The sequence below is a fragment of the Lethenteron reissneri genome, chromosome 52, assembly GCF_015708825.2.
Source record: "Lethenteron reissneri isolate LAM-NWPU_2019-01 chromosome 52, ASM1570882v1, whole genome shotgun sequence".
Taxonomy (NCBI): domain Eukaryota; kingdom Metazoa; phylum Chordata; class Hyperoartia; order Petromyzontiformes; family Petromyzontidae; genus Lethenteron; species Lethenteron reissneri.
The window spans coordinates 7,097,330-7,159,933 of record NC_083830.1 but is presented as its reverse complement, the minus strand read 5'-3'; the positions used below and the strand labels follow the sequence as shown (position 1 = coordinate 7,159,933).

Sequence of the window (62,604 nt, the reverse complement as noted above, 5' to 3'; positions counted from 1 at the left end):
TGTGTGTGGTGCGTATGTGTGGCGTGTGTGTATGTGTGTATGTGTGTGTGCGTGTGTGCGTGGTGTGTGCGTGTGTGCGTGTGTGTATGTGTGTGTGCGTGTGTGCGGTGTGCGTGTGTGTGTGCGTGTGTGTGTGCGTATGTGTGTGTGAGTTTGTGTGTATGTGTGTGTGTACGTGTGTGAGTGTGTGGTGTGGGTATGTGTGCGTGTATGTGTGCGTGTGTGCGCGTGTGCGTGTGTGTATGTGTGTGTGCGTGTGTGTGTGCGTGTGTGCGTGTGTGTATGTGTGTGTGCGTGTGGTGGGTGTGCGTGTGTGCGTGTGTGTGTGCGTGTGTGTGTGTGCGCGTGTGTATGTGTGTGTGCGTGTGTGTGTATGTGTGCGTGTGTGTATGTGTGTGCGCGTGTGTGTATGTGTGTGTGCGTGTGTGTTGTGTGTGTGTGCGTGTGTGCGTGTGTGTATGTGCGTGTGTGCGTGTGTGCGTGTGTGTGTATGTGTGCGTGTGGTTGGGTGTGTGTGTGTGTGCGTGTGTGTGTGTTTGTGTGTGTGTGTGCGTGGGTGTGTGTGTGCGTGTTTGTGGCCTTCATAGGTGCTGCTGTGCTGGTCGCAGCACTTGCCCCACACAGTCTGTTAAGGCTACCAGGGGGATATTATCTTTTGTGTGTGTGTGTGGCCTTCATAGGTGCTGCTGCTCGCTCACAGCACTTGCCCCACACAGTCTGTTAAGGCTACCAGGGGGATATTATCTTTTGTGTGTGTGTGTGGCCTTCATAGGTGCTGCTGCTCGCTCACAGCACTTGCCCCACACAGTCTGTTAAGGCTACCAGGGGGATCTTTATCTTTTGGTGTGTGTGGCCTTCATAGGTGCTGCTGCTACTCGCTCACAGGACTTGCCCCGCACAGTCTGCTGACGGCTGTAGGGTGGGAGGGATCTTTATCTGTGTGCCGTGATGAATTGCGACGGGAGGCGATGGCTCACGGTCCGTGGAGAAGGCGGGTGGGGGGGCTGAGGCTTTCATCCAGCAGTGGATATAACTTGTGTGTGTGTATAACTCAAGATGCAAACGCGGTTTACGGAGCAAATCCCCCCAAACCCTCCTCCCCCCCAACGTCCAAAACGTGAAGCGGTCGGCAACAAGCAGCACGAGTGAAGGTGCAATAAAGACGTGACGTGAAGGCGTCGCGTGAATTGAGAGAGGGGTGATGTTGTAAGAGCTTTAGAGACGGTGATGATGGCGATGATGATGGTGGTGATGGTGGTGATGGTGGCGATGATGATGGCGATCATGATGATGATGGCGAGGATGATAGCGATGATGATGGTAAGGATGATGATGTGATGATAATGGCGATGATGATGGTGGTGGTGATGGTGATGGCGATGAGAATGGCGATGATGATGATGGTGATGGCGATGATGGTGATGATGATAATGATGTTGATGATGATGATAAATTAGGTGATGATGATGATGATGATAATAGTTACATTTTTCATGTTAACTTAGGTCATGATATATATGATAAATACGGATGTAATGATCATATAGCTAGAGCTGATGATGCTACAGTTGATACAGCTTATGATGATAGAGCTCATGATGATTCATGACAATTATGAATAATTACCATGATAATTTCGATGAAGGTGATGATTTGATGAAGATGCTTTTAATGATGATGATGATGTAGGTGTGGGTGGATATAATGGGTCTGTTCGTTATGTCACAGTTGTGCAGGTTTTGTTGGTGTGCTGTTATCAAGACCACCCCACCACCCCTTCCGTCGGCCCCTCCAATTCTAAAACGCATCCAACGCGCCCGTTTAAAACATTGCGAGAGAATTGGCAATTGATTGAATGTGTTACGAGTGTGTTATATGACATTGCTAAATCACCAACAAATACTCTACAGTAAAACCTTGGATTGCGAGTAACTTGATCTGTGAGTGTTTTTGCAAGAGGAGCAAATATTTTAAATAAATATTAATTTGATCAACGAGCGAGGTCTTGCAATACGAGTAGTACGTGTATACGCTTTGTCTGCCGAGCGTCACGTGATCACAACTGATATTACGAGTGCTTTTATATACGAGTGCTTTGGATTACAAACACGTTAACTGAAAGTTCAGCTCACTGTCTTTCATTGTAAAAACGGGCAATTACTTGGAGCTGCTGACCGTTGGACAAGCATGATCTCCGTAATTAAAACGTTGATATCTGCCAAAAAAGGGTCATTGCCTAAAACGTCGGTCTCACGCCCCCACGCCGCGTCGATTATCCGTGTGGGTGGGGGCTGTTAACCATACTCACCATTTCAGATATCTGGCCCTTCTAGAACCATTCTGGAGTAAGCCTAGGCTGGGCCTATATTGCGTGAGAAACTATCAGCTCTCTCTAACCCTTCTAGAACATCAGTGGAGTGAGCCTAGACCAGGCTATATTACGTACGCCAGATTGTCAGCTCCGTACCCCTTCGAGAACATCGACGGAATCTGCACGAAGTCACTCCAAGTCACGGCCGTCCTGGTCTCAGCCTCGCGGAACCCGTTAAGCTGGCCGGCTAGGAGCGGTGGCGCAGCGTGTTGGCGCAGCCCGCGCTACGAACACCGGCGATGTTGCCGAATTTTGGTGCGTGCTTGCGGAAACCGGCCCGCTAAGCATCTGAACAAATCGATGTAAATATGCGTGTACAATTAAATCACTTCTTGGCGTATTAATGATGATGGTCTGTTCATGGCACCGACGTTTGACACGTGACTTAATTGGCGTGCGGATTTGTTAGAATTGTCTTTTTGTCAGCGGATATAAGTTTCCCTCGAATGTATTTTGTTTTACAAACGATGATATGAAAACTAGGAATGTGACATCGGGGCCGAAAAACATTTATCTTCTGCCAATATAATCCAATATTAAAGATGAGGCGGCGTTTCGGGGCAAATATCCCTTCTTCTTAGCACGATAGGATCTATGAAAGGTACATTGGCTGAAACGTCGTTGAATTCAACATACAGATGTATAGTGTTACTATTTCCTTGGGGGGGCAGTGTGAACTGACTGATGTTTAAAGTCGCGCTAATTGTGCTTTGTGCACCACTGCATCAGTATATATATAACAAAACCCAGTTTCACATTATGTACATATGTGTATGTTTCACGTCAAAATATAGAATAAAAAAAACTATACAGTTGGAGTTAATTGGCACGATATTAACACGTAACTGATTACACACAAATTTAAACTGCATTGACTATACGTGCCTCAACACGCGTAAATTGATTGCACAATGCTAACCCAAGACAAAGCTCCTCCGTGTAGCCTGCGACGGACTATTGGGGCAAGTGCCGTTAGCGAGTAGCACCTACGAAGTCGGACGCGGCACGCGTGGTTTGCCCAGAACCACCCGCGCCCGCCCGCGCCCGGCCGCCTTTGTCTCCCCAGTGGTGACGTCGTAACGCGCAAGTGCGCCAACCGCTGCGCCACCGCTCCTGATGCGCGGGGGACAGACGGACGGACAGACGTTCTAGACGCATGGGGGCTTGGCGACTTGAACATTTCGTACGAACGGAGCCGAGCCTCTGCCGTACGACACCAGTAGACGCGTCGGTCAATCGGTGAAGGAAAATACAATGGGGGGAAAACATGATCCCCAAATTAAAGTTTTAAAAAAAAATTGTATCCGATGCATCTTTGGTTCCACGCTCGCACGCTCAGAGCAGAGGTCGCAAACGGGTTTTGTTCCTTACCCGTACCCGGCCGCACCAGGGTCGCAAATGGGTACCCGTACCCTTCCCGAAATGAGTGACAAACGGCTACTCACCAGTGACTCACGGCCTACCCGTACCCGGCCGCACCAGGATCGCAAACGGCTACCCGTACCCGTACCCGGCCGAGTACGGGTAGCCGGGTATCGGGTAGGGTACGGGTATCGGGTACCCGGTTGCGACCTCTGGCTCAGAGTCGGTGAGTCGGTCGCGAGTTTTGAATGGCGTTCAACACGAGACCCCCCGTTTTAATTAGTGAGCCGAGTAATTGACCCCAACTCCCTTCACGGAGGGGAGGACACGGAGTGAGTCACTGAAGCCGTTCGAAAGGCCGCGACTGTGCCGAGCGACGTTGACCGTCACACGCAGGGGAACAGGCCACGGCGGCGTTCTGCTGCAACGACGAGCAACATCGGCACGCGACAGATGTGCAAGAAGGTCCTTCTTCGAAAGCTCGTGAATAAGGGCCGTTGTCCGAAACGTCTTCGTCCAAAACGTGCTCTGAATCCGGGCCCCTTTTGTGCGACAGGTGGTGATTTAATTTAGTAATTTTTTTATTCTTATTTTTTTCAAATTTTATTTTTATTTTTTCACCTACGTGACTTTACCGAAAGAACCAAAGAGTATAGGCACATGAAGTAAGCGGATGTATTTGTATATATATGTATAATATACACTTGGAATTACATTGTACCGTGCACGTGTCTTCGCAATTGAACGAATGTGGATCGGTGCTGGGCCTCTCCAAGCCTCAAATGAGTACGTGGTGCGGTGTGTAAAACATCGCCACTGGGGGAGACAAAGGCGGTCGGGCGTGGTGCTGGCCCACCCACCCCCTCGTGTGCCGTGCCGGTCTTCGTAGGTGCTACTCGCTAACAGCACTTGCCCCAACAGTCTATACGGGGGGGTCTTTGTATATTGCGTATATGTGTACGCTTAAATAATTCATAGGTGCTCGCTAACAGCACTTGCCCTAACAACATGAGCAAGGCTATACGGGAGGGGGGAGGTCTGGGTCTTTGTTACGTGTACGTATCTTGAACTTCTTTCGCACCGTACGTAACCAACCGTGCTAATCGGATGTGCTCGCTAACAGCACTTGCGCCCAACAGCCTCTGCAGGCGAGAAGTTGTTGTAGCTAACACGTGTCAACGTGTTTATAGTGCGTGTCTGTCTGTAATATGTGTACAGGTATGTAATGTAATGTGTGTGTGTGTTTATTGTCGGAGTGTGGGTGGTAAGAGCGGTGGCGCAGTGGTTAGCGCACTGCGCTCACGAACTCGAACCCCCCCCGCCCCCCTGATTGCGGGCTAATATCGGCGACGTTGTCGATTATCGATCCGAAGTTATCGAACCCCCTCCTGCCTCCGACGTGCTTTCGTCTCGGCTCCGTCAAGCAACCATCCGAGCCCGTACGAGTTGAACTCAACCATCGTGGTGAAGTATGGTCAAACGCCCCCCCCCCCCACACGAAAACCCGCATCCCCGTGACCGACAGCGGCTCGTTTGTCTGTGTGTTGTGTGTATGTGTGGTGTGTGTTGTGTTGTGTTGTGTATGTTGTGTGCGTGTGGTGTGTGTTGTGTGTGGTGTAGTGTGTGTGTGGTGTGTGTGTTGTGTGCGTGTGGTGTGTGTTCTGTGTGTGGTGTATGTGATGTGCGTGTGGTGTGTGTGTTGTCTGTCTTGTGTGTGGTGTGTCGTGTGTGTCTGTTGTGTGTGTTGTGTGTGGTGTGTATGCTGTGTGTGTGGTGTTTGTCTGTGTGTGGTGTGTGATGTGTGTGTGTTGTGTGTGTTGTGTGTCTGTCTTGTGTGTGGTGTGTGTGTGGTGTGTGTATGTTGTTTGTGGTGTGTGTCTGTGTTGTGCGTTGTGTGTGTCTGTGTTGTGCGTGGTGTGTGTCTGTGTGTGATGTGTGTTGTGTGTGGTGTGTATGGTGTGTGGGGTGTGTCTGTGTGTGGTGTGTATGGTGTGTGTGTTGTGTGTGTTGTGTGGTGTGTGTCTGTGTGTTGTGTGTGGTGTGTATGGTGTTTGGTGTGTGTCTGTGTGTGGTGTGTATGGTGTGTGTGTTGTCTGTGTGTGGTGTGTATGGTGTGTGTGTTGTGTGTGTTGTGTGTGTGTGTTGTGTGGTGTGTGTGGTGTGTATGGTGTGTGTGTTGTGTGTGTGTGTGGGGTTTGTTGTGTGTGTTGTGTGTGTGTGTTGTGTGTGTGTTGTGTCTGTGTGTGTGGTGTGTGTGGTTTGTGTGGTGTGTGTGTGTTGTGTGTGTGTGTTGTGTGTGTGTGTGTGGTGTGGTGTGTGTCTGTGTTACGTAGTAATGCAGAGCCACCGTCACGCATTACATCCGGACCCGAGACGTCAACCAGCGCAGACGCGGACTCACCCGAGGCAGGCAACTCGCGGCTTGTGCTACAGAGCCGACGACGACGACGATGATGATGTTGCTGATGTTGTTGCTGATGTTGTTGTTGATGATGATGATGGTGTTCTTGTCGATGTTGCTGTTGTTGCTGTTGTTGTTGTTGATGATGACGACAGCCGTTATAACTCCTCCTTAACTTTCCACCGCACGTCTACCCATGTCCCTTCCTCCCACTCCTCCTCTTCAGCCTCCTCCTCCTGCTGTCGAGTCAACCTCCTCTCCCGGGGAGAAGGGCGAGAGGGAGGATCTGCAGAAGAGCGAGCGAGCGAGCGAGAGCGATCGAGCGAGAGACACAGAGAGACACAGAGAGGGAGATCAGAACTGGAGTCGAACTCGAACCGCTCGACAACCCCGAAGCGACTCGCTCCGGTCGCACAAATCGCCGCTGCAGCTCCTCTCCGTGGCTGCTGCCCGCGACGCCTGTGCGCGAACAGGGGGCAGGGGGAGAGGATGTGAGCGGCGGAGGGGAGGGGAGGGAGACGTGGGGAGGAGGAGGAGGGGTTAGGAGTGTGGAGAGAGATCATGGGTGGTCACGGGGTTGAGATGGGTGGCGGTGACGGCGCGCTAAATGGATGATGGGTGGCTGGGAGGGTGCGCTGGAGAGGTGAAAGAGGTAGATTTGGGTTGCGGCGGGGGGTTGGTGGAGGGGGGATTGATGGTCGAAGCGGATTTGTTTTTGGTGGATTGGGTGGGTTGGGTGCGTGGGTTGACGGTCGGGTGGATGGCTGGGTAGGTGGGTGGGTAGCTGAGCGGTTGTTTGAGTGGATAGGTGGACGAGTGGTGGGTTGGGTGGATGGGTAGTTGGGTGGTTGGGTGCGTGGCTTGATGGTTTGCTGAATATGTTGCTGGGTGGGTGGATAGATAGCTGGTTGCGTGGTTGAGTGAATAGGTGGACGAGTGGTGAGTTTGGTGGATAGGTAGTTGGGTGGGTGGGTCAGTTGATAGATAGCCGATCGCGTGGTTGAGTGGATAGGTGATCGAGTGGTGGGTTGGGTGGATAGGTAGTTGGGTGGGTGGGTGAGTTGATAGATAGCCGATCGCGTGGTTGAGTGGATAGGTGGGTAGGGGTCTGGGTGGGTGAGCGGTTGAGTGACTCGAGTCGCCTTCACTACCGATTTGACCTCGAGTGACATCAACCATCAACTCGCATCGACCGGGGGGGGGACAATACCGCGACCGACCGTGATCCACCTCGGGTCGACTCGTGAGCTGTTTGTTTGTATTTGCTATCAAACCACGCACTTTGTAAGACTATAGTCACACGTAGACGATCATCACAACAACAACAACTAAAATACTGAACGGCAACTTATGACCTGGTCCCGGCCGAGTGGCTCAGCTGTCGGGCGAGTGGCTTGCAACGTAAAAGTTGTGAAGTCAAATTTTGTTTGGGTTGCATGGGGGTTTGACTCGGCCCATCATCATCATCATCCCTCCGGGGTCGATAAAATATCCATCATCCGTACTTTTGTTTTGTTTTTGGTGGGTGTAGTTGAGGGAGCGTACGTGACTCGGCACATCATCATCATCATTACTGTGCGGTCGATAAAGTGAGTATCCAAATTGTGTGTAAGTCAACAGTACTATGGAGATACCCCCCCCCTCCACCACCCCCTCCCAGCCATAATAATGTGGAATTTCCACCACAAGCTCGACAGGGCTGTTCACGGGAGAATGCTCAACAATCATTGCCTCGAAGCTCATTCAAGCCAGATCATCGTTGAGACGATTTCACGAATAACACCGTCGTTTTCTATGTTTTGTTTACCTTGAACCGCTAACGCAATCGATAATCCCCATCCAGGACGGACAGGGATCGTTCGCCTGTTGTGTGTGCGTGCGTACGCTTAAGTTGCGGGGAGCGGTGGCGCAGCGGTTAGCGCCACCGCGATCCAAATCCGTCGACCCGAGTTCGATTCCCGCTCACGGCCACCAACATCGGCGGTGACGATCGTCTTTGACCGCTGCTGGGCCTCCCCCTAGGTCGACTCAGCCTCAGATAAGCACCAGGTGCGGTGCGTGAAAACATCGCCGGTCAGGGGAGACAAAGGCGGCCGGGCGTGGTGACGTCCACCCACTTCCCCTCGTGTGCCGCGCCGTCCTTCATAGGCGGCGGCGCTGCTGCTGCTACTCACTAACAGCACTTGCCCCAACAGTCTGTTAAGGATATACGGGAGATCTTTGTCTATGCATGTTTACGTTATTGTGGAGCGGTGGGGCAGTGGTTGGCATCGCTCACCGAAGCCACAGCGCCGCCTGAGTATTGATTGACGACCCACGGCCAACATCGAGTGTCAAGAGTCATCGCTGGACCCGCCTGGACCCTCCGCTGGGTGGACTCGGCCTTAAACGAGAGCCTGGGGCGCTGCGCGAAAACGTCGGCGTTGGAGATACAAGACGGCGAGCCGGTCACGTGCGCCGCGCCGGCTTTCGCAAAGGGTTCGGCCACAGCACTTTTGTCGCAAAAGGCTACGACGGGGATTTGTTTTCACCTTTGTATTATGTACTGGATATATGTTTATTTTAGTAAGTGTGCGTGTGTGTTGCGTGTGTGCGGGGAGCGGTAGTGGAGAGGTTTGCGCGCTGCGCTACGAGCCCGGCGACCCGGGTTCGATTCCCGCTCACGGCCAACACCGGTGACGATTATTTTAACCGGTCCTGGGCCTTCCCTAGGTCGACTCAGCCTCAACATGAGTAGCTGGTGCGGTGTGTAAATATCGCCACCGGGGAGACAAAGGCGGTCGGGCGTGGTGTTGGCCACCCACCCCCCTCGACTGCCGTGCCGGCCTTCGTAGATGCTCGCTAACAGCACTTGCCCCAACAGTCTGTTAAGGCTATACGGGGGATCTTTGTCTTTGTGAGCGGTGGGCGCAGTGGTTAGCGTCCCTTTTCGCGACGAGTTCGATTCCCGCTCGCGGCCACCAACACCAGCGGTGATTATCTGAACCAGTTCTGGGGCCTCCCCTAGGTTGACTCGGCATTAAATAAGTACCTAATTGCGTTTTTTTTGTTTTTAAATGTCAGCATTTGGGGAGATAAAGACGGCCGGGCATTGTGTCTCGGTAAATACAAACCCACCGTCTATGATAGGTGCTCGCGATGAGCACTTGACCCAACAGTCTGTTAGAGGCCACACGGGAGATCTTTGTCTTTGTAGCGTGTGTGTGTGTGTATGAATGCTCGTGTCGGTGCTGTATAGATATCGTATACACATTCGATACGTGCATACGATATGTATATATGTACACGCTTATACAAAAAGACAAAGATCCCCCATATAGCCGTTAACAGACTGTTGGGGCAAGTGCTGTTAGCGAGCAGCACCTATGCAGGCCGGAACTGCACACGAGGGGGTGGGTGGCCAGCACCACAACCCGACCGCCTTTGTCTCCCTCGTGGCGATGTTTACACACCGCGCCAGGTATTCACACACACACACACAGACACGAACACACATACATTCACTCAAGAGTGTGAATGTGCCAATCATCACATGGCAGGACTCTTCCCGTAGACTTGCCTCGAGACTCCCATTGTCACTTTCGTCGTCATTGTGTTCACGCATCATCATCACTCATCACGTCGTTCAATCATCCTGATCATCAGTCATCACCTACTCCCATCATCATCATAATTGATCAAGTACTCCCATTAACATCATCATCGTTATCATCATCACTCATCACGTACTTCCACCATCATCATCATTATCATCACTCATCACGTTCTCCAATCATCATCATAATTTATAAAGTACTCCCATTAACATCATCATCGTTATCATCATCATTCATCACGTACTCTAATCATCATCATCATCACTCATCACGTATTCCCATCATCATCATCATAATTGATCAAGTACTCCCATTAACATCATCATCATCATGATCATCATAAATCATCATGTACTCCAATCATCATCATAACTCATCACGTACTTCCATAATCATTATCATCACTCACCACGTACTATCATCATCATCATCACTCACCACGTACTCCCATCATCATAACTCATCACGTACTATCATCATCACGTACTCCCATCAACATCTCATCATCATCATCCAACACGTACTCCCATCAACATCATCACTCACCACGTACTCCCATCATTATCATCACTCATCACGTACTCCCATCAACATCATCACTCATCACGTACTATCATCATCATCATCACGTTCTCCCATCAACATCTCATCATCATCATCATCACGCTTCTGCTGTATACTAAGCTACTCATTCACGAGCTCAGCGTCTTGGTCGAGTGGCTACGCCCGGGGTCGCCACCCCCTGTGGCTGCCGAGTCTGCACCCACGCGGCTGCCGAGGTGACTCGCTCTGCGTGGCCGGTGTCTGTTCAGAGACCACCACAGTCGCAGTGCGTCGCGATTCCTGAAACATCGACACATATTTCAATGCGCTGTAGAAACTCAGATACGATCAAGAGACTCGGACGAGCCTTTCTTAGATGCGTGCGCAACAACGGTGACCATCATGTCAACAACGGTGACCATCATGTCAACAATTGAATGTCCGGTGACTCCGAGTCTCATTTGAGGCTGAGTCGACCTCGGCCCAGATTCCACTCCCTGCCCTCCCCCTCCTGCCGCCGCTCACGACGAACAGAATTTGTCCACGACTTCCCCACCCACCCCCACCCCCCCCCTAGGTTGCCTCGGCCTTAAATGAGTACCCTGGTGCAGCGCTTTAACATCATCAGCGCCGGCGGGAGGACACCTCGGGAAGGTGCCGGGAATTTTCACTTTCGCGGCAACGGAATTACAGCCGCGGGTCGCGTCGCGTCTTCCGATCTGCAACGCAGGGAGCGGTGGCGCTGCGGTGAGCGCCGTGAATCACCCCCAGCGGACACCAGCTGAGGTTCCAATTCCCCGGGGCCACGGCTTAACGTGAGTGGCGAGTTGTTATCAGGATGTGTGTGTGTGGTTTTTAAACAAAAAAATCGACTTCGCCTAACGGTTGTAGCTTGCGTGCGTGCGGTGTTGCTATTAACATCAGCGCCGTGGGGAGACAAAGGCGGTCGGGGCGTGGTGATGACCACACTAACCTCACTCATAGGTGTGCGCCGTGGCTGCCTTAATAGGTGCTCGCTGACAGCACCGTTCTTCCCATAACAAGCCTGTCCAAGGCTACCCGGGGGATCTTCGTATTTTGTATGCAGCGTATGTATGTATGTATATTAGTATATGTGTAGAATATATGCGTGTGGATTTGCACGTACGTTCACGTGTCATGTGAAATCAAATGTACGCAGAATTGTAGTCTGTATTTCCACTTAATCAATTTTAAAAAATATATATATATCATTGTTTATCCATCAGTCAAATCGGCTTCCCGTAGCAGCATTTATATCAGCGGGATTTATTTAAATAACCAAAACTCCAGACTGGCTTTGACCTACTGGATTCTCATCGGCAGAGCGTGTGTAGGCTAAAAACATTGTAATGTTAACGCAGACATACATTACACACGTTTGTTTAATACACATTAATTCAAATAAACTATTTTTTTTAATCAGAAGACTCCTTCCAAGGCGTCTGTCTGGGCATTAAGGAAGAGTAGGCCAAGCACCTTCTGGAGTGGAGGCCCTACCGCCAGCAATGTCACGTGCAAGAAATAGTTTAAGTAAAATCTAGACGCAACCTTCCTTTGCTTAATGTCTTACGAATATATATCACGCCGTCACGCCGTTAAATAAATGATTACTGTTGTAATCTCAATTTAAATGATCGCTTTAAACATAATTGATTAGGAAGAAAACAATTAAATTGTTAAGTCTGCACGGCGGCTTATTTGCAGATGTCTCATGAATAAGGACCACCGCTCGGAACGTCTAAATCATCTTCTCCTTGTGTGTTCCAGGGTCAGTACTCACACCGGAGTCCACATAGGTGGCCGGCTCGACTCCTCGGATCGATCTCCCGTCGCGGCATCTGAGACAACTCTGCACGGTTCTCGAATCGCTCCTCCTCTCTCCGACCTTCGCGTCTCTCCATCCAGCAGCGGTGTCAACAAAAACCAACTGAATCCACCTACAGAGAGGTCTATGATATGATCGGACAGGTCGCGTGTGTAGGTGGTAGTGGTGGGGTAGAATGTGGGGCACTCCCACGGCTTCCAAAGATGCCTGAGCCAGGGTGGAAGAGTAGGCCAAGACAGCGTCTTCGGCGTCAACATCTCGCCACGGTGGCTAGGAGATGTCCACTCGCTCGCCTGACATGCGAGGAGTGCGTGGGTTCGACCCGACCCTGACGGTGCCTGCTGCATATTTGGAATTTGCGTGTCTCTCTCTCATCATCATCATGGTGGCTAGGAGATGTTAACTACCTCGCCTGGTGTACAGGAGGTCGTGGGTTCGATCCCGACCCTGACGGTGCCTGCTTGCATATTTGGAGTTTGCGTGTCTCTCTCTTTCTCTCTCCTCGTGGTCGCGTAGATTTTTCTCCGGGTCCTCCGGTTGGTAACCTCCACATTTGGACTCGACATCACCACGCGTTTAGAACATTTGGCTGCTATACAATTTCCACGTGTCGATAAGCCACTGCGTTGAGCTATCACTCGTGGCCGGGTCTTCATCTGCATCTCACCGGAATGAATGTGCTCGGACTTTTGCGTTAATGTGCACACGTGTGCGCGCGTGTGTGTACTGATGCGTGTCTATGTGTATGTATGCCCGCGCGCGCGTGTGTGTGTGTGGAGCGGTAGCGTAGCGGTTAGCGCGCTGCGCTACGAACCCGGCGACCAGAATTCGATTCCCCGCTCACGGCCACCACCAGCGCAGATTATCTGAGCCGGTCCCTGGGCTTTCCCCCGAGGTCGAATCAGCCTCGGTGCGATGTGCGAACATCAGCACTGGGGAGACAAAGGCGGCCGGGCGTGGTGCTGGCCACCCACCCACCCCCTCGTATGCCTTCATAGCTGCTACTCGCTCAGAGCTCTTGCCCCGACAGAAGGTCTGGCTACACGAGGGGGGGTCTTTGTCTTTGTATATATCTCGGGGTTCTCTGTACGCACGCGTATATTTGTGCGCGCAGTGCATACATATATGTTTATATGAACACTCGTGTGTTTGTGTTGGTAACAAAAAAAGATAGCGTCACACCCTCGCTGTGCGTGCTTGTCCGGGCGTGAGATCACGTGTGGTCAGCACACCTGAGTTCAATTCCCGGACGATGCCGAACTAATACCAGCGGGACACGAGCGATTACGCAACCGGCCATCGATCCCCCCCACTCCGCTGTTTCTCCTCGGCCTTAAGAGGGTATCTTGCCTGGCGCGGTGCCTGAAAAGCAATCGGCACCGTGGAGAGACAAAGGCGGCCGGTTCGCACGTTACATGCACCGATGATCATCGGACGTATTGGGAGCGATTAGGGTAGTTCTGGCCTCGAGACAATCGGCGCTAGGAAGTATATTCGTTTGCGCGGACGGTGGATTTGCGTTTGCGAGTCTACAGTGTGAATCTACAAACTCAAATGAGTAACCCGGTGTCTGTGTGTTGTGTCGACATCGAAGGGGTCGGGCCGGGCGTGGTGGTGCTGGCCACCCCAGCCTCTCGTGTCGCCGTGCCGGTAGCCTTCACAGGTGCTGCTCGCTAACAGCACTTGCCCCGACAGGTCCGTCGAAGGCTACACGGGGGATCTTTGTCTTTGTATGCTGTTGCCACTTGTGTCGATGTTGATGCGTTATCATTGAGACCCCGAACGTACGTAACAACGCATCGTATATTCTAGGAACATAATACATATTGTCATTGTATGACAATTGGAATAGATAACATGCTCATCCCGTGTGTTCATCATCAGCCAGGTTCAATCCACTGCTGGGTGAGGGCCCTCCATTCGCTCCTTCCCGATCCGCCGCCTTCAAACTTTGACGATCCTCTACGATTAATCTCCTCCCCCACCTCCTCCATCTCCACCTCCTCTTCCATCTCCACCACCTCCTCCTCCATCTTATCCTCCACCTCCTCCACCTCCTCCACCATCGGTGGACGTCACCTTCGCTGAGATTCCATCATCCATTTCGGCTGCCGCTCCGTAACTATCCTTGACCACCGTCCGTCACCCCTTCTAGCCGTGGATCTACAACCCCAACTCATCCTCTTCAAACCACGGTGGCTAGGAGATGTTAACTACCTCGCCTGGTATGCAGGTGGTCGTGGGTTGAATCCCGACTTTGACGCCTGCTGCTGTATATTTGGAGTTTGCGTGTCTTTCTCTCTCTCTCATCATCATCACGGTGGCTAGGAGATGTTAACTACCTCGTCTGGTATACAGCAGGTCGTGGGTTCGATTCTGACTTCAACGCCTGCTGCTGTATATTTGGAGTTTGCGTGTCTCTCTCTTTCTCTCATCATCACGGTGGCTAGGAGATGTTAACTACCTCGCCTGTTATGCAGGAGGTCATGGGTTCGATTCTGACTTTGACGCCTGCTGCTGTATATTTGGAGTTTGCGTGTCTCTCTCTCTCATCATCACGGTGGCTAGGAGATGTTAACTACCTCGCCTGGTATGCAGGAGGTCGTGGGTTCGATTCTGACCATGACGCCTGCTGCAGTATACTCTTTGGTTCTTTCGGTAAAGTCACGTCGGTATAATCAGCAATTGTTTCTCGCTGTGGTTGTCCCACCTGATGACGGACGCTTGTGTTGCACCCGAAACGTCGTGATTTAATTTATTTTATTTTATACCTACGTGACTTTACCGAAATAACCAAAGGGTATGGATCCCTGCAGTTACAAAAACTTCAAATCTATATAATATTTTATTTCATTTTATTTTTCTACCTACGTGACTTTACCGAAATAACCAAAGAGTATGGATCCCTACAGTCATGACAGCTTCAAATCTAAATTGCTGCTGTATATTTGGAGTTTGCGGTGTGTCTGTGTGTGTTTCTCTCTCTCCCCGTGGTCGCGTGGATTTTTCTCCGGGTCCTCCCGTTTTTTTGTCCCCTTCCGCATCTAGAACCACGCGTTCAGAGTATTTGGCGACAATTTATGTCGACGTGGTGACGGTGATGACGGCGATAAGCCCACTTCCTTGAGCTATAAGTTGCGATGACAAGAAAAGCCACGTGGCTGAGTGGGCTTTACCTGCGCGTGCTCTCTGATCCACGCATTCCTCATCTTCCCTGTGTGCGCGTGATGGTTCCCAATTGCGCAGCTTATTCAGACACACGAACGGAACAACCAGCAAACGAAACGAAACCTTTTATTTCACCAGCTGAGACCCACCGAGCTGCCTAACTTTTTTTTCAGAAGCGACCTGGTCATCGCAACTTATAGCTCAACGAAGTGGGTTGATCGTCATCGTCATCATCGTCATCGTCGTGTGTAAATTGAGAAGCAGACAAACCCTATAAACGCGTGGTGATGTCGATTCTAAATGTGGAGGAGGGAAAAACCGGAGGAACCCGGAGGAAAATCCACGCGAGAGAGACACGCAGACTGCAAATATACAGCAGCAGGCGTCAGGGTCGGGATTGAACCCACGAACTTCTGTACACCAGGCGAGGTAGTTAACATCTCACCACAGGGAGAGAGAGAGCCAGACACGCAAACTCCGATTATATTATACGGCATGCATCAGGTTCTGGATCGAACCCACGACCTCCTGTACACCAGGCGAGGTAGTTAACATCTCGCCAAACATCTCCACGACTCCGAACAGCAGCAAGATCACTGGGGATACAAAGGCGGCCGGGGATTGACTACGACCTCAACGCCTCAACCACGTGCGCAGTAGCAGCCCTTCAAAAAAATCAATAGGTGCTCGCAAACACACACACAAGCAAAGATCCCCCGTATAGCCTTAACGGACTGTTGGGGCAAGTGCTGTTAGCGAGCACCTAAGAAAGCCGATGCTGTGTGCAAACATCGCCACTGGGGGAGACAAAGGCGGTCGCGCGTGGTGCTGGCCACCCACCTCCTCGTGTGCCGTTCCGGCCTTCATAGGTGGTGCTCGCTAACAGCACTTGCCCCAACAACGTGCGTAGGCTACCTGGGAGGTCTTTGGTGTGCGTGTATGCGTGTGTACGTACGCACGTGGATGAATTGGGAGCTGTGCTTGTGTATGCATGTGTGCGTGGTGTATTTATGTGTGCGTGCTCTATTTACGTACTCGCTGCTGCTGTGTGTGTGTGTATATGTGTGTGTGTGTGCTGCATGTACATTGTGTGTACAGGATGTGCGTGTGTGAATGTTTCCGTATGTATGCACTATGTGTGTGTGTGTGTGTATATATGTATTATTTAACGTTACACGAGGTTGTTTGACCATACTTCACCATTCTGGTCAGTGCCGGTTTGTGTTGAGACTATCATTCCCTGCCAATGATGTGAGCCGTGGCGTCGAACACGAAATCATCATGGGTCATCGCGCATTGCGCTATGCGCACTACGCCACCGCTCCACAGAGTTGCTATTTGGTATTCGTGTGTGTGTGTGTCTACTGCATATATATGTGTGTGGGGGGGGGGGAGCGGTGGTGCAGTGGTTAGCGCGCTGCGTTACGAACCCGGCGTGCCGCGGTCGATTTTCTCCCACCGCCGACACAAGTGACGATTATCTGAACCGCTACTGGGCCTCTCCTAGGTCGACTCAGCCTCAAATGAGTATCTGGCGTGCAAGTGTGTAAACATCGCCACTGGGGAGACAAAGGCGGTCGGGCGTGGTGCTGGCAAGCCACCCCGCCCGTGCGCCGTTCCGATCTTCATGGGTGCTACTCGCGCACAGCACTTGCCCCACAAGTCCGTGAAGGCTATACGGGTGATCTTTGCTCTTGCGTGTTAGTGACACACACCTCAACACATTGGTCAACAGCGCCGTGGCCCTGAAAGGAAAACATATATACGGCATAATAGGCGACGTTTCAGGCAATGAACCATTTCTCCGCGTTTACGTTTATCTTTTGGAACATAAACAGTGACCCCCACGAAGAAAGAAAGAAAAAAAATATCCAGCCCGCATGCACTCATGACACAGACCACACACGCACACGAGAGAGGGAGAGAGAGGGAGGGAGAGATTCACCGCTAAGCCCGCTAGGACGGAGGAGGCTCCGGGAAGTTGCCTGGCGTTTATTGTTTTGACCATACTTCACCACGCCGGTTATTGCGGGTTGCTAAAGAGGGCCAACACCCCCCCCCCCACTCCCCCCCTTCCTTCAGCAGACATCACGCGCCACTGACGTTAGCCGTGGCCGTCCAAGTTCGATGGCAAGCGCGGTGGTGCTAACCGCTGGCGCCTCCACTCTGCTACTTGAATATAGCTCCTAGAGCAACTTGAATTTAGCTGCTGAAGCAACTTCAATGTAGCCTGTGGGTCAACTTCAATATTGCCTCTGAAGCAACTTCAATATTGCCCCTGGAGCAACTTCAATACAACCCCTGGGGCAACTTCAATTTAGCTCCTGAAGCAACTTCAATATAGCTCCTGAAGCAACTTCAATATAGCCCCTGAAGCAACTTCAATACAGCCCCTGAAGCAACTTCAATACAGCCCCTGAAGCAACTTCAATATAGCCCCTGGGGCAACTTCAATACAGCCCCTGGGGCAACTTCAATACAGCCCCTGAAGCAACTTCAATACAGCCCCTGAAGCAACTTCAATACAGCCCCTGGAGCAACTTCAATATAGCCCCTGAAGCAACTTCAATATAGCCCCTGGAGCAACTTCAATACAGCCCCTGGGGCAACTTCAATACAGCCCCTGGGGCAACTTCAATACAGCCCCTGGGGCAACTTCAATACAGCCCCTGAAGCAACTTCAATACAGCCCCTGGAGCAACTTCAATATAGCCCCTGGAGCAACTTCAATACAGCCCCTGAAGCAACTTCAATATAGCCCCTGGGGCAACTTCAATATAGCCCCTGAAGCAACTTCAATACAGCCCCTGGAGCAACTTCAATACAGCCCCTGAAGCAACTTCAATACAGCCCCTGGAGCAACTTCAATACAGCCCCTGGAGCAACTTCAATATAGCCCCTGAAGCAACTTCAATACAGCCCCTGGAGCAACTTCAATACAGCCCCTGAAGCAACTTTAATATAGCCCCTGAAGCAACTTCAATACAGCCCCTGAAGCAACTTCAATACAGCCCCTGGAGCAACTTCAATACAGCCCCTGGAGCAACTTCAATATAGCCCCTGAAGCAACTTCAATACAGCCCCTGGAGCAACTTCAATACAGCCCCTGAAGCAACTTCAATACAGCCCCTGGAGCAACTTCAATATAGCCCCTGAAGCAACTTCAATACAGCCCCTGGAGCAACTTCAATACAGCCCCTGGAGCAACTTCAATACAGCCCCTGGGGCAACTTCAATACAGCCCCTGGAGCAACTTCAATATAGCCCCTGAAGCAACTTCAATACAGCCCCTGAAGCAACTTCAATATAGCCCCTGAAGCAACTTCAATATAGCCCCTGGAGCAACTTCAATATAGCCCCTGAAGCAACTTCAATATAGCCCCTGGAGCAACTTCAATATAGCCCCTGGAGCAACTTCAATATAGCTCCTGGAGCAACTTCAATATAGCCCCTGGAGCAACTTCAATACAGCCCCTGGAGCAACTTCAATACAGCCCCTGGAGCAACTTCAATACAGCCCCTGAAGCAACTTCAATACAGCCCCTGTAGCAACTTCAATACAGCCCCTGGAGCAACTTCAATACAGCCCCTGGGGCAACTTCAATACAGCCCCTGGGGCAACTTCAATATAGCCCCTGGAGCAACTTCAATACAGCCCCTGGAGCAACTTCAATACAGCCCCTGGAGCAACTTCAATACAGCCCCTGGGGCAACTTCAATATAGCCCCTGGGGCAACTTCAATACAGCCCCTGGAGCAACTTCAATACAGCCCCTGGAGCAACTTCAATACAGCCCCTGGGGCAACTTCAATACAGCCCCTGGAGCAACTTCAATACAGCCCCTGGAGCAACTTCAATACAGCCCCTGGAGCAACTTCAATATAGCCCCTGGAGCAACTTCAATACAGCCCCTGGAGCAACTTCAATACAGCCCCTGGAGCAACTTCAACATAGCCCTGAGGCAACTTCAATACAGCCCCTGGAGCAACTTCAATACAGCCCCTGAAGCAACTTCAATACAGCCCCTGGAGCAACTTCAATATAGCCCCTGGGCAACTTCAATACAGCCCCTGGAGCAACTTCAATATAGCCCCTGGAGCACTTCAATATAGCCCCTGGAGCAACTTCAATACAGCCCCTGGGGCAACTTCAATACAACCCCTGGAGGCAACTTCAATATAGCCCCTGGAGCAACTTCAATACAGCCCCTGGGGCAACTTCAATATATCCCTGGAGCAACTTCACTATGCCCCTGGAGCAACTTCAATACAGCCCCTGGTGCAACTTCAATATATCCCCTGAAGCAACTTCAATACAGCCCCTGAGCAACCTACAATACAGCCCCTGAAGCAACTTCATACAGCCCCTGGGGCAACTTCAAATACACGCCCTGAAGCCAACCTTCAATATAGCCCCTGGGCAACTTCAATACAGCCCCTGGAGCAACTACAATACAGCCCCTGAAGCAACTTCAATACAGCCCCTGGGGCAACTTCAATACAGCCCCTGAAGCAACTTCAATACAGCCCCTGGGGCAACTTCAATATAGCCCCTGAAGCAACTTCAATACAGCCCCTGAAGCAACTTCAATACAGCCCCTGAAGCAACTTCAATACAGCCCCTGGGGCAACTTCAATATAGCCCCTGAAGCAACTTCAATACAGCCCCTGAAGCAACTTCAATACAGCCCCTGAAGCAACTTCAATACAGCCCCTGGAGCAACTTCAATACAGCCCCTGGGGCAACTTCAATACAGCCCCTGGAGCAACTTCAATACAGCCCCTGAAGCAACTTCAATACAGCCCCTGGGGCAACTTCAATACAGCCCCTGGAGCAACTTCAATATAGCCCCTGGGGCAACTTCAATACAGCCCCTGGGGCAACTTCAATACAGCCCCTGGGGCAACTTCAATACAGCCCCTGAAGCAACTTCAATACAGCCCCTGGAGCAACTTCAATATAGCCCCTGGGGCAACTTCAATACAGCCCCTGGAGCAACTTCAATACAGCCCCTGGGGCAACTTCAATACAGCCCCTGGAGCAACTTCAATACAGCCCCTGAAGCAACTTCAATACAGCCCCTGGAGCAACTTCAATACAGCCCCTGGAGCAACTTCAATACAGCAACGAAATTTCGCAGCACGCAGTTGCGCAACCCACTGCGCCACCGCTCGGCTATAACGTCACCCTTTTAATTACGTAGAGCACACGCACACACACGCACACACACACAAACGCACACACACGCACACACACACACGCACACACACACACACGAACACACACACACACGCAAATACACGCACGCACACGCACGCACACACACGCACGCACACGCACGGAACAAAGACAAAGATGCCCCGTGTAGCCTTTAGCAGATTGTTGGGGCAATTGCTGTTAACGAGCACCTATCAAGGCCGGCAAAGCACACGAGGGGGTGGGTGGCCATCAACCACGGTCGGCCGCCTTTGTCTCCCCAGTGGCGAGTCGGCACACGAATACACACGCGCACACACACAAACACACGCACACACACGCAGAGACACAAACACACTCACACACACACAAAGAGACACAAACACACGTGCACACGTACAAATACACACACAAAGACACGCGCACACACACACAAAGACACACAAACGCACAAACACACTCACAAACACACGCACACACACACAAAGACACACTTGAGTGCAGTGCGCGGCTGAGTACAGCCGTACGTGTGTGTAGTACAACACGTGTACTGTGTGTGTATAGTACAACACGTGTAGTGTGTGTGTGTACCTCCGTGCCCTGTGTATGTATTTGTGCACTGTGTGTGTATTTGTGTCTGTGTGTGTAGTTGTGTCTCTGTGTGTATTTGTGCCTGTGTGTGTATCTGTGTCTGTGTGTGTATTTGTGTGTGTGTGTGTGTCTGTGTCTGTGTGTGTATTTGTGCCTGTGTGTGTATTTGTGTCTGTGTGTGTATTTGTGTATGTGTGTAGTTGTGTCTGTTTGTGTATTTATGTGTGTGTATTTGTGTCTGTGTGTGTATCTGTGTCTGTGTGTGTATTTGTGCCTGTGTGTGTATCTGTGTCTGTGTGTGTATTTGTGTGTGTATCTGTGTCTGTGTGTGTATTTGTGTGTGTGTATTTGTGTCTGTGTGTGTATTTGTGTCTTTGTGTGTATTTGTGTGTGTATCTGTGTCTGTGTGTGTATTTGTGTCTGTGTGTGTATCTGTGTCTGTGTGTGTATTTGTGCCTGTGTGTGTATCTGTGTCTGTGTGTGTATTTGTGTCTGTGTGTGTATTTGTGTCTGCGTGTGTATTTGTGTCTGTGTGTAGCTGTGTCTGTGTGTGTATTTGTGTCTGTGTGTGTATTTGTGTCTGTGTGTGTATCTGTGTCTGTGTGTGTATTTGTGTCTGTGTGTGTATTTGTGTCTGCGTGTGTATTTGTGGCTGTGTGTATTTGTGTCTGTGTGTGTATTTGTGTCTGTGTGTGTATTTGTGTGTGTATTTGTGTCTGTGTGTGTATTTGTGTCTGTGTGTGTATTTGTGCGTGTGTATTTGTGTCTGTGTGTGTATTTGTGTATGTGTGTGTATTTGTGCCTGTGTGTGTATTTGTGTATGTGTGTGTATTTGTGCCTGTGTGTGTATCTGTGTCTGTGTGTGTATTTGTCTGTGTGTGTATCTGTGTTTGTGTGTGTATTTGTGTCTGTGTGTGTATTTGTGTCTGTGTGTGTATTTGTGTCTGTGTGTGTATTTGTGCATGTGTGTGTATCTGTGTCTGTGTATGTATTTGTGTGTGTGTGTATCTGTGTCTGTGTGTGTATTTGTGCCTGTGTGTGTATTTGTGTGTCTGTGTGTGTATTTGTGTCTGTGTGTATATTTGTGACTGTGTGTGTATTTGTGTCTGTGTGTGTACTTTATTTCTGTGTGTGTATTTGTGTCTGTGTGTGTATTTTTGTCTGTGTGTGTATTTGTGTCTGTGTGTGTATTTGTGTCTGTGTGTGTATTTGTGTCTGTGTGTGTATTTGTGTGTGTGTGTGTGCGCGACTGCGCAAAGCCGCGTCAATGTGCGTGCGTGTGTGCGTGTGGGGGGAGCGGTGGCGCAGCGGTGAGCGCTACGCTGCGCTACGAACCCGGCGACCCGAGTTCGATTCCCGCTCACGGCCAACCCCAGTGACGATTATCTGAACCGGTCCTGGGCCTCCCCTAGGTCGACTCAGCCTCAAGCGAGTAGCTGGTGCGGTGTGCTGTAAACATCCCCACCGGGGGAGACAAAGGCGGCCGGGTTTGTGGTGCCGTTCACCCACCCGCTCGTGGTGCCGTGCCGGCCTTCATAGGCGCTTGCTCGCCAACAGCACTTGCCCCAACAGTCCGCTAAGGCTATACCGGCCTGTGGGGGGTGGGAGGGGGGATCTTTGCCTTTGTTTACTTGAACCCAGCGAACAAATCGCCCTAAATTCGCCGCATCTCGGGAGGAGCTCTGAAGCTAAGCACGAGTCTCGCCTGGGTGGTCCGGTGGGAGGGAGGCTTGCCAGGTGCTGTAGGTCAGTGCCCGATTGTCCGAGTAGCACAAGTAGCTACATATGTAGTAGCTACGGACCCCGCACTTTCAAGGGCCCCGCGCTGAATGCGTTCAAGCTATCGATTTCCGTTCAGTGATTTTTCTGCACTGGCTCTATAACTATAGTACTATACCGCCTTGAACTTTTACGAACGACTGGGTGTCTAAGATTATCGATTTGTTCGTATTATCTGCCTGTTTAGCAAATGAAACAATACAATCACTTTACTACGCAAGTAAAAGATTTGCGTGTTTTAATATATAAATTTTTCGGGCCCCTTCATAACATATGCTTCAGGTCCTGCACTAGCTTTATCCGGGACCGGCTGTATGTCTGATCGCGTTGACATCTCGGTTTGTTCCGGTGTCAGGGTCGCATTGTTCCAATAGGCACCAGTAAGGCGCCGTGCCTGGGGCCTACCGAAAGCAAACAGTTGACAATTTCGTTTGTTTGCAAGTATGATATTAACAAACAACAACGAAAAGTCACCGAGATTTCTTCTTGAGTGAATATATTTACGGAGAGCAAAGGTAGTGCACAGTGTATACACAGAGAAGACTCTGTCTTCTCGACAGACCTGTTCTCCACCTGAGGACGGCTGCTTGCGTTGTGGCCGAAACGTCGTGAGAATTATTTTATTATGTTTTATTTGTATTATTTTATTATTTCCATTCTACGTGACTTTACCGAAAGAACCAAGAAGATGAATCCCTGCAGTCACGAAAGCTTTAAATCGAAATTTTTTTGTTCATAAGGTGGGAGAAATGGAACAACGGAGATGAAATTTTTCGAATTTTTTTCAATATTTCATTGCAAAATTACCAAATCACCATCGTCCAATGGTGTTGGTTACCCCACAATCTCATTCTCAACAGGGAGGGAAGACAAAGGCGACGCTGTCGTTGTCGTCCTACGCGTGACACAAGCGGAGTGTCAGCAGCGGTAGTAGTAACAACCATGGAGCAGGTCCAACTACAGAGAGTGGTCACTGAAGGCCGTGGCGGCCTTCGTAGGCGCTTCTCCTCGCTAACAGCACTTGCCCCAACAGTCTGTTAAGGCGGTGATGGGGGAGCGGTGGTGCAGCGGTTAGCGCGTTACACTACGAACCACGTGACCCGAGTTCCAATCCCGCCCACGGCCGCGAACATCGGCGGTGATTCCACTGGTCAACAAAAAAAAAATATTCTGGCCTGGACTTTTGCAGCTGTTCTAGACTAATTTCAGGGTGCTGATTCCAAATCTGATCTCAGATTTGCTCTATCACATCTCATTTTTATGCTATCGGCATACCCCGTTATCATTGATTTTACCCGAAATTAACTCTGTCACTTATGATTGCAGGTTGTTGCGAATCAGTGACTGCTTTAGTGTTAAAATATGGTGCTGTATTTTTAGGATAGTGTGTTTATAATATCATTTTATGCAGATATCCACATTTATTTAATATTTTTCTTCTGCAGTTTTTATCTCAAAAACCTGATGTGATGGACACAAACTGATGCCAGATTTGGAATCAGCACCCCAAAATTACCTTAAAACCGTTGGAATACCTTATGCCAGAAAAAGTGTGTTGACCAGTGTTATCGGAACCAGGCCTGGGCATCTCCTAGGTGGACTCGGCCTCCAATGAGTACCTGGTGTGGTGTGTAATCATCGGCACTGGGGGAGACAAAGGCGGCCGGGCGTGGTGTTTGGCCGCCAACCCCCTCGCGTACCGTGCCGCTCGCGAATGACACAAGCCATCAATTCCGGTTCAGTGATTCTTCTGCACTTGCTCGATTACTATAGTACTATACCGCCTCCGACTTTTTGCGATCGACTGGGTGTTTAAGGTTAGCGATTTGTCGTATTGTCTGGCTGTATAGCAAATGACAAAAACACAACATTACTGTGCAAGTTAATAAAATGTTCGTGTTTTAATATTTACGTTTTTTAAAAAAATATTTATTTAGGGCCTTTTTATAACATTTGTTACAGGCCGCGCACGAGCTTAATCCGGCACTGGGATGTGGGATTTTTGCCCTCTTCATCTCTGGCGGTGTAAGTGTCTTCGAATATTCGTTGTGTTTTTTTGGCCTTGCGATGTTGGTGGACCTGGGCAGCGATATCGCCGTGCGTTTGTGGCAATGAACTCTTGCAAAATGACGCCACGGGAGTTCGTTCTTTTAATGAGTGTCCACTGTGAAACGCGGAGGGAGCGCGGGATATTTTTTTGTGCACGGTTCATGCACCCAGATAATTGGCATCATCATCATCATCGTCGTCGTCGTAATCAGAACAATATGATGATCGTCATCGTTATTATAAGTATATATTGGTGTGTGCGCGTCAGTTTGTGTGTCTGTGTGTGGCTGTGTGTGTCTGTGTGTGGCTGTGTGTGGCTGTGTGTGTGTATACTCTTTGTGTGTCTGTGTGTGGCTGTGTGTGTCTGTATGTGTCTGTGTGTGGCTGTGTGTGGCTGTGTGTGGCTGTGTGTGTGTGGCTGCCTATGTATATACTCTTTGTGTGTCTGTGTGTGGCTGTGTGTGTCTGTGTGTGTCTGTGTGTGGCTGTGTGTCTGTGTGTGTGGCTGCCTATGTATATACTCTTTGTGTGTCTGTGTGTGGCTGTGTGTGTCTGTGTGTGGCTGTGTGTGGCTGTGTGTGTGTATACTCTTTGGGTGTCTGTGTGTGGCTGTGTGTGGCTGTGTGTGGCTGTGTGTGTGGCTGCCTATGTATATACTCTTTGTGTGTCTGTGTGTGGCTGTGTGTGTCTGTGTGTGTCTGTGTGTGGCTGTGTGTCTGTGTGTGTGTGGCTGCCTATGTATATACTCTTTGTGTGTCTGTGTGTGGCTGTGTGTGTCTGTGTGTGGCTGTGTGTGGCTGTGTGTCTGTGTGTGGCTGTGTGTGTCTGTGTGTGTGTGTGTGGCTGCCTATGTATATACTCTTTGTGTGTCTGTGTGTGGCTGTGTGTGTCTGTGTGTGGCTGTGTGTGTCTGTGTGTGTGTGGCTGCCTATGTAAATACTCTTTGTGTGTCTGTGTATGGCTGTGTGTGTCTGTGTGTGTCTGTGTGTGGCTGTGTGTGTCTGTGTGTGTCTGTGTGTGTGTGTCTGTGTGTGCCTGTGTGTGTCTGTGTGTGTGTGTCTGTGTGTGGCTGTGTGTGTCTGTGTGTGTGTGTGTGTGTGGCTGCCTATGTATATACTCTTTGTGTGTCTGTGTGTGGCTGTGTGTGTCTGTGTGTGGCTGTGTGTGTCTGTGTGTGTGTGGCTGCCTATGTAAATACTCTTTGTGTGTCTGTGTGTGGCTGTGTGTGTCTGTGTGTGTCTGTGTGTGGCTGTGTGTGTCTGTGTGTGTCTGTGTGTGTGTGTGTCTGTGTGTGGCTGTGTGTGGCTGTGTGTGTCTGTGTGTGGCTGTGTGTGTCTGTGTGTGTGTGTCTGTGTGTGTGTGGCTGTGTGTGGCTGTGTGTGTCTGTGTGTGGCTGTGTGTGGCTGTGTGTCTGTGTGTGTCTGTGTGTCTGTGTGTGGCTGCCTATGTATATACTCTTTGTGTGGCTGTGTGTGGCTGTGTGTGGCTGTGTGTGTGGCTGCCTATGTATATACTCTTTGTGTGTCTGTGTGTGGCTGTGTGTGGCTGTGTGTGTCTGTGTGTGGCTGTGTGTGTTTGTGTGTGTGTGGCTGCCTATGTATATACTCTTTGTGTGTCTGTGTGTGGCTGTGTGTGGCGGTGTGTGTCTGTGTGTGTCTGTGTGTGGCTGTGTGTGGCTGTGTGTGTGTGGCTGCCTATGTATATACTCTTTGTGTGGCTGTGTGTGGCTGTGTGTGTCTGTGTGTGGCTGTGTGTCTGTGTGTGTGTGGCGGTGTGTGTCTGTGTGTGTCTGTGTGTGGCTGTGTGTGGCTGTGTGTATCTGTGTGGCTGTGTGTGTCTGTGTGTGTCTGTGTGTGTTTGTGTGTGGCTGTGTGTGTCTGTGTGTGGCTGTGTGTGGAGGATCGACTCATCATCAAATGAGTACCTGGTGCGTTGCTTAAACATCGCCACTAGGGGAGACAAAGGCGGCCGGGCGTGGTGCTGGCCACCCACCCCCTCGTGTGCCGTGCCGGCCTTCATAGGTGCTGCTCGCTGACAGCACTTGCCCCTACAGTCTGCTAAAGGCTACACGGGGGATCTTTGTCTTTGTGTGCGAGTTCGATTCCCGCTCACGGCCAAGCACCGGCAAGGGGTGTTATCAGAACCGGTCCTGGAGCATCTCCCCTTGGTCGACTCAGCCATAAATGAGTACCTGTTGCGGTGTGCCGTGAACATCATTGTGTTTGTGATCATTGTTTTTCGTATTATTTTGATAAACACCCCCCCACCCTCTCGGCCCTACCCCCTCGCCCCCACACCACCTCCTCGCCCCCACCCCCACACCACCCCCCACACCCCCCACCCCACTGAGTCGCTCGATTTGAGTTGTTGGGCAAAGCCCCCTGGAGAAAGAGAGAAGGGAGAGGGTTTGTTGTTATATAAGTGAGTGAGTTTGTGTTATTTTTTTTGTTACGATTCCCAGGCCGCCTTTGTCTTTCTCTCGCGTAACGGTTACGTGGGTTAGGGGTGAACACGGTGCGTAGTGTTCACGCGTACAGGCGCGTGAACACGTGCGATTTAGTACAAAGATAAATATTCCCCCCCCCCCGTATAGCCTTAACAGACTGTTGGGGCAAGTGCTGTTAGCGAGCAGCACCTATGAAGATCGGCACGGCACACGAGGGGGTGGGTGGGCCAGAACCACGCCCGGCCGCCTTTGTCTCCCTAGTGGCGATGTTTACTGCGACACACCACCAGATACTCATTTGAGGCTGAGTCGACCTAGGGAAGGCCCAGGACCGGTTCAGATAATCGTCACCGGTGTTGGCCGTGAGCGGGAATCGAACCCGTGTCGCCAGGTTCGTAGCGCAGCGTAGCGCTAACCGCTGCACCACCGCTCCCCATCATTGTACGCACACTCACACGCACATACTCAGCTGTGTATACTCACGTAAGAAAGACAAAGACTCCCCCGTATAGCCTCAACAGACTATTGGGGCAAGTGCTGTTAGCGAGTAGCACCTATGAACGGCACGCGAAGCTATGTTGACACACCGCGCCAGGTACATACTCATTTAAGGCTGAGTCGACCTATAATAACCCACATCTACACATGCACACCACATGTACAATTAAATACGCACGTACACACACACACGGATACAATCACACGCGCATTTACACTAAATATACATAAATAGACATAAATACATGCATGTCCATAATCTCAACTTGCACTCACACAAAGACAAAGATCCCCCGTGTAGCCTGTAACAGACTGTTGGGGCAAGAGCTCTTAGCGAGCGGAACCTATGAAGGCCGGCACGGCACACGAGGGGGTGGGTGACCAGCACCACGCCCCGCCGCACCAGGTACTCATTTGAGGCTGAGCCGACCTAGGGGAGGCCCAGCACCGGTTTAGAGAATCGTCACCGATGTTGGCCGTGAGCCGGAACCGAAAACCGTGCCGCCGGGTTCGTAGCGCAGCGCCCTAACCGCTGCGCCACCGCTCCCCCCACACACGCACAGCACATTCACACGTGTACACACACACCAGACAATACACACACCAGTACACACACAATGTATGTACACCAGTACACACACACACACACCAGTACACACATCAGTACACACACACACACACCAGTACACACACACACACACCAGTACACACACACACTATGTACACACATCAGTACACACACACACACCAGTACACACACACACACACTATGTACACTCACACCAGTACACACACACACACACTGTACACACACCAGTACACACACATGCGCGCATTACACACATATTGATACCAGTCTTATCGTGTAATGTTTACAGGTTAAAAACATCGTATCATACTGTATAATGCACCGTTATAATCTACATTTTTAAAGTATTTGCTCACCTACTAATGAGTGGTCAGCTGACCGTTACATTGCGTCACAAAGCGCTGAGGGCGCGTCATGCCGCCTTAATAGGTGCTCGCTAACAGCACGTGCACTCACACTCTGTACTGCCGAACAGAGAACGTGTGCGTTTGGTGCTGTGTCAGTCATCTTGGTCATCTCGGTCAGTCGACCCGTTGCACCTGGGTCTGCCCCGTGACCTCCTGCCAGCGGGGGTTCGACACTTCACGTGGCCTCAAGGTGCACTTGGCCTGGCACAAGCGTCGTGGTGACGTCACCGCCACTTAGTCGCGAATGGCGGTTGTTGTTGTTGTGTTTCACTGTGTGTGTCACTGTGTGTGTGTCACTGTGTGTCACTGTGTCACTGTGTGTGTGTCAGTGTGTGTGTCAGAGTGTGTGTGTCACTGTATGTGTCACTGTGTATGTGTGTCACTGTGTGTGTGTCACTGTGTGTCACTGTGTGTGTGTCAGTGTGTGTGTCAGAGTATGTGTGTCACTGTATGTGTGTGTGTCACTGTGTGTGTGTCACTGTGTGTCACTGTGTCACTGTGTGTGTGTCAGTGTGTGTGTCAGAGTGTGTGTGTCACTGTATGTGTCACTGTGTGTATGTGTGTCACTGTGTGTGTGTCATTGTGTGTCACTGTGTGTGTGTCAGTGTGTGTGTCAGAGTATGTGTGTCACTGTATGTGTGTGTGTCACTGTGTGTGTGTCACTGTGTGTGCGTGGTGCTGGCCACCCACCTCCTCGTGTGCCGTGCCGGCCTTAATAGGTGCTCGCTAACAGCACGTGCACTCACACTCTGTACTGCCCAACAGAGAACTTATGCGTTTGGTGCTGTGTCACGAACTTGCAGGAGCGGTGGCGCAATGATTAGCGCGCCTGTGCCACCAACCCGGCAAAACCCGAGTTCGATTCCCGCCCACGACCACGATAACATGGACAGCGAATATCTGAACAACGATCCTTGAATCTTCTTGGTTCTTTCGGTAAAGTCACGTAGAATGGAAATAATAAAATAATAAAAATAAAACATAATAAAATAATGAGAATTAATAAAAATAAAAATAATAAAATAATAAAAATAAAACATAATAAAATAATGAGAAATAATAAAAATAAAACATAATAAAATAACTCTCACGACGTTTCGGCCACAACGCAAGCAGTCGTCTTCGTAACGAAACGTCGTGAGAATTATTTAATGTTTTATTTTTATTATTTTATTATTTCCATTCTACGTGACTTTACCGAAAAACCAAGAAGATGAATCCCTGCAGTCACGAAAGCTTTAAATCAAAATTTAACGATCCTTGAAGTTTAGAACGAAACTTTATTTTGTCAGGTAAGGCCCCACTGAGTGATACGGATCTTTTTTTTAGACAGCGACCTGGTCAAAAATGATAGCCCACGACCACGATCACATGGACAGCAAATATCTGCACTCGATCCTTGAAGTTTAAAACTAAAACTAAACTTTGTTTTGCCAGGTAAGGCCCCACTCACTGAGCGATACTGATCTTTTTTTCAGACAGCGACCTGGCCACAAATGATAGCCCACGACCAAGATCACATGGACATCGAATATCTGAACAACGATTCTTGAAGTTTAAAACGAAACTTTTAATTTTCCAGGTAAGGCCCCGCTGAATGATACGAATCTTTTTTTCAGACAGCGACCTGGCCACAAATGAAAGCTCCCAACAAAGCGGCTCATCGTCGCCACGTGGACGTGTAGAGCAGACAGACACTTCTGAACGCGTGACGTTGGCTCTGAATGTGGATGGGGAAACAGGAGGACCCGGAGAAAAATCCACGGGAAGAGAGAGAGAAGCACGCAAACTCTAAATATACAGCAGCAGGCGACAGGGTCGGGATCGAACCCACGACCTCCTGCACACCAGGCGAGGTAGTCAACATCTCCTAGCCACCGTGATGATGATGAGAGAGAGACACGCAAACTCCAAATGTACAGCAGGCATCAGGGCCGGGATCGAACCCACGACCTCCTGTATACCAGGCGAGGTAGTCAACATCCCCTAGCCACCGTGATGATGATTATAGAGAGAGACACGCAAACTCCAAATGTACAGCAGGCGACAGGGTCGGGATCGAACGCCACGACCTCCTGTAGACCCGGCGAGGTGGTTAACATCTCCTAGCCACCGTGATGATGAGAGAGACTCAAACTCCAAATATACAGAAGGCGACAGGGTCGGGATCGAACGCACGACCTCCTGTATATCAGGCGAGGTAGTTAACATATCATAGCCACCGTGATGATGAGTGAGAGACTCAAACTCCAAATATACAGCAGCAGGCGACAGGGTCAGGATCGAACGCACGACCTCCTGCATACCATGCGAGGTAGTCAACATCACTTAGCCACCTCTAGATTAAACTCAATCTTGAGTACCCGGTGCGATCATGTACAAACATCAGCACTGGGGAGACAAAGGCGGCCGGCCGTTTTACTGGCCACCCCTCCCTCTCGCCCAACGTGCAAGCCAATTCCATCTGTGCTGCTGCTGTTGCTGCTACTCGCGAACAGCGACTTGCCCCGACAGCACTGCCAAGGCTACACGGGTGATCTTTGCCTCTGGTGTGTTTATAGGCGGGCACAGCGAAACGCGTGGCTGTCTCCCCTTCCTGTAAATATTCCTTCAAACAGCGTCCTCTGTGCGGCAATTTCCACTGCTCACTCACGGCGCCCGGCACCCAAAATACCACCCCTTCCACCCCATCGCCTTTGTCTCCACGTGTGCCGAGAGGATAGTGGCTGAAGGCGCAGACCCTGCAATTTCCTACAGCTCACCCACGGCGCCCGGCACCCAAAATACCACCCCTTCCACCCCATCGCCTTTGTCTCCACGTGTGCCGAGAGGATAGTGGCTGAAGGCGCAGACCCTGCAATTTCCTACAGCTCACCCACGGCGCCCGGCACCCAAAATACCACCCCTTCCACCCCATCGCCTTTGTCTCCACGTGTGCCGAGAGGATAGTGGCTGAAGGCGCAGACCCTGCAATTTCCTACAGCTCACCCACGGCGCCCGGCACCCAAAATACCACCCCTTCCACCCCATCGCCTTTGTCTCCACGTGTGCCTAGAGGATAGTGGTTCAAGGCGCAGCTCCGGCAATTTCCACTGCTCGCAGCCCCTGCAATGGGCTGCTCGCTCCTCTGTCGGAGGAAGGGAAAAAAAGGGGGGCGGGGGGGGGGCAAGGAGGGGGGGGGGGCAGGGAGTGGAGGCCTCCACAAAGGTCCCCCGGTGTAGCCTTAACAGACTGTTGGGGCAAGTGCTGTGAGCTTGCGGCACCTATGAAGGCCGGCACGGCACACGAGGGGTGAGTGGGCCAGCAACCACGCCCGGCCGCCTTTGTCTCCCGAGTGACGATGTTTACTACGCACCGCACCGGGTACTACATTTGAGGCTGAGTCGACCTAGGGCAAGGCCCGGGACCGGTTCGTGAGATCATCGGCTCCGGTGTTGATGGCCGTGAGCAGGAATCGCCGGGATTCGTAGCGCAGCGCGATAACCGCTGCACCACTAAAGACAAAGCTCCCCCGTATAGCCTTGCCAGACTGTTGGGGCAAGTGCTGTCAGCGAGTAGCACCTATCAAGGAAAGCGAATGGGGTGGATGGCCAGCACCACGCCGGGCCGCCTTTGTCTCCTCGGTAGCGATGTTTACACACCGCACCAAGTGCTCCTTTAAGGCCGAGTCGACCTAGGGGAGGCCCAGGACCGGTTCAGATAATCGTCACCGGTGTTGGCCGTGAGCGGGAATCGAACTCGGGTCGCCAGGTTCGTAGCGCAGCACTGACCGCTGCGCCACGGCCCAGAGTGCCGCGCGGCGCTGCTCGATTTTATGGGAATGGTTTCTCTACATCAATCAATTGACCTCGGCAATTGACCTGTGACCTGGACATCGATCTCAATCACACCCGCCCCCTCCACCCCCCCCCCCCCCCGGTTTACAGATGGCTGACCGCGTGACCGCGTGCACGCGCCTGCAGCTGCCCTTGATGACGACGATGGTGACGACGGTGACAACGACGATGATGACGACGGTGGTGGTGATGACGATGGTGATGATGTAGACGATGGTGACGATGATGACGATGATGACGACGATGACGATGATGATGATGTAGACGATGGTGACGATGATGACGACGGTGACGACGATGACGACGACGGTGGTGATGACGATGGTGACGATGATGACGATGACGACGGCGATGACGGTGGTGATGATGACGACGGTGACGATGATGACGACGGTGAGGACGATGACGACGGTGACGACGGGTGACGGACGCTGGCGGCGATGCCGATGCGACATGTTCGCTCCACTGCTGGTTCGCGGGACGAGAGAGCCCCTCCGAGCACATTCCCCCGCCGTGGTGGCCACCTTTGGGCCACGACTCGCAGAGGCCCACGCGGGCAACACGAGGTGGCCGTGACGCACGGGGGGGTAGGGGGGGCAGCAGAGACCTCCTCACCCCCCCCCACCCCCTGCCCCGGTCAGAGGAGCTCACTGGGAACGACATCGCCGTTTCTATGTCGCGTCCGGTGACCATCGGAAACAAATTGGAGGGGAATTATAAAGCTCCCCGCCCCCCTCCTCCCTCCCTCCCTGCCCGGTGGCTCGCACCAGCGGCATCAGCGGCATCAGCGGTCAATCGTCGTCTGCGTCATCATCGGTGAGGCACGCGGAGCGACGAACTGTGGACGGGTTTCATCCGTGTTGGGGCTCATCGGGCCGGTCGAATCGCGTGCGCTCACGGTTGCACGCGAATTGAATTCCTGGAGGGGGGGGGGAGAAGAAAAAAAACCGTCGGACTAACCGCGGAAAGGCTGCGCAGTGACGCTGTCTGACTCATACCGTCCAACAGACGGCTTCTTGTTGTTGTTGTACAAAGGCAGTGGTCCCCCGTGTAGCCTTCAGCAGACTGTTGGGGCAAGTGCTGTCAGCGAGTGGCACCTATGAAGGCCCGCACGGAACACGAAGGGAGAGTGGGTGGGTGGGCCAGCACCACGCCCGGCCGCCTTTGTCTCCCCCAGTGGCGATGTTTACACATCGCACCAGGTACCCATTTGAGGCTGAGTCGACCTAGGGGAGGCCCGGACCGGCTCGGATAATCGTCACCGGTGAACTCGGGTCGCCGGTTTTGTTAGCGCAGCGCGCTGACCACTCGGCTGTGTGTGTGTGCGCTCTACAGACACGCGTAGACACAACTACAAAGATCCCCCCTGTAGCCGTCGCAGACTTTTGGGGCAAGTACTGTTAGCGACCACCCATGGAAGCCGCACGTAGATAGACACACAAACATAGACACGCAAACACAGACAGACATAGACACACAGACACAGGCACGCAAACACAGACAGACATAGACACACAGACATAGACACGCAAACGCAGACAAACATAGACACACAGACAGACAGACACATAAACAAAGAATCTCAGCCACAAACCCAGACACACAAACGTAGGCACATAGACACACAAACATAGACACACAGACATAGACACACAGACACTCAAACTTAGACACACAGACACAAACACAGACACGCAAACACAGACACGCAAACACAGACACACAAACACACTAGACATACGCGCGTGATGGCGATATTGTTTTAGAGACATAAATAAATGGTTGTGGCGATGATGCTGCTGCTGCCGCTTAACAATGAAAACAGCAACAACAAAACCTCAACGCTGTCGTCAATAACCTTTATAGCCGTACACGCAACGCGCCCGCAAACATTTCATAACACCTTCATTTGTATTTTACTTAAGACGAGTCTACTGCGGTTTCGTCCGTAGCGTGAACTTTTATACACTACCGCTCTACACACACAAACCTCTACACACACACACCTCTACACACAAAGATAAAGATCCCCCGTATAGCCTTAACAGACTGTAGGGGCAAGTGCTGTTAGCGAGCACCTATGAAGGCCGGAACGGTAAACGAGGGGGTGGGTGGGCCAGCACCACGTCCGACCGCCTTTGTCTCCCCAGTGGCGATGTTCACACACCGCACCAGGTACTCATTTAAGGCTGAGTCGACCTAGGGGAGGCCCAGGACCGGTTCAGATCATCGTCACTGGTGTTAGCCGTGAGCGGGAATCGAACCCGGGTCGCCAGGTTCATAGCGCAGCGCGCTAACCGCTACACCACCTCTACACACACACACCTCTACACACACACACCTCTACACAGACACCTCTACACACACACACATCTACACACACACCTCTACAAACACACACACCTCTACACACACACCTCTACACACACACACCTCTGCACACACACACACACACCTCTACACACACACACATCTACACACACACCTCTACACACAAACACACCTCTACAAACACACACACCTCTACACACACACCTCTACACACACACCCCTCTACACACACACCTCTACACACACACACACCTCTACAAACACACAAACCTCAACACACACACACACCTCTACACACACACACCTCTACACACACACACACCTCTACACACACACTCTCTACACACACACACCTCTACACACACACACCTCTACACACACACACACCTCTACACACACACACCTCTACACACACACCACATGCGCCGTCCGTCTTGTTTTTGGCTAGAAGGTTCCTCTCGCCGCGGTCTGGCCGCCAGGTGTGGCGACGTTTTCTCGCTCTCCCCGCCTGGTGATGCCATCGCCACAGCCCCCACCCCACCCCCATCGGACTTTGGCGCACAATCGCGAAGCGTTGGTGGTCGTTTGTACAGCCAGCGCTGCGGGTATTCCACCATCATCACCATCATCATCACAGCCATCACCACCCGTGTGTGGGCCATTGTGTCACCCCCTCGGAATATTCGTCTCTTGATTTCTATCGGATGTTTAGATCAGAATCTTGATTTTGAGAGTGGAGGTGGAATCTGATGAGCTATGAAGCTTTTTTGGGGAGGGGGGGAGAGGGGAGGGAGTACCACGGTGGCTAGGAGATGTTAACTACCTCGCCTGGTGTACAAGAGGTCATGGGCTCGATCCTGACCATGACGCCTGCTGCTGCTGTATATTTGGAGTTTGCGTGTCTCTCTCTCATCATCACGGTGGCTAGGAGATGTTAACTACCTCGCCTGGTGTACAGGAGGTCGTGGGCTCGATCCTGACCATGACGCCTGCTGCTGCTGTATATTTGTAGTTTGCGTGTCTCTCTCTCATCATCACGGTGGCTAGGAGATGGTAACTACCTCGCCTGGTGTACAGGAGGTCATGAGCTCGATCCCGACCCTGACGCCTGTTGCTGTATATTTGGAGTTTGCGTCTCTCATCATCATCATCACGGTGGCTAGGAGATGTTAACTACCTCGCCTGGTGTACAAGAGGTCATGGGCTCGATCCCGACCATGACGCCTGCTGCTGTATATTTGGAGCTTGACTTAAAGCTTTCGTGACTGCAGGAATTCACGTGGCTTTAACGAAAGACGCAAAGAATATCTGTATTTGGAGTTTGAGTCTCTGTCTCATCATCATCACGGTGGCTAGGAGATGTTAACTACCTCGCCTGGTGTACAGGAGGTCGTGGGCTCGATCCCGACACTGACGCCTGCTGCTGTATATTTGGAGTTTGCGTCTCTCACCATCATCATCACGGTGGCTAGGAGATGTTAACTACCTCGCCTGGTGTACAGGAGGTCGTGGGATCGATCCCGACCCTGACGCCTGCTGCTGTATATTTGGAGTTGCGTCTCTCTCATCATCATCACGGTGGCTAGGAGATATTAACTACCTCGCCTGGTACACAGGAGGTCGTGGGCTTGATCCCGACCCTGACGCCTGCTGCTGTATATTTGGAGTTTGCGTCTCTCTCATCATCATCACGGTGGCTAGGAGATGTTAACTACCTCGCCTGGTGTACAAGAGATCGTGGGTTTGATCCTGACCCTGCCGCCTGCTGCTGTATATTTGGAGTTTGCGTCTCTCATCATCATCATCACGGTGGCTAGGAGATGTTAACTACCTCGCCTGGTGTACAGGAGGTCATGGGCTCGATCCCGACCCTGACGCCTGCTGCTATATATTTGCAGCTTGACTAAAAGCTTTCGTGACTGCAGGAATTCACGTGGCTTTAGCGAAAGACCCAAAGAATATGTGTATTTGGAGTTTGAGTCTCTGTCTCATCATCATCACGGTGGCTAGGAGATGTTAACTACCTCGCCTGGTATGCAGGAGGTCGTGGCTTCGATCCCGACCCTGAAGACGCCTGCTGCTGCTGTATATTTTAAGTTTGCGTGTCTCTCTCTCTCTCTTTGTCCCCGTGGCCGCGTGGATTTTTCTCCGGGTCCTTCGGGTTTTTTTCCCACCACATTTCGAATCACCATCACGGCGTTTAGAGTCTTTGGCTGCTGCTGCTGCTGCTATACATATGCACGTGATTATAATATCAGCTCACTTTGTTTGAGCTATCATTTGTTGAAAGCCATGTCGCATTCTGAAATAAAAATAAAATAATGGTAGTTTAGATTTCGTTTTTCACAGATGTCCAATAGGCAGGCCCCCCCCCCCAAAGTACGGGGCCCGGGGCAGTCGCCCGTACCCCCTAAGTTAACGGCCCTGGCAGTCGGGGCCGGGTTGTCGGCGAGTTTTCATCAATAACAAGTTTAACACGTGGCAGTAGCGGTGGCGCTTTCGCGACCAAAATCATCCACAGAAGAGATTGTGGGTTTTTTGGGGTTGGGATCGCGTCAAATATATAAATGTGTCGTTAAACACGTCACCACCACCCCGACCACCACCACCACCACCACCACGACCACCACCACCACGACCACCACCACCACGACCACCACCACCACGACCACCACCACCACGACCACCACGACCACCACCACGACCACCACCACTACCACCACCACCACCACGACCACCACCACCACGACCACCACCACGACCACCACCACCACGACCACCACCACCACGACCACCACCACCACCACCACGACCACCACGACCACCACGACCACCACCACCACGACCACCACCACCACCACCACGACCACCACCACCACCACGACCACCACCACGACCACCACCACCACGAACACCACCACCACCACGACACAACCAATTACTAACGCGACTCACGTAAACAAAACGTGCCAATCGATTCTGCCTGCCGCCTGATTAGGCTGGTGGTAATTGCCGGCGAAACGTCGTACTCCGATTGTAAATGTTTTCTCTCCAACACGCCGGCGTGCTGAACTCGTAATTTTCGTTGATGTTGGCTGTGCCTGTGCACCACTGTCAACTAAGCAGCTGCAGCAGCAGCAGCAGCAGCAGCATCACCGAATCATTTGTTAGCGCCACGATTGAGGGATGTTAACTCCCTCGCCTGGTATGGAGGAGGTGGTGGAATCTTAATTTTGGAGCTTTCGTGACTGCAGGAATTATTCTTTGGTTCTTTCGGTTAAGTCACGTCTAAAGATAAAATAAAAAATTAAAATAAAAGCATATTACGACGTTTCGATTGCAACACAAGCAATCATCATCAGGCATAAAAGAAATAGCAACAACAATCTAACTAGAAAACTATAGACAGACATACCAGCAGACAGACATCACAAGGACACACAGAGAGAGGACACATATCGGCACAAAGAAAGGGGTCGTTTCGAATAGGAGGTGGTGGGTTCGATTCGATTATCCCAGTAGCACAAGTAGCTGCATATGTAGTAGCTACGGGCCCCGCACTTTCAAGGGCCCCGCGCGAAATGCTTTCATGCTCTCAATTCCGGTTCAGTGATTCTGCACTTGCTCTATTACTATAGTACTATACCGCCTTCGACTTTTACGAACGATTGGGTGTTTAAAGTTAGCGATTTGTCGTATTTTCGGGCTGTATAGCAAATTAACAAGTAAACCCGTAAAAACAAAGTTTTTCACTATAAATCCTTTATATGCGTGGCGGCTAGAGTCCTCTCGTCCTCTGGCTTGAGATGGCTGCCACCTATGGGTCAGATGATTGTCTGCCACCATTAAGCAATTGGTAATTAAATATTTAATTTGTTTTCCCTAAATAGTGTAAAAAATTTTATTTTTTTTACACGAAAATTAATTGTCACACACAACGAGTCTTTGTGGAAAATGTCAGCTCGATTGGATCACGGGAAGTGGGTTAAAAACGAGCGAAAGATTTGCACGGTCCTAAGCAAGCAAGCGAACTTAATATAAAGGATTTCAAAATATATTCGCCTGTGGAGGACGCGGGGATCGATCCCGCGACCTTTGGCATGGGAAGCGAGGGCGCTACCAACTGCGCTACTCCGCCACGGCCTGTGGAGGGGTTACGCTCTGGGCTCTTACACTGTGACGTTCAGCCAAAGCCATGAATGCGTTCTATTTGAATATATGTAAAATAATTTTTTTTTGCCTAAAAAGTGTAAAATTTTGGGAATTTTTTTTCACGAACAATAATTGTCTGGCACAACGAGTATGTGTGCAAAATGTCAGCTCGATTGGATCACGGGAAGTGGGTTTAAAAACGACCGAAAGATTTGCACGGTCCTAAGCAAGCAAGCAAGCACGCAAGCACGCAAGCAAGCAAGCAAGCGAACTTAATATAAAGGATTTAAAAAGTACAATTAATGACTTTACTATGCAAGTAAAAAATGTGTGTGTTTTAATATTTACGTTTTTCTTTTACATTTAGGGCCCCTTAATAACATTTACTACAGGCCCCGCACTATTTTCATCCGGCACTGGTTCGATCCCGACCCTGACACGCCTGCTGTATATTTGGAGTTTGCGGTGTCTCTCTCTCGCTCTCTCTCCTCGTGGTGCCGTGGGGTTTTCTTCGGGTCCTCCGGTTTTTTTCCCCTCCACGTTCAGAATGAAGATCACGCGTATTAGAGTATTTGTCTTCTGTGCATTCCTACGCGATATATATAAGAGCCCACTTCGTTGAGCTTTCATTTGTAACAGCCGCCGTGTAGCTCATTGGGCCTTACTTTGGAAAATAAAAATATATAGTAAAACAAAATATCGATTTAAAGCTTTCGTGACTGCAGGGATTCATATTCTTGGTTTATTCGGTAAAGTCACGTAGAAGGGAAATAATAAAATAATAAAAATAAAACATAATAAAATAATTCTCACGACGTTTCGGTCACAACGCAAGCAGCCGTCCTCAGGTGAAGAACAGGTCTGTCGGAAAGACAGCGTCTGGCTTATTCAGATGCTCATTCAGTCTCATTCAGACGCTGTCTTTCTGACAGACCTGTTCTTCATCTGAGGACGGCTGCTTGCGTTGTGGCCGAAACGTCGTGAGAATTATTTTAGTATATTTTATTTTTATTATTTTATTATTTCCCTTCTACGTGACTTTAACCGAAAGAACCAAGAAAATAAAACAAAATACTTTAACTATTAGTAATTCATCCGTTTATTCCAGCTGCCCGTTCAGGAAAGCCTCCACCGTGTCTCTTAACTCGAGGGTCCGGGATAGCTCCATCCTGGCAACAATTTTGAGTTTTCTTGGGTTTTTTCGGTAAAGTCACGTCGGTAATTTTTTTTTTAATTGATAAAATAAAAATAAAAATTACGACGTTTCGGAGGCAACACAAGCTTCCGTCTTCAGGTGGAACCGTCACAGCACGATAGCTGTATCAAGTAGGCATCTCTTTAGGAAGGCCAGCGTCTCGAGAAGCTGTGACTTCTTGTCTCGTTGTCTGTTAAAAACTCTAACAGATAGGTGGAATTCCTCCCCGTAGAGGGGCATTAATTCTAGATTTGAAGCTTTCGTGACTGCAAGGATTCATATTCTTAGGTTTTTTCGGTAAAGTCACCTAGGTAAAAAATTTAAATTAATAAAAGTAAAATAAAATAAAAATCACGACGTTTCGGAGGCAACACAAGCTTCCGTCTTCAGGTGGAACCGTCACAGCACGATAGCTGCACCAAGTGAGATACAGCTATCCTCTCACTTGATACAGCTATCGTGCTGTGACGGTTCCACCTGAAGACGGAAGCTTGTGTTGCCTCCGAAACGTCGTGATTTTTATTTTATTTTTATTTTATTAATAAAAAAAAAATTTACCTACGTGACTTTACCGAAAAAACCTAAGAATATGAATCCTTGCAGTCACGAAAGCTTCAAATCTAGAATCAATTTTGAGTCCATCAAGTTGTACGACTGACCAGAACCATGTCCCGGCCGCCTTTGTCTCCCCGGTGCTGACGTCATCACCTTTGTACGCACGCCACGCCGCAGACTCGTTTATAAAAGCCCGGGTCGACCCGTGGGAGGTTCCAGGACCGGTTCAGATAAATCGTCACTGTTGGTGTTGATGGCCGTGAGCGGGAATCGAACTCGGGTGGGCCTGGTCAGTAGCGCATCGCGCTAACCGCTGCGCCACCGCTCGCCTATCGATATAGCGTACATAACACACGCATACAAACCCGCACACAAACACACATTACCATTGATGTGTATATACATATATTGAACTAAGGCAAAGACACAAACGTACATGTGTTGTACACAAAAATATAAAGGCACGAATACACAAATGGTGTGCACACAAAACACAAACGCACATTGTGTGCACATGGCCAGACACATGTCAGACGCACACACACACACAAGACAAAGGTCCCCTGTGTAGCCTGAACAGACTTTTGGGGGCAAGTACTGTCCGCGGGCAACACCTACGAAGGCCGGCACGGCATGCGAGGAGGGGAGGGGGGGTTGGGTGGCCAGCACCATCAGCATCACGCACGCCCGGCCGCCTTTGTCTCCCCGGTGGCGATGTTCACACACCGCGCCAAGCACGTGGTGGAGCGGTGGCGCAGTGGTTGAACGCAAGGCGCGACGGCCCCGGTGTGACCCGAGGTCGAATTGGCCCTCCCCATCCCGGCTAACATCAGTGGCAGCCCTCCCATCACCGGCACGGCGTTGGCGGGGTTGGTCTTCATGCAGCAGTGGATTTACATTAAAATAAATAGATGTACGTACAACTGTACACGCTCATATACATATGTGTAAGATGTACGCATACACACAAATACAATACTCATGTATATATGTATCTACACACAATACACACTGACAAATATCCCCCGTGTAGCCTCTAACGGGCTGTCGGGGCAAGTGCTGTTAGCGAGCAGCACCTGTGAAGGCCGGTGGGTGGTCAGCACCAGGCCCGGCCGCCTTTGTCTCCCCAGTGGCGATGTTTACTGCAACACACCACCAGGTAGGACACTCGTTTAAGGCCGAGTTGACCTAGGCACGCACACACAGACAGAGACACACACACACAAAAGACAAAGACCCCCCGTGTAGCCTCTAACGGGCTGTTGGGGCAAGTGCTGTTAGCGAGCAGCACCTATGAAGGCCTGCAACGGCACACGAGGGGGTGGGTGGGTGGTCAGCACCACGCCCGGACGCTGACCTAGGCATACACGCACACACAGACAGAGACACACACACACACAACAGACAAAGACCCCCCGTGTAGTCTCTCACAGGCTTGTGGAGCAAGTGCTGTTTGAGCCCCATGCCCGGCCGCCTTTGTCTCTCCCAGCGCTGCGGTCATTTCCGCACCGCACCATCAACTACTTGCATATTATTATTATTATTTCGGGCCTAGTCGACCTAGGGGGGAGACGGGGAGGTAGGGGGGGAGGGCAGTTGGCGAGACAGATATTGTGATTATTATTGTAATAATGAAGAATCAATAACAATGAGTTTCTCGAGTCGCCTTTGGGATGATGTAAGATCACACGGGGGATGTGCGGCGGAGTGGGTGAGTGGGTGGGTGAGTTGGGGGGGGTGAAAGTTCGTTTTTTGTCTCAATAATAATCATCATCATCATCGTTTAAAGCCCTCCCCGCCACCGAGTGGCAGAGCAAAACCGGAGGGTCACGGTCATCGTGAACGGCCCGTGTCGTTCTTGGGCTCAAACCCGCCTGGTGTGGGCGTGGGAGACGTTTCGGGCGATGCAGCAGAGCAAGGACGGGGAACATTTTTTCCTGCCAAGTGCCATTTGGATATTTAGAAAATCATTCGCGGGCCATACACAAACTGATCAACTTAAAAATTAGCCCGTTACAATTCGTCTTCTTGGTTCTTTCGGTAAAGTCACGTAGAAGGGAAGTAATAAAATAATAAAAATAAAACATAATAAAATAATTCTCACGACGTTTCGGTCACAACGCAAGCAGCCATCCTCAGGTGAAGAATGAAACACCACCAAGCTATGAAACATCACCTGAGGACGGCTGCTTGCGTTGTGGCCGAAACGTCGTGAGAATTATTTTATTATGTTTTATTTTTATTATTGTATTACTTCCCTTCTGCGTGACTTTACTGAAAGAACCAAGAAGATGAATCCCTGCATTCACGAAAGCTTTAAATCGAAATTTAACGTTACAATTCGGTCAAACATTTAATTCGCTCGCCCCTAATGCGATGGGCTGGAACTGCTTCTGCTACTCGCAACTGCTTTTCCAGGTTTGCTCCTAGATTTCTTGAATTTCGAGTGTCGCCTGCGGTTGCCTTGGCAGGGCCAGAGACCAAATGATTTCGCGGACCTCGTACGGCCCAAGTGCCGGACGTTCTCCACCCCTGCAGCAGAGCAAGTAGGTCGCGGACGAGATGCAAAACGACGTTCGCGTGAGCACCAACCTGCGGATTGACATATTCTTGGGTTTTTTCGGTAAAGTCACGTAGGTAACAAATTTTAATTAATAAAAGTAAAATAAAATAAAAATAAAATAAAAATCACGACGTTTCAGAGGCAACATAAGCTTCCGTCTTCAGGTGGAACCGTCACAGCACGATTGCTGTATCAAGTAAAGAGGAATTCTAAGAGACCCGACCTTGTATATATACTAGAATTTCTCTTCACTTGATACAGCAATCGTGCTGTGACGATTCCACCTGAAGACGGAAGCTTGTGTTTGCCTCCGAAACGTCGTGATTTTTATTTTATTTTCATTGAAATTGTATTAATTTAAATTAAAAAATTTTACCTACGTGACTTTACCGAAAAAACCTAAGAATATGAATCTTTGCAGTCACGAAAGCTTCAAATCTAGAACTGCTGATTGACGGCGCCGCCTATGAAGGCCGGCACGGCACGTGTTTTGGGGTGCGTGGCCAGCAACACGCCCAACCGCCTTTGTCTTCCTCGCTGAGATGCTTACGCAACCACCGCCGCACAGAAACTAGCAGAAACAAAGATCCCCCGGGTAGACGCGACAGACTGTTGGGGCAAGTGCTGTTAGCGAGCAGCTATGAAGGGCCGACACGGCACACGAGCGGGTGGGTGGACAGCATCACGCCCGACCGCCTTTGTATCCCCAGTGGCGATTTTTTTACACCTCACCAGGTACTAATTTGAGGCTGAGTCGACCTAGGGAGAGGCCCAGGACCGGTTCAGGTAATCGTCACTGGGTGTTGGCCATGAGCGGGAATCGAACCCGGGTCGCCAGGTTCGTAGCGCTAACCGCTCCACCACCGCTCCCCACAGATACAACCAACACACGCACAGACGCAAACTTGCGCACAAAGACAAACATTTTTGCCTGTAAAATAAAGTGTCATTCTGGAGACACGCGCCAATATATATTTGTCTGTCTAACGCCAGAACATACGGTATATAGATATATTTTACATATATATATGTTTGTACTCATCCCATCGGCCGCGCCACGAGGCTTCTCACGAGGGCATCCTCATCAGCGGGCAAGCGCAACCCAGGAGCGGGCTTCAACACGCAGTGGCTCATCAGCTGCGCCAAAGCCGCTCTGGGCTGCAAGAGATCGGAACCGTGGCTGATGAGATGCGTAAAAAATTAACCCGTAAAAAACAAAGTTTTTCACTATAAATCCTTTATATGCGTGGCGGCTAGAGTCCTCTCGTCCTCTGGCTTGAGATGGCTGCCACCTATGGGTCAGATGATTGTCTGGCAGCATTAAGCAATTGGTAATTAAATATAATTTCTTTTTACCTAAAAAGTGTAAAATTTTGGAATTTTTTTCACGAAAATTAATTGTCACGCACAACGAGTCTGTGTGCAAAATGTCAGCTCGATTGGATCACGGGAAGTGGGTTAAAAAACGACCGAAAGATTTGCACGGTCGTAAGCGCGCAAGCAAGCAAGCAAGTGAACTTAATATAAAGGATTTAAAAAGCAAGTAGTTATCACGTTTGCGTGGCAACGCGTTTGCTCTTGCCCCTAATTATTTACGACCACGTGGAAGGACAGACCGCGTTCGCCGTTGAACGCAGAGCAGAGCCACCGAATGAGTTATGGGGGTGGGTGGGTAGGGGGGTGGGTGGGTGGGTTGAGCCGTGGGTTAATCTGCAGTCCCTGGGAAAAACGGGGGATAATTTGTTATAAAGTTAACAACGAGACAGCGACGAATGAAAACAGAGATATCTCGTGTGTTGCCTTCGCGGACTGTCGGGGCAAGAGGCGGGAGCGAGTCGGTGTTTTTTTACACGGCGCACCAGGTACTCGTTTGAGGCTGAGTCGACCTAGAGGAGGCCCAGAACCGGTTCAAGATAATCGTCACTGGTGGTGGTGGCCGTGAGAGGGAATCGAACTCGGGTTGCCGAGGTTCGTAGCGCCGCATTACCGCTCCCAATTCTCTGCCACACACACAAGACAAAGACAAAGATCCCCCGTATAGCCTGCACAGACTGTTGGGGCAAGTGCTGTTAGCGAGCGCCTATGAAGGCCCGCACGGCACACGAGGAGGTGGGTGGCCAGCACCACGCACACACAGTGACACACACACATAGTAACACACACACTGATACACAGCGACACACACACAGTGACGCACACACTGACACACAGTGACACACACAGTGACACACACACATAGTAACACACATACTGATACACAGTGACACACACACATAGTAACACACACACTGATACACAGTGATACACACACAGTGACGCACACACTGACACACAATGACACACACACTGACACACAGTGACACACACACATTGACACACACACACTGACACACACAGTGACACACACACACTCTGACACACACACTGACATACACACACTGACATACACATACTGACACACACACACAGTGACACACACACACAGTGACACACACACAGACACTGACACACACAGAGTGACACACACACACAGTGACACACACACAGTGACACACACACATTGACACATACACTAACACACACACACTGACACGTACACTGACACACACACACTGACACACACTGACACACACACAGTGACACACACACACTGACACACACACACTGACACACACACAGTGACACTCGCACAGGCGTTCACCCCCGCCGCCCGCACAGCTGAACGCTCCGTGCACTCGGCGCAAGTTTTTACCTCTGACCCGCGTCTCGCTTCTCTCACTCTACCCTGAACCCGCGCTCTCCCCATCGCCTCCTCCTCCTTCCCCTCCTCCCTCTTCTTCCTCCCTCTCTCTCTCCCTTCACACTCTCTCGCACTCTCTCTCTCTCTGTGTCCAATTCACCCCCCCCCCCCCCACCACCACCACCTATTCTATCTCTCCAGCACCACGCTCCTATCGATCTCTGCATCTCTCTCCATCTCTCTCCATCTCCCCCCCCCCCCATCTCTCCATCTACCCTCCATCTCCCTCCTCCTCTCTCCATCTCCTCCTCCCCATCTCCCTCCATCTCCCCCCCCCCCTCCCACCCATTTCTCTCAATCTTCCTCATCTCCCTCCATCTCTCTCCATCCCCCCCCACCCCATCTCCCTCCCCCCCATCTCTCTCCATCCCCCCATCTCTCTCCATTCCCCCCCCCCCCACCTCTCTCAACCTCCCTCCTCCTCTCTCCCTCCATCTCCCTCCTAGATCTTCCTAGTCTGCACATCCTCACGTTCTCCTTTAACATCTGTCTCGCTCTGTCTCTCTCTTGCACCGGGTCGAACCCAGACCGCTAGAATCTCTCTCGACATCTCTCTCTCTCCACGCGTCTTCTCCCCGTGTCTCGACGCCCCGGGGTATATCCACGCTGTTGATCTCCGGCTCGCGTCGCCTGATCCTCCGACCCTCCCGTTAGAGATGCGTGTTTGTCTAACCTTGGTCATGACTACACCATCACCCTCACCCTGACTCGAACCCTAACCCTGGGGGGGGGGGGGGTCACGAGGAAATCATTTCTCTTTCTCAACCACCCCCACTCCCTCCCTCCTCATCCCTCGATCGTTTGTGTTTCTCTACTCTATCAATCTCCGTGTGTGTCCATCCCTCTGTCTCTCTCTGTCCCTCTGTCTCTCTGTCTCTCTGTCTCTGTCTCTCTCTGTCCCTCTGTCTCTCTGTCCCTCTGTCTCTTTGTCCCTCTGTCTCTCTGTCTCTCTGTCCCTCTGTCTCTCTCTCTCTGTCCCTCTGTCTCTCTGTCTCTCTGTCTCTGTCTGTCTCTGTCTCTCTCTGTCTCTCTGTCCCTCTGTCTCTCTGTCCCTCTGTCTCTATGTCCCTCTGTCCCTCTGTCTCTCTGTCTCTCTGTCTCTCTGTCCCTCTGTCTCTCTGTCTCTCTGTCTCTCTGTCCCTCTGTCTCTCTGTCCCTCTGTCTCTCTGTCCCTCTGTCTCTCTGTCTCTCTGTCTCTCTGTCCCTCTGTCTCTCTGTCTCTCTGTCTCTCTGTCCCTCTGTCTCTATGTCCCTCTGTCTCTCTGTCTCTCTGTCTCTCTGTCCCTCTGTCTCTCTGTCTCTCTGTCTCTCTGTCCTCTGTCTCTCTGTCCGTCTGTCTCTCTGTCCCTCTGTCTCTCTGTCTCTCTGTCTCTCTGTCCCTCTGTCTCTCTGTCTCTCTGTCTCTCATCGCCTCGCTCTCTGTGTCCAGCCCCCCAACCCTCATCTCCATGGCTCATTCTCTCTCCCCTATCTCCCCCCCCCCTCGTCTCTCTATCTCTCTCTGCGTCTCTCCCCATCTCCATGTCACTACATCTCTCTCCTTATTTTTGTTTCACGATCAGAGGAAACAAGAAGATGCTCGGTGTAGTCGGCACTTTGCTTCGTTCATTTCATCTCCCACCCTCCGTTGTGTCTCTCCCTCCCCCCATCTCAGCCTGCTCCCTCTACCCTCTCCTCCTCCTCCTCTCATCCCTCCTCGCGTCTCACTCCATCGCGGTCCATCTCCCAGTCTCCATCTCTCTGCCATTCCAACCATCCATCTCTTCTCGCTCGCTCTCTCTCCACGCCTCTGCCTCCCCCACCACCGCTCTCTCTCTCTCGCCCCCTCCTCTCCCCCCACACCACTCAGACCACCCACACTGCTCGCGAGAGAGAGAGAGACGGGTGTGGGTGGGTGGGTGGTGGGGGGGTTGGGTGGTAGTGGTGGGGGGGGGGGGTGCTCGTGGATGAAGGGGAGGGGGTCGGGGTTTCCTGTTCGCTACGCCGCCTCGCCCCGGAGCCCCGCGGGCAGACGCCGAACATCGCCCCCCTGGGAGGCGCCCTCAGGGCCACCGCTAGGGCAGCCGGGACATCTCGGGGGGGGGGAGGGAGGGGGGGAGATGCGGGGAGCGGGGGGGGAGGTATTGGGGGGGGGGAGTTGGCAGCGCGAGGCATTAGCAAGCCAAGTCACAAAGTCGTGAGCGCCACAAATTGCTCAAGATCGTTGGGCGTGGGTGAGAGGGGGTGGGGTGGTTGGTATTTTAGGAGGGGGGGGGTGTAAGGGAGTTGGGGGTGGGGGGGGCAGTGGCCAGCCCATGCGGGGGGGGAGGCGAAGCAATTTTTTATTGACCAGGTAAGGCCCCCCTTGACCTGACCATCACGAAATTATCGGTCAACGAATTGGTTGCTCATCGTCGTCATCATCGCCACCACCAAGTGGGAAATGTGTCAGGATCAGAATCTTGATTTGAGACTGCAGGAGGAATCCGAAAAGCTACCAAGCTCTTCATCACGGGCGAGGACGGCCACTTGGGTCCCACATTTGTGGGAAACCAATCGGCACAAGGGGTGCAACCGCCTCGATGCGATTGGGGAGCAGCAGTGACGTAATGACTACAGCATCAGTGACGTAGTAACTACAGCATCAGTGAAGTAGTAACTACATCATCAGTGACGTAGTAATGACAGCATCAGTGACGTAGTAACTACATCAGCAGTGACGTAGTAACTATATCATCAGTGGCGTAGTAACTACATCATCAGTGACGTAGTAACTACATTATCAGTGACATAGTAACTACATCATCAGTGACGTAGTAACTACATCATCAGTGACGTAGTAACTTCATTATCAATGACGTAGAAACTACATCATCAGTGGTGTGGTAACTACATTATCAGTGGCTTAGTAACTATATTATCAGTGAGTGTAGTAACTACATTATTAGTGGAGTAGTAACTACATTATCAGTAGCGTAGTAACTACATTATCAGTGAGTGTAGTAACTACATTTTCAGTGGCGTAGTAACTACATTATCAGTGGTGTAGTAACTACATCATCAGTGGCGTAGTGACTGCATTATCAGTGGCGTAGTGACTACATTATCAGTGGCGTAGTAACTACATTATCAGTGGTATAGTAACTACATTATCAGTAGTGTAGTAACTACATTATCAGTGGTATAGTAACTACATTATCAGTGGTATAGTAACTACATCAGTGACGTAGTAACTACATCAGTGGTATAGTAACTACATTATCAGTGGTGTAGTAACTACATCATCAGTGGTATAGTAGCTACATTATCAGTGAGCAGTAACTACATAATCAGTGGTGTAGTGACTACATCATTAGTGGTGTGCTAACTACATTATCAATGACATAGTAACAATATCATACGTGACGTAGTAACTACATCAGTGACGTAGTAACTACACCATCAGTGACGTAGTAACTACATCATCAGTGACGTAGTAACTACATTATCAGTGACGTAGTAACTACATCATCAATGACGTAGTAATTACATTATCAGTGACGTAGTAACTACAGCAGCAGTGACGTAGTAACTACATCATCAGTGACGTAGTAACTACATCATCAGTGGTGTAGTGACTACATCATCAGTGACGTAGTAACTACATCATCAGTGACGTAGTAACTACATCATCAGTGGCGTAGTAACTACATTATCAGTGACGTAGTAACTACATCATCAGTGGCATAGTGACTACATCATCAGTGGCGTAGTAGCTACATCATCAGTGATGTAGTAGCTACATCATCAGTGGCATAGTGACTACATCATCAGTGGCGTAGTAGCTACATCATCAGTGGCGTAGTGACTACATCATCAGTGACGTAGTAGCTACATCATCAGTGACGTAGTAACTACATCATCAGTGGCGTAGTAGCTACATCATCAGTGGCGTAGTGACTACATCATCAGTGGCGTAGTAGCTACATCATCAGTGACGTAGTAGCTACATCATCAGTGGCATAGTGACTACATCATCAGTGGCGTAGTAGCTACATCATCAGTGATGTAGTAGCTACATCATCAGTGGCATAGTGACTACATCATCAGTGGCGTAGTAGCTACATCATCAGTGGCGTAGTGACTACATCATCAGTGGCGTAGTAGCTACATCATCAGTGGCGTAGTGACTACATCATCAGTGGCGTAGTAGCTACATCATCAGTGACGTAGTAGCTACATCATCAGTGGCATAGTGACTACATCATCAGTGGCGTAGTAGCTACATCATCAGTGGCGTAGTGACTACATCATCAGTGGCGTAGTAGCTACATTATCAGTGACGTAGTAACTAGAGCATCAGTGGCGTTACTTCATCATCAGCGACGTAGTAACTACATCATCAGTGACGTAGTAACTAGAGCATCAGTGGCGTAGTAACTACATAATCAGTGACGTAGTAACTACATCATCAGTGGTGTAATAACCACATTATCAGCTCAGGGGGGTGCGGCAATTGGTCAGGTGCGGGCCCCCCAGTAACTGATGTGTCCCGCACGCTCACACCTCGAGGCTATTCTACATCGCGGCCTCCTCTTCGCCCTGATCCACATCACTCGTCACGCTCACGGTCTCGAGCACCTACCGCTGTGGGAGGGGGGGCCCTTTCGTACTCACAAGGCAGCCACTTAACAGTCGCTCCTCTTTGCCATTTGACGTTCCTGCTGTAATTCGATTAAAAGTAAAAACGTGGACACGAACGTGAACATTCTTTTTTTTCACAACAGCAACAAAAATATTCTTTGGTTCTTTTGGTAAATCTTCTTGGTTCTTTTAGGTAAAGTCACGTAGAAGGGAAATAATAAAATAATAAAAATAAAACGTAATAAAATAATTCTCACGACGTTTCGGCCACAACGCAAGCTGCCTTTCGGTAAAGTCACGTGGTTATCAGGCCTGATGACGACCGCTTGTGTTGCGATCGAAACGTCGTGATTTGTTTTATTTTATTTTTTCTACCCACGTGACTTTGCCGAAACAACCAACGAGCATGCCGTTCCTGCAGTCACGAAAGCTTCAAATCAAGATTGAACACCAAAAATGTGAACTGCGTTTTCAATAAGTTTTAGTTCTTCGACGCTGTTGTTGTTGAAAACAAACCTCATGGTGGTGGTCAAGGGGGGCCCAACCCGTAACTTTGGCCACCGGGGGTGGAGGGCAAGGCATCACCCCCGCCCCCCACGATGCTTACACTACTGGGGGGTGGGGGGGGGCTAAGGCACCCCCGCCCCCACGATCCTTACACTACTAGGGGGTGGGGAGGGGGGGCTAAGGCACCCCCGCCCCCCACGCTCGTTACGCTACTGGGGGGGGGGGCAGTTTGTCGCGTTGTGCAACTCGCCGATGCTCGCCCGGTCCGTGGGCCCCTCCCCCCTCGTACCCACCACAGCCTTGCGATGGTCGCCTTCTTGATCCGCGTCTTTCGTTTGGTGTCCATCCCCGCCGCGCCTCCGATTAGGGTGACACGGTGGCTAAGAGATGTTGACTACCTCGCCTGGTGTACAGGAGGTCGTGGGTTCCATCCTGACCCTGACCCCTGCTGCTGAATATTTGGAGTTTGCGTGTCTCTCTCTCTCTCTCATCATCATCACGGTGGCTAGGAGATGTTAACTCCCTCGCCTGGTGTGCAGGGGGTCGTGGGTTCGATCCCGACCCTGACGACGCCTGCTGTATATTTGGATTTGCGTGTCTCTCTCACATCATCATCACGGTGGCTAGGAGATGTTAACTACCTCGCCTGGTATACAGGAGGTCGTGGGTTCGATCCTGACCCTAACACCTGCTGCTGCTGAATATTTGGAGTTTGTGTGTGTCTCTCTCTCTCATCATCATCACGGTGGCTGGGAGATGTTAACTCCCTCGCCTGGTGTACAGGAGGTCGTGGGTTCGATCCCCGACCCTGACGCCTGCTGCTGTATATTTGGAGTTTGCGTGTCTCTCTCTCTCATCATCATCACGGTGGCTAGGAGATGTTAACTACCTCGCCTGGTATACAGGAGGTCGTGGGTTCGATCCGGACCCTGACGCCTGCTGCTGTATATTTGGAGTTTGCGTGTCTCTCTCTCTCATCATCACGGTGGCTAGGAGATGTTAACTACCTCGCCTGGTACACAGGCGGTCTTTAGTTCAATCCCCGACCCTGACGCTTGCTCTATCTTTGGATTTTGCGTGTCTCTCTCTCTCTCTCATCGTGGTCGCGTGGATTTGTCTTCGGTCCCTCCGGTTTTTCCCTCCACATTGAGAATCAAACGTTACGCGTCTGCAGTGTTTGGCTGCTATACATGTCCACGTGATGGTGATACGCCACTTCGTTGGGCTATCATTTGTGATCTGGCTACCATTTGTCTCTGCTCTGATCTCTTGTCATCGCCAGGTCGCTTCTGAAATAAAGCTACATAAATTTCGATTTAAAGCTTCCGTGACTGCAGGGATTCATCTTCTTGGTTCTTTCGGTAAAGTCACGTAGAAGGGAAGTAATAAAATAATAAAAATAAAACATAATAAAACAATTCTCACGACGTTTCGGCCACAACGCAAGCAGCCGTCCTCAGGTGAAAACCAGGTCCGTCGAGGCGACAGAGTCTGAATGAAACAGCACACGAGCTTGGAGCATATATATAAGCTGGGCGCATTGACAAAGGAATTTGCATATCAAAAGGAATTTAGCATATTTGTAATAAAAGGACTCGAACACTTCTTTCTGTCTTCGTGTCTTTATTCAGGTTCACGTCTTTACCCACACGGCACTCTGTTATAACTCCTGTATTTGTAGCCCCCGGCTATTCACTGCTATTATAGCTTCCTCTCCCCTCTGACTCTCTGCTTCATCTATTGTAACCTCCTCCCTGCAGACTCGCTTCTACCCCTATGCAGACTCCTGCTGCTACCCCTATGTGCAGACCCTCTGGCTGTCACTGTATGCAGACCCGCTGCCCACCCTCTCTGTGCAGCCCCGCTGCTGACTGCAGCCTCCTCGCTGCTTCGGGTCGGTCACCGCTGGCCAACGGTGCCGATCCTCGCTCCCCCCGTGTTCGTGGCGATCTCGCCACACCCCGCTTCGCCCTTCGTGGCCTTCCTCTGTTCCTGGTTCCCCGTCACTCCCCTTGCTCTTCCGGTTCCCCTCCTTCTATACTCAACCCCTCTGCCCCCCACGTGACCTAACTCCTCCCCCCCTGACGGCACCTCAGAAGGGCCGTTTACAACCGCATTACATCACCCTCCCCCCTAAAGAAAATCCAGCCGACCTCGGCTGAATTGCAACCTGAAAAGCAATGCGGGTGTAAAGGGCCAACACGCAAAAAGACACGAAGCATTGAAGACATTATAACAATAACACAACGCAACACAATCTAACGAAACGTGAGGGATTTCGAGCGAGTACGGGTAGCCGGGCCGTCCCGGACGGTCGGCGGCCCACCCGCCGAGCGGGAACGTGGAAGGGTTTTAGGGGCGACGGGCGCAAGTTCTTCCGTCGCCATTGGAGGCCCGCCACTGTCCCGCTCGCGTCCAGAAACATCCCGTACTCGCGTCCGCGGAGGGATAGGAAGAGCTGCAGGTCCCGTGGGTTCTGCGGCTCCGGTCGGCGTCCCACAAGCGGAAGGTCCTCCTCCCTGCGCTGTCACGGCCGGCTTGTCTGTGCCGGAGGGTCTTTCTTTGGGACGTCCGCGATCGAGGCCTCCTGCTGGGGCGGCCCCGGAACCCGGGCCCAGCAGTCCCTGGCATAGTGGCCCCGACGGCCGCAACGGAAACAGTCGACGTCGGGTCGGCGCGCAGCAGGCACCCCGTCCCGACGTGGCCGCGCCGGCGGCGGAGCCCGCGGCCCCGGCCCGCTTCGAGCCGGCCACGGAGTGGAGGCGGCCGACAGCTCCTTTGGGCCGGTCGCATCCGGCACGTACACGGCCTTTGTAGGGTCCCACCCTACGGCCCCCCCATCGACGACAGGACCGCCCGTCCACGCCGTGACTTGTTTCCAGCGGCGGAGATTGAACTGGGCGTCCAAACACTTGGCCGCGGTCCGGGACGTGAGTTTCTCGTGACCGCACGCCGGCATAGGAATGCCCAGATCCCGGGATAACTCTAACATCTTCCCCAAGATGAGAGGTTCCAGCAGGTCAGGCTCCGTCTCCGGGTAAGCGGCCATCGCGAGTTCCAGCACGGCGCCCCTGTACGCTACAGGCGACTCCTCCGGTGCGCGTTGCCGCTGCACGAAGCGGCGATGGGCGTCATCCGGTGGCTCGTACGCGTCCGCCATTTCGTCGAACACTCCACGCAATGTTTTCTTCTTCGCAGCTTTTATAGAGCGAAAAAAACGAACAGACTCATCGTCAAGGAGAGTCGGAAGCACCTCCAGCGCCTCGGCGTCCGTCCACCTTGCCGTTCGTACCGCCGCCAAAAATCGACAAGCGAACGCACTCCAATCGCCCCCGATGGAGAACTCCTTAACAGTTGTAAGGTGACGACTGCGGCTCCTTGGCCTGCTTCCGTCCGTCACCGACTCTTCCGGCGGCAAGTTCAGCAAGGCGTCGCAACGCGGTGTCGCCAAGATGGCGGACGATCCTCGTGGCGGCCCCAAAATGGCGGCTTCCCGCCTTCCGTGGTGCGCCACGCCCAAGATGGCGTCTTCACGCCGCGTGGTCGATGGCGGCGCCATTGAAGACGACCCGGGCTCCTGCCGATCACCACCATCACCTACCAACGCCGCCCTTGGCGTGACAAGGTCACACAACTCCGTGATGACGGTTTTTAGGGTCGCCAGTTGCTCCGCCATCCGGGTCCATCTTAAATCTTCGTCCTTCAACGCAGATGGGTCGGACGCAGCGGCAACCTCCTCCACACCCGGGCCCTCACGGATCTCTCCCTCCGCCGAAGTGAAGCCGACCTCAGGAGGAAGATCGTCGTCGTCCGATGATGAAGCCGACGCCGGAGATGGGATATTCTTCTTCCTCAGTTGTTTCGCCATGCCGTTTCACTTCTGACTCCAGTGTAATAAAAGGACTCGAACACTTCTTTCTGTCTTCGTGTCTTTATTCAGGTTCACGTCTTTACCCACACGGCACTCTGTTATAACTCCTGTATTTGTAGCCCCCGGCTATTCACTGCTATTATAGCTTCCTCTCCCCTCTGACTCTCTGCTTCATCTATTGTAACCTCCTCCCTGCAGACTCGCTTCTACCCCTATGCAGACTCCTGCTGCTACCCCTATGTGCAGACCCTCTGGCTGTCACTGTATGCAGACCCGCTGCCCACCCTCTCTGTGCAGCCCCGCTGCTGACTGCAGCCTCCTCGCTGCTTCGGGTCGGTCACCGCTGGCCAACGGTGCCGATCCTCGCTCCCCCCGTGTTCGTGGCGATCTCGCCACACCCCGCTTCGCCCTTCGTGGCCTTCCTCTGTTCCTGGTTCCCCGTCACTCCCCTTGCTCTTCCGGTTCCCCTCCTTCTATACTCAACCCCTCTGCCCCCCACGTGACCTAACTCCTCCCCCCCTGACGGCACCTCAGAAGGGCCGTTTACAACCGCATTACATATTTATGGGAAATGCAGGAATGTGATTAGTACTGCATATGCATGTGCATTATGCAGGATTAACAGCATCAAAGGAAGCTGCAGTTACTGCTGCTGCAGCAGTTGCTGCTGCTGCTGCAGTTTCTGCTGCTGCTGCAGTTGCTGCTGCTGCTGCAGTTGCTGCTGCTGCTGCACTTGCTGCTGCTGCTGCACTTGCTGCTGCTGCTGCACTTGCTGCTGCTGCTGCACTTGCTGCTGCTGCACTTGCTGCCTTATCCATTTTAATATAACACTATGTATTATTCTACCCACCCTAATGTGTATCATACTGCTATATGTTTACTGTACAATTACGACACCATACATTACTCTGCACACTGCACCATGCCAGTGAGTGGAACGCGGTCTGAAAGTCACCGTTAACGTGAACACAATCAGTTAAGATCCGAAATGGTTTATTACGTCCTTCCAATGATTGCTAAGCCAGAATCCATCTTCTCGGTTGAAATTGTCTCTGTGTTTGTATATGTGGATCGCCTCATGAACGAATCTCTCATGATAGCCAGATGGCTTGCAGAGAACCTCTGTCTTGGAGAAGTCAATGTCATGTGAGCCCACTGAATTGTAACAGTGATCTGCCACGGCTGAGGTGTTTGTCCTACCGTGTTTCAGGTCTGCCTTATGTTCACGGATGCGGTCCGAGACATGTCGTTTGGTTTCTCCAATGTAACTGCTACCACAGAGGCAACTTAGTTTGTAGACGCCAGGGTACTGTATGTCTGGAACCACATCTTTTACAGACGGGACCAGATCACGGATTTTATGTACTGTGTTGAATCGGACCTGGATCTTGTGTTTAATCAGGATTTTGGAGATCTTTTTTGTGACCCCAGCAATGTAGGGTAAGGTGATGGTCTTGAAAGGCTCCTCAACAGGATCCTTCTTGATGGTTAGGAGTGATGGCTTTGCGGATTGTGTAGTCGGAGTAACCATTAGCCTTAAGAGCTTGGCGTACGTGTTTGAGTTCACTGGAAATGTGTTCATGGTCGGAGATGCATTGGGCTCTATGATATAGAGTCTTGATGAGGGAATTCTTCTGGGATGGATGGTGGTGGGAATCCGGTTTTAGATAAGCATCCGTGTGGGTGGCTTTCCTGTAGACAGAGTGGTTCATTGAACCATCAGGTCTCCTTTTGATTAGGACATCCAAAAAGGGTAGCTTGCCATCATTTTCGACTTCCATGGTGAATCTGATGGCTGGGTGTATGGAATTGATGTGGTCGAGAAATTGGTCTAGAGCAGGCCGGCCATGTGGCCAGATGACAAAAGTGTCGTCTACGTACCTCTTCCATAAGGTCGGGCGTAGAGTGGCAGTCTGGATGGCGTCCGTCTCAAATTTCTCCATGAAGATGTTGGCTACAACCGGAGATAGGGGGGAGCCCATTGGGGTGCCCTCAATTTGCTTGTAGAAGGTTCCATTCCAGGTGAAGTATGTATTGGTTAAGCAGTGTCTCACCAGGGGGGGTACCCCAGCATTCAGTCCTTGATGAACCAAGTCTTCAATGATTGCGATGGTGTCAGGCACAGGCACCTTGGTGAACAAGGAAACCACATCAAAACTGACAAGCAGGTCGTCTGGGGACAGGGCAATCCCCTTGATTGTCGATACCAGGTCAGTAGAGTTTAGTACTGCAGAGGTGGTTTTTCCAGTGAAAGGCCGTAGGATTTCGGACAAAAAACGAGCCAGTTTGTAAGTGGGGGAGTTGATAGTAGAGACAATGGGACGAAGAGGTGTATCTTCTTTATGTATCTTTGGCAAGCCGTACAATCTTGGTGGCCTGGCTGCAGAAGGTTTCAACGAGAACTGTTTGGTCTGATCAATTAATGCGGTTGAAGCAGAAATGATGTTGTTGGTTTTGGAGACGAGGCTGTTGGTGGGGAGACCCCACCAACAGCCTCGTCGTCTCGTCTCCAAAACCAACAACATCATTTCTGCTTCAACCGCATGAATTGATCAGACCAAACAGTTCTCGTTGAAACCTTCTGCAGCCAGGCCACCAAGATTGTACGGCTTGCCAAAGATACATAAAGAAGATACACCTCTTCGTCCCATTGTCTCTACTATCAACTCCCCCACTTACAAACTGGCTCGTTTTTTGTCCGAAATCCTACGGCCTTTCACTGGAAAAACCACCTCTGCAGTACTAAACTATACTGACCTGGTATCGACAATCAAGGGGATTGCCCTGTCCCCAGACGACCTGCTTGTCAGTTTTGATGTGGTTTCCTTGTTCACCAAGGTGCCTGTGCCTGACACCATCGCAATCATTGAAGACTTGGTTCATCAAGGACTGAATGCTGGGGTACCCCCCCTGGTGAGACACTGCTTAACCAATACATACTTCACCTGGAATGGAACCTTCTACAAGCAAATTGAGGGCACCCCAATGGGCTCCCCCCTATCTCCGGTTGTAGCCAACATCTTCATGGAGAAATTTGAGACGGACGCCATCCAGACTGCCACTCTACGCCCGACCTTATGGAAGAGGTACGTAGACGACACTTTTGTCATCTGGCCACATGGCCGGCCTGCTCTAGACCAATTTCTCGACCACATCAATTCCATACACCCAGCCATCAGATTCACCATGGAAGTCGAAAATGATGGCAAGCTACCCTTTTTGGATGTCCTAATCAAAAGGAGACCTGATGGTTCAATGAACCACTCTGTCTACAGGAAAGCCACCCACACGGATGCTTATCTAAAACCGGATTCCCACCACCATCCATCCCAGAAGAATTCCCTCATCAAGACTCTATATCATAGAGCCCAATGCATCTCCGACCATGAACACATTTCCAGTGAACTCAAACACGTACGCCAAGCTCTTAAGGCTAATGGTTACTCCGACTACACAATCCGCAAAGCCATCACTCCAACCATCAAGAAGGATCCTGTTGAGGAGCCTTTCAAGACCATCACCTTACCCTACATTGCTGGGGTCACAAAAAAGATCTCCAAAATCCTGATTAAACACAAGATCCAGGTCCGATTCAACACAGTACATAAAATCCGTGATCTGGTCCCGTCTGTAAAAGATGTGGTTCCAGACATACAGTACCCTGGCGTCTACAAACTAAGTTGCCTCTGTGGTAGCAGTTACATTGGAGAAACCAAACGACATGTCTCGGACCGCATCCGTGAACATAAGGCAGACCTGAAACACGGTAGGACAAACACCTCAGCCGTGGCAGATCACTGTTACAATTCAGTGGGCTCACATGACATTGACTTCTCCAAGACAGAGGTTCTCTGCAAGCCATCTGGCTATCATGAGAGATTCGTTCATGAGGCGATCCACATATACAAACACAGAGACAATTTCAACCGAGAAGATGGATTCTGGCTTAGCAATCATTGGAAGGACGTAATAAACCATTTCGGATCTTAACTGATTGTGTTCACGTTAACGGTGACTTTCAGACCGCGTTCCACTCACTGGCATGGTGCAGTGTGCAGAGTAATGTATGGTGTCGTAATTGTACAGTAAACATATAGCAGTATGATACACATTAGGGTGGGTAGAATAATACATAGTGTTATATTAAAATGGATAAGGCAGCAAGTGCAGCAGCAGCAAGTGCAGCAGCAGCAGCAAGTGCAGCAGCAGCAGCAGCAACTGCAGCAGCAGCAGTAACTGCAGCAGCAGCAGAAACTGCAGCAGCAGCAGCAACTGCTGCAGCAGCAGTAACTGCAGCTTCCTTTGATGATGTTAATCCTGCATAATGCACATGCATATGCAGTACTAATCACATTCCTGCATTTCCCATAAATATGCTAAATTCCTTTTGATATGCAAATTCCTTTGTCAATGCGCCCAGCTTATATATATGCTCCAAGCTCGTGTGCTGTTTCATTCAGACTCTGTCGCCTCGACGGACCTGGTTTTCACCTGAGGACGGCTGCTTGCGTTGTGGCCGAAACGTCGTGAGAATTGTTTTATTATGTTTTATTTTTATTATTTTATTACTTCCCTTCTACGTGACTTTACCGAAATAACCAAGAAGATAAAGCTACATAGCTCAGTGGGCCTTAACTGGTAGAATAACAATTGGGGTTTTTGTTGTTGTTGTTGTTGTTTAATAGTACGAGAGAGATATGGAGAGAGATGGAGAGTTGCAAGTCCGCTCAGGAGGTCATGCATTCGGCGTTGTCACACTCACCATACTTGAGCACTGCCGTCACACCGTGTCCATACGTTTAGATTTGAAGCTTTCGTGACTGCAAGGATTCATATTCTTAGGTTTTTTCGGTAAAGTCACGTAGGTAAAAAATTAAAAATTAATGAAAGTTAAATTAAAATAAAATAAAAATTACGACGTTTCTCACTTGATACAGCTATCGTGCTGTGACGGTTCCACCTGAAGACGGAAGCTTGTGTTGCCTCCGAAACGTCGTGATTTTTATTTTATTTTTATTTTACTTTCATAAATTTTATTTTTTTACCTACGTGACTTTACCGAAAAAAACCTAAGAATATGTGTCCATACTTTATTAAACTATTCACTGTAAACAATTGTTTTGTATTTCACCATACTTGACATGGACATTTTTGTCTCGTTTAAATAGGACCGTTTGTCTGCGTACGGTGCAAAAGAAGTTCAACGTACAGACATTGCCGGCTCATATTTAATTTCATTAGCTGCGTTTCTGTCTGTCCGTCTCGTGCGTTTAATTTGCGAGTGCGGTAATTATTTACAGCCTCGCGATGAAGATTTTATTTGTTTAAGTAACCATCGTCCGAGCCAACTTTGTTGAAGGAAACGTCAGCTTTGGTTTGCGTCAGTGCTTTAGATTTCTCTCTTCTGACAGAGTTGACTCTGTCTCTGATCTCTGTCTGTCTGTCTCTGCGCTAATCTCTATCTGGATGTCTCTGTCTCTGTCTGGATGTCTTTGCGCTAATCGCTATCTGTCTGTCACTGATCTCTGTCTGTCTGTCTCTGTTCTGATCTCTGTCTGTCTGTCTCTGTCTCTGATCTCTGTCTGTCTGTCTGTCTCTGATCTATGTCTGTCTGTCTCTGATCTCTGTCTGTCTGTCTCTGTTCTGATCTCTGTCTGTCTGTCTCTGTCTCTGATCTCTGTCTGTCTGTCTGTCTGTCTCTGATCTATGTCTGTCTGTCTCTGATCTCTGTCTGTCTGTCTCTGTTCTGATCTCTGTCTGTCTGTCTGTCTCTGATCTCTGTCTGTTTGTCTCTGTTTCTGATCTCTGTCTGTCTGTCTCTGTCTCTGATCTCTGTCTGTCTGTCTCTGATCTCTGTCTGTCTGTCTCTGCTCTGATCTCTGTCTGTCTCTGTATCTGATCTGTGTCTGTCTGTTTCTACTCTGATCTCTATCTGTCTGTCTCTGCTCTGATCTCTATCTGTCTGTCTCTGCTCTGATCTCTGTCTATCTGTCTCTGTCTCTGATCTCTGTCTGTCTATCTCTGATCTCTGTCTGTCTGTCTCTGCTCTGATCTCTGTCTGTCTCTGTATCTGATCTGTGTCTGTCTGTTTCTACTCTGATCTCTATCTGTCTGTCTCTGCTCTGATCTCTGTCTGTCTGTCTCTGCTCCGATCTCTATTCATTGCTGTAGTTTATTTTAATTCATTTAGTTTTTTTGCCATTGTAACTTCAGCGACCCAAGAGGTCACTCTTGCAAACGAGACTCCTCTATCTTGGTGTCTCTTGACGTCTCAACCTCTCTCAACAATATCAACATCCACATTGATTTGCACGGTGACATCTAAGAATAGATTTCTCCCTTTTTGGCAATAAAACAGATGCTAAGATGTTCAAACACAAACTAGATATTTTTTTCAAAGAAACGAATCTGCATTAACCACTGCTCTGGTGGTGCTGATGGTAGTGATAGTAGTGGTGCTGATGGTAGTGTTGGTGCTGATGATAGTGTTAGTGGTGGTGCTGATGGTAGTGTTAGTAGTGGTGCTGATGGTAGTGTTAGTAGTGGTGCTGATGGTAGTGATAGTAGTGGTGCTGATGGTAGTGTTGGTGCTGATGATAGTGTTAGTGGTGGTGCTGATGGTAGTGATAGTGGTGGTGCTGATGGTAGTGTTAGTAGTGGTGCTGATGGTAGTGTTAGTGCTGCTGATGGGAGTGTTAGTGGTGGTGCTGATGGTAGTGATAGTGGTGGTGCTGATGGTAGTGATAGTGGTGGTGCTGATGGTAGTTAGTGGTGGTGCTGATGGTAGTGTTAGTAGTGGTGCTGATGGTAGTGATAGTGGTGGTGCTGATGGTAGTGTAGTGTGGTGCTGATGGTAGTGTTAGTGGTGCTGATGGTAGTGTTAGTGGTGCTGATGGTAGTGTTAGTGGTGATGATGGTAGTGTTAGTGGTGATGATGGTAGTGTTAGTGGTGATGATGGTAGTGTTAGTGGTGATGATGGTAGTGTTAGTGGTGGTGATGGTAGTGTTAGGGTGCTGATGGTAGTGTTAGTGGTGGTGCTGATGGTAGTGTTAGTGGTGCTGATGGTAGTGTTAGTGGTGGTGCTGATGGTAGTGATAGTGGTGGTGCTGATGGTAGTGTTAGTGGTGGTGCTGATGGTAGTGATAGTGGTGGTGCTGATGGTAGTGTTAGTGGTGGTGCTGATGGTAGTGTTAGTGGTGGTGCTGATGGTAGTGTTAGTAGTGGTGCTGATGGTAGTGGTAGTGGTGGTGCTGATGGTAGTGTAGTGGTGTGCTGATGTAGTGTTAGTGGTGGTTCTGATGGTTGTGTTAGTGTTGGTGCTGATGTTATTGTTAGTAGTGGTGCTGATG

General features: G+C 50.6%; 1 protein-coding gene and 1 long non-coding RNA gene across 2 annotated transcripts in view; both read right to left on the bottom strand.

Annotated features, from left to right (window-relative positions):
* The window catches only part of LOC133355812 (forkhead box protein F1-A-like), a 98,734-nt gene extending 92,135 nt beyond the window's left edge, over positions 1 to 6,599 (bottom strand). The window contains exon 1 of the mRNA XM_061573203.1: positions 6,135 to 6,599. The gene's annotated coding sequence lies outside the window, so the exon portion shown is untranslated. The remainder of the gene's footprint in view (positions 1 to 6,134) is intronic.
* A 26,894-nt stretch (positions 6,600 to 33,493) lies between these two features.
* Positions 33,494 to 46,271, bottom strand: LOC133355857 (uncharacterized). The gene is made up of 3 exons (XR_009756796.1): positions 46,227 to 46,271; positions 41,988 to 42,053; positions 33,494 to 33,597 (listed from the first exon to the last, which is right to left on the bottom strand). It is a non-coding gene; the product is annotated as an uncharacterized LOC133355857 (long non-coding RNA).
* Between the last annotated feature and the right edge of the window lie 16,333 nt (positions 46,272 to 62,604).